Consider the following 52,230-nt stretch of genomic DNA (forward strand, 5'->3'; position numbering starts at 1 on the left):
ATATATTTTAAAATGTTCTCTCTTTTTTAAAGGAGTTTGTTGGCTGTGCCTTTATTCAGTGTACCGGTTATTGTTGCTTTGTGAAAAGCCACCCCAAGTACTCATTTTTGTGTGCTCACAGGTCCTGTGGGTCAGGAATTCAAAAAGAGTACAGTGGAGACGATTCCGTGATGTCTTGGGCATCAGCTTGGAAGACTCAAAGTGTAGAGGTGACTCAACAGCTGGGGTTGAAATCAACTGGAAGTATCTTCATTCATGTGCTTCATGTGTTTTCCTGATAATTGGCTTTCATCTCAGGTGGTTTGTTGCCTGGAACATCTACACATGTTCTCTCCATGTTGTCTCACTACCTGGGGTAGTTTGGGCTTCCTCACAGTATGGCTATTGGGTTCCAAGAGCAAGTGTTCCAAATGAACCAGACAGCCAGGCTGGTGTGGCTCAGTGGCTGAGCATTGACCTATGAACCAGGAAGTCATGGTTCGATTCTCTTTCAGGGCACATGCCCAGGTTGTGGGCTTAATCCCCAGTAGGGGTCATGCAAGAAGCAGCCAATCAACGATTCTCTCTCATCACTGTTTCTCTCCCTCCCTCCCTCTCTGAAGTCATTTTTATATATATATATATACACACACACACACACACACACTAGAGGCCCGGTGCATGAAAATTCATGCACTCAGAGTGGGCCCTCAGCCTGGCCTGTGCCCTCTCGCAGTCCAGGACCCCTCGGGGGATGTCCACTTGCCAGCTTAGTCCCACTTCCCAGGGGATCGGGCCTAAGCTGTCAGTCAGACATCCCTCTGGCAGCTGGGAGCGCTCGGGGGATGTCCGACTGCGGCTTAGGGGAGTGGGCCTAAGCTGCAGTCGGACATCTTTAGCACTGCCGAGGAGGCGGGAGAGGCTTCTGCCACCGCTACTGCGCTAGCAGCCATCAGCTTGGCTTGCAGCTGAGTGGAGCTCCCCCTGTAGGAGCACACTGACCACCAGGGGGCAGCTCCTGTGTTGAGCATCTGCCCCTTGGTGGTCATGCGTGTCATAGCGACCAGTTGTTCCACCATTAGGGTCAATTTGCATATTACCCTATTATTATATAGGATATGTATACACACACACACACATATACAGTATATGTGTATATATATACTAGTATCTATATGTATTATATATATATATATATATATATATATATATATATATATATATATATATATAAAAAGAGGTAATATGCAAATTAGCCAGGATGCTGTAACAGTCATGACCAGCTCAGGAGGAGGCTGCGCATGCAGATGGGCCAGAGGGGACTGCATGTGTGGTGAGGCAAGCCATGGATGGTGCAGGCCCGGAGACAGGGGTCCTGCCCAAGTCGCCATAGCACGGCTGGAGCAAGCCCGGAGCGGAGACAGAGACAGGGGGGCCGGCCCAAGCCGCCGCAGTGTGGCTGGAGCAGGCCTGGAGCAGAGATGGGGGCCTGCCAGCAGTCCCGCCTCGGCGCGTGAGCTGCAGAGGAAACACCTTTTCTAACCGCTCATTGGCTAAACTCTTGGTATGCCACTCGCAGTGTTCTTGGTAACTTGGGTAATAAGATCCAAGAAGGTGATCTAGGGTTTTTCCACCTCACTCCTGGAGGAAAAAACTAAGGTCCGCTGCTGGAGGGGCTAAGAAATGTCATATCCTGCCCTAGCCGGTTTGGCTCAGTGGATAGAGCCTCGGCCTGCGGACCCAGGGTCCAGGTTCAGTTCTGATCAAGGGCATGTACCTAGGTTGCAGGCTCCTCCCTGGCCAGGGCCCAGGTCAGCGCTCATGCAGGAGGCAACCAATTGAAGTGTCCCTCTCACACTTTCTTTCCCCTGTCTTCCATGCTCTCTAAAAATCAATGGAAAAATATCCTCAGGTGAGGATAAAAAAAAAAGAGAAAGAAATGTCATATCCTATCCTATGAAAGAGACATCTTGAAAATGCCTAAAGAAAGTTGTCATTTTTTTGTGGTGAAGCGACTGGAGTCTGTGTTGATGAAAACACCTTGGCGGCTGCAGCAGCCAGCATTGGCAGCAGCAGCGGGGTGATGGGGGTGGCACCTTCCCCTGATCATCCCAGTTTCCTCCCGCAGAGGGAGGCCAGACTGTGGCTTAGGATATCCTCTGAGGGCTCCCGGACTGTGAGAGGGGGCAGGCTGGGCTGAGGGACACACACCCCCCCTACAGTGCACAAATTTCGTGCACCGGGCCTCTAGTATATATATATAAAGAATCAGGCAGAAGCTATTTTGGCTTTTATGACCTATCCTCAGAAGTCACATAATGATACTTATGCCAGAATCTATCTGCCATGATTCAAATGGAGGGATATAAACCCCACCTCTTAATGGGAGGAATGTCACAATATTGTTGTGGAAAGATCATGTAAGATGAGAGATAGTATCATGGCCATCTTTGGAAAATAAAACCTGTCACACCTGGACACCTGAGCCCTACTAGAAAAAAAATGTAACAGAAAAAGTAATTCATAATTCAAACTCCAACTGAATCCTTGACACTACCTGGCAATCCTACATCATTTCTCTGCTGAACTTGCTTCAACTTGGCAATGGTTATTTCATACCTCTGCTGTAATAGGCACTATGTATGTCTCACCTAATACTCACTTCTCACCCCTTTTTCCCTGTCCCTGCCCTTTGAGGAGGTGAGAAAAGCTAAACACTCACTTTCCTAGCCTTTCTTGCATCTTTGTGACATAGCTCTGGTTAGTGAGATGTAAATGGAAACCAACTGGGGCACTTCTGGGAAAGCTGTTGCCTTGAAAAAGAACCAATGCATGGAGTGGAGGCAGTCAGCCATACCATGACCCTCAGGGAAAGCCCCTCACTCCCCACCCCCCACCTCCTCTTTATTCTCCACAGATGACCTTCTCTCCTCCTTTACAGAAAAAAAAAAAAGCCTTCAGCTGGTCATTCTCTTTCTTGTGTTAACATAAGAAACATTCAAGCCTGTAAAGAATTTTTGTGAGTGTATTTGAGCCAAACTGTCCATAATTGCCTGGAAGCATAATCTCAAAGTAAGTAGGTTACATGAACTCCATTGGTGATAGATTAGGGAGAAAGCAAAGTGGGGAAACCTCTGGGATTGGATAAAAAGTAAAAGGATAGACACATACTTGTTTTACATAGGTGGGTACAGGATAAATAATAGTCAACAAGATAACAATAACAACGAGGGAGTTTTTGTGCTCTGCACCCGGGCCCCCTGGCGCATTGCTTGTGCCCTTGAGGGGGTCTGGACAAAAGGGACGTTACAAGTTACCCTGACATTCCACAGGTATGTTATCTTAGATGCCAAAAAACAAATAGGCTCAGTAAAGACCGAAGATACTGGCCTAGGACTTGACAACTCACTATAAACTGCTTTTTAATGAAAAGGTTTTAATTTCAGACCATCCTTTATGGTTACTTTAGGTCTCTTAGTTTGCAAGGCCACTACACAGGCCTTCCCTTAGTCAGGTTGTTAGCATGTGGCTCCTTGTCATCCACACTTGTCACCAAACCTACCTGTTTACCTGCTTGCATGCCATCCTGTTTCCTCCTTCCCTTCCATTATAATAGAAGAGGGGTCCCTACTCCATGGATGGGTGAGTAGGGGGAAAACAGGGTGATGCCAGTCTTGCATCCATTTTCTCTTTCTCTTTCTGTTTTGGTTTTCTGACCCATGTTCTGGGCCTCTATCACTCATCAGCTATGTGGCCTAAACAGGCCATTGAAATAAATATTTTATCCAGTGGATTCTAAGCCCATTGTTGGCACCGCACTAGTTGCTGGGGCATGCCAGGGCCGGGAAGGAAACCGCCCAAGGCAGGGGAATGAAGCCTTCCTCGGGGGAACTGAATCACCATGTGGCTGGGAGAGCAGAGTGTAGAAAGGGCTCAGGAGGCAGGGCTGGAGGGGAAGACGGGCCAGAGGTAGCAAAGTTCTATGGACCAGGCTAATGATTTTGGTTTTAACCCTGAACCATTGGGACAGGAAGTGAATTAATCCCTCTGGGCCTCAATCTTTACTTCGGAAAATATGTTTTAGACTATGCTCAGTTCTCAGTCTCCTATACTTGCTTCAGAGTTCCTTAAGGACAAAGAACTGTATTTTTTACGCATCTTTGTAACCACATGATAGGCGCTTAAATCAATGCCTGTTGGATGAATAAATGATACTGTGGAGTCCTCCACAGACTTAAGTTATTAAATCAGTCCATTAATACTCTTTCTCTTTCCTCTTCTCCCTCCCTCTCCTCTCCCACAGCCCCTCCCGATATTTTTCTGGCTTCCCGCCACCCTTCCCAGTCCTGCCCCGCCCTTCCGCTGCGTCGCAAAGGTGGAGCGGGCCAGGCGGGCTTTACGGCAGCCGCGTTGCGGCGGGGCGGGGCGGGGCGCGGGGGGCTGGCGCACTTGGCGGCAGGCCGGCAGGCGGCAGACGGAGTAGCAGGCGGTGGCGGCGGCTGTGCTCTCTAGTCAGGGCGGGCGGGAGGGAATCGCTGAGCGTGTGTGAGGGAGGGAAGGAGCTCGCAGTGGAGCTCGCAGCCCGCGCTGTCTTCCCGCAGCACCAGCCAGGCCCTGCCGCCGCCCGCAGCCCTGCGACGAGTCCGGGCCGAGCCGAACCGAGCTGGATCAGGCCGGGGCCATGCTGCTCACCGTGTACTGTGTGCGGAGGGACCTCTCCGAGGTGACCTTTTCCCTCCAGGTCGACGCCGACTTCGAGCTGCACAACTTCCGCGCGCTGTGCGAGCTCGAGTCGGGCATCCCCGCAGCCGAGAGCCAGGTACGCCGGGCAGCGAGCGGGGCCTCCCCAGAGCTGGCCCTCCTCCCTCTTAGGGGCCTCACGCCTTCCTTTGCTGCTGGGGAAGACTTGGGGGTGGGGGGTGCAGGATGGCCATTTCTCAGCTCGCCCCCGCATCCGGAGGGAGCTGGAATCCGTGGCTGCCCCCACACACTCCTGGGGTGGGGTGGGTGGGGTGAGGTGCGGTGCGGTGCGGTGCTAGGGGAGGAAGTGGAGAACCTGGCCTCCGACGCACCCGCTGCAGCCGGAGGGACGCGTGGACTGCTGTGCGGCCCGCCCTACCTCCTAGCTCTTGGGCCCGTTCTCCTTTAATAGCCCCAGTTTGGGGTGTCGTTGTGGATGTAGGAAGAAGCCCTAGGTTTGCACGAGTTCATCCATCCTGCTTCCCCAACCAGAAATACCAGTTTGGATCACTGGTAGATGTTCATCTGCATTTTGGAGAGGGTTCCTGCTTAAGTAAACGTAATTTACCTTTAAATATACAAATTTGCACTCTTCAGTGAAGGAAAAAGTTTGAAACTGGCACTGCCTTGTTTTGAGGCCTTTAGAAATGCGTTTCCCTCTCCCCCTACCACATTGGTTTCTAGTTAAATTTCTTTAAAAACAAAAAACAGTTATTAGTGCAATTCAAACTGTTTGTGTCTCTGGTTTCTTCCCTGGTAGGCCAGAATCCCTCTTTCAGGTCACAATTGAGAGTTTGGGTCCGTTCGAAGCTCAGTGCTTTATGAGGATATTTGCTTTAAAAATGGCCTGTGTTCTCTGTGATTTGCATGTCTCAATTCCCTATCCTGCTGGGGAGAAGTTCAGCTGCTCTTACATTTTAAATAAGCGAAGCAATTTATTCCCAAAATGCTTTGGGGCTGCCACCAAACAGAATTGGGGACAGTAACACTGTGACTTTCACACTAACATTTAAATCTTGATAAGTCTAAATATTAAGAAAATTGAAGAAGTTCTCCAAGATCCCAGAAGGTAAATCTTGATTTCCTGCTGCAGTTATGAAATAGTTCCAAAAAACTATTGCCCAACTGCAGCTTGCTCTGCTCTGTGATATCATAAACACATGGGTTAATATTTTCTTCAGAAGTGAGTATGGTTCCTTTACACTGTGTGAATTTTAGAACTTTGGCATAAAGCTGAATATCAAAAAGAATTTATTTCAAGGCACAGTGTCATTCAAATACGCATTCTGGCAACAGCTACGAAGAAAATGGAATGAGGGATTTTTTGTAACTTCTATAAGGACCCAGTTCCTGTCAATCAATCCCTCAAGTGGAGAATAGGAAAGGACAGTTTAAATAGGGAAGGAAATTTAACTCTTAAATTTTTGAAGTTGGTTTTAAAGCCCCACTGTTCTCCCTCGGGCTGTTGTATTACCCTGGTTATGATCACCAGCTGGTAGGGGAAATAAAATTAAAGTGTAAATTTGATTTTGTTGTTATTAGGGCTTGGGAGAAGACAGATGTAACAAAATTTAAATAAAGAGGGTGCAGGCTGAAAAACAATTGTATGGTTAAAACAGGCACTGTTCTCTGCCAGCTTAGAATGCTAGGAATACCTTACCAATTGAACAGCTAGTCTAACTCCAAATTCTTATTCGCTAGGTCAACATTTGGCATTTACTTCTATCCTAAGCCATATTAGCATATGGAAGCCTGGGCTCCAACTAGTGTTAAGCCTGTATTACATAGCTGTAAACAACTCCTGTTTTTCAAGTCTGTTCTGTTGGCCTTACTGTAACCTAACACAGTCTCTATTTTAAGATATCTGGTGGTCGGTTGTCTTTCGGTTCCTTGCCCATCAGGCAGGAACAGAATCCACCCTAGACACTTGAGTCATTTCCTTTTCACCAAATCATAATAGTAAACATTATGGTTTTTGCCCACAAATAGATCATCTTGGCTCAATTGAAGTACCCCCACCTTTACCTCCCAGGATTCTCCCATGTTACTCATCTTCCCTTCCTCCCTCCCATTGTTCTGGTCTCTACCTCGTTCTTCTTATTTACCTTCTCCATTCTCACCCTTCACTTCCATTTCTAAAAGGAATATATATATTTATGTTCCTGGCTATTCTTTCCTGTCACTGTGTGTCCAGACCACTGATCTCCATACTTTTTCATTCATGTATCCCTCTGAGTAAAATGTTTTGAAACATACATCTTTGTGATGTATGTAAAATATAAAATAAGTTATATACCCAAACTAATGTTATGTGCATGTATATTGCATATGTGATAACTGTAAACATCAATTACGTATACATGAAGTCATATCTTCTGTGCCTGTTTATAATGTACAGAATAGAATTTAAAGAAGGATACAAATGAAATGGAAATTCTAATATTTTTCTGTATCCTTTCTACATCCTTAAAGTATTATCTTGCATTGAGGATCACTGGTTTAGAATTCAGTCTTTCACAACATCAATTGTGCATAAGCAAACATTAGAAAGGTGTTAATTTTTAACATCTCTGGTCTTATTATAGTAGTTATAATGTGATGATAACAAATTTAGAATAGAAGCCATCTCTACTTTACATGTGACTGAAGCTTAATACAAGTGTGGGCTTGGAAACCAGTCATGGCTCTGTTTGATGCTTTGATGCAGACCTGGCTGGGCAAACTTCAAACAGTTATCTGAACTTAGCTTCACTTTAATGTCTGTATTTTTGAAACACTGTTGTAATTTACCCCTGTAGGTGGCATGTGGTAAAGGGGGTGTGAAATGTGTAAGTACTCTCAAATGAAAGACATTTAAATGCCAAATAATAGCAATAACTGTATGATCCTGGAAACGCAGCTCTGCACACAGCATGAGTTGTGGTTTGTAAAATACTATTTTAAACCAGTGGAAACTGAAATTTTCTATTGTACCTGGTTTGGGTATATCTATCTTTGCAGGTAATTTTCATGTATGTTTTCCCCCTTGATAAATACTATGTAGTCATTATAGAAAATTTGTAACAAAGAACGCAATTACTTATTACCTATTAACTTTTAGATAACTGCAGTTTACTTTTTAATGTATTTTTTTATAGTATTTTCTTCCCTTTATATATTTAAAATGTGTTTTTTAAACATGTCCTGAACTGTATAAACAATAGCCTCAGCCAACACTACATTGTCGGCATTTTCCCATATATTATAAACGAGAGGCCTGGTGCACGAAATTTGCCCACTGGAGTGGGGGGGAGTTTCCCCAGCCTGGCCTGTGCCCTCTCACAGTGCGGGAGCCCCACAATCCATCTCCCCAAAGAGGTAGGCCCCGTCCACCCATCCAGGGCTCCTCGATGGATTGCCCCAAAGAGGTAGGCCTGAGCTGGGGGATCTCCAGCCTCACCGCATAGAGGCAGAGCTGCTGGGACCCCTGGCCTTGCCGCGTGGAGCCACTGGGACCCACCTCCATGGCTCCACAAACATGCAGCCCCGCCCACCCGTGGGCACACGCAGCCTCCTGGTGATGGATTGTGACAGCATGAGGGCATGATGACCATTTGCATATTAGCTCTTTATTATATAGGATTCTTCAAATTCATCCCTGTAATGGCTAAGTGATAATATCATCATGTTGATGTACTACAATTTATTTAATAATTTCTCTATGTCTGGGTATTGGAATTGGGGGAAATTGGAAGCAGTTATGGGTAACATTTCCATGGATATCTGTATATTAAGGCTTTCTCTTCATTTCTGATTATTTTCTCAGGATAAATTCTTATGGAATTGTCAGGTCTTTTGAAAGGCTTTTGGTAACTGTTGCCAGGTTATCTTCCAGAAGGGTTGTAAAAGTCAAGCCATTACTTGGAATACTGTATATAGATCACTTGGTATATAGTGGGTTTTCAATTCACGGTAGATACTGTTATGAAGCCATTCAGATGTGATGCCAAGGGTTTTGTGGCCAATTTGTGGTCTTTAATGCTAGAAATAGTGTTATGATTTCTGTTCAGAGATCAGAAAACATTTTACATCATCCTTAAAGGTCTTGGAGTTGTATGAATTAGTTTACTGTTAAATATTGGTTAAGATTAGAATCTAATCTCGGGTACCTCCTGGAGTGAGCACCAGCAGCGTGCCCCTTCTGCAGATTAAAACCTGTAGCTGTAGGAATTGTATGCCCTTATAACTGTCAAAACTTCCATTTTTGAGCTTTGTACGTGTTTTTTTTAACTATATTTTTATTGATTACAGAGAGGAAGGAGAGAGAGAAACATCAGTGATGAGAGAGAATCATCGATCGGCTGCCCCTTCCACGCCCCCTACTGCGGATCAAGCCTGCAACCTGGGCATGTGCCCTTGGCCAGAATCAAACCTGGGACCCTTCGGTCCTCAGGCTGGTGCTCTATACACTAAGTCAAACCAGCTAGGGCTGAGCTTTGTACGTTTGAGTTGGGTGTTATGAATGGTGGAAAGCCTCACCAGTGCCATTACTAAAACTCGTTTTGTTTTGACTGGTGGATATTTGAAACCATGGTCTGATGGACAATTCTATTAAGTTAGAAAATTATTCAGATTTACTCTGGGACCTAAGCTGCAAAATAATTATCTTTCTTAGATCTTAACTATTTTAACAACAACAAAAAATTAGTTCTTTGAGGGAATGATAATTTCATCTAAGCTTTTGTTTATTTTGTGTCCTTGGATTAAAATGGAACATACCTGGTGCTTTGTCATGGTGAAGAATGTTTGCCCCTCACACATTCTCCAGTCTAGTATTTTTATTTTAAAATATATTTTTATTGATTTCAGAGAGGAAAGGAGGAGAGAGAGAGAGAAATATCAATGATGAGAGAGAATCATTGGCTGCCTCCTGCACGCCCCCTACTGGGGATTGAGCACGCAACCCAGGCATGTGACCTTGACCAGAATCTAACCCAGAACCCTTCAGTCCACAGGCTGATTCTCTACCCATTGAGCCAAACCAGGTAGGGACAGTCTAGTATTTTTAGGAAGTTGGGGCAGATAGCAATATCCCATTAGTGATTATCTGGGTCTTACCTGGTACATTTTTATTGTTAGATCAGGCTGCCCTCCTTTAAAAAGAAATTGTATGTCTTCTGAGGAAAGGCTATGCTAACTGAATGGTGGAGTCGTGTACAGCATCTGTGAAATGGGTCCCCAAAGAGTGAGGACTTGGTAGTGTTCCTTGTCTGGGTTCAGGGCAGGGGATGCATTGAACAGTGGACACTGCTTCCATCCTCCTGGTGAGTATAGGCCCTTAATGGTGGTAGATAGCTTAGTAGCTCCTGTTAAGGTCACCGAGCTAATCTATACATATAAAAGCCTAAGTGACTGGCTGATCGGCTGACCATTTGACTGACTGATAGCTTGATGCGCACTGACCACCAGGGGGAAGACGCTCACCGCAGGAGCTATCAAGCTGCGGTGACTTGGCAGCTGGGGTTCTCAGGTGACGCACCTGGAACCAGAGAGGAGGGAGCCTGATTCTGGGATGCGCCACCCGAAAACCGCCCTCTCACAATCCAGGACCCCCCGGGGGATGTCAGAGAGCCAGTTTCAGCCTGATCCCCGCAGGCCAGGCCGAGGGACCCCACCAGTGCACGAATCTGTGCACCGGGCCTCTAGTTTACCAGAACACTTTGGACTTAAGTGTAGGAAAGTTGTGTGTGGTACCTGAGAATTCCCACGTGTGGGCTTTAGAGTCAGGCTGATGTGGTTCCACTCCCAGTTCTTGATAGCTATGTAACCTCAGGTCACTCGACTGTTTCCCTGTCCATAAAATGGGACAAATAGTGCCCTCGGCGGTCCTGGATCTGTCTCTTGCTTCAACCGTGTTTGGACGGAACAGACCCAGGGACGCCCCTTCTTCCAGCCTCCAACCACAGTCCTGTGTCTTACCCAGTCACCACCTTCAGAAACACCTCCGGGACCAGCCAACACAACAGTTTTTTTTTTCTACCTTAACTCCTTATTGCTGAACAACCATGAGCTCCCAAATTCGTCAGAATTACTCCACCGAGGTGGAGGCTGCGGTCAACCACCTGACAATCCGCATCTGTGGACCTCCTACACCTCCCTCTCTCTGGGCCACTATTTCGACTGTGATGATGTGGCTCTCAAGGGTGTGGCCACTTCTTCCGCGAGTTGGCGGAGAAGAAGCGCGAGGGCACCGAGCATCTCTTAAAGTTGCAAAACAAGTGTGGAGGCTGCATTCTCTTCCAGGACATGCTGAAGCCTCCCAAGGTGAGTGGGCAAAACTCAGGACGCCATGGAAGCCGCCCTGGCCTTGGAGAAGAGCCTGAACCAGGCCCTTTTAGAGCTGCATGCCCTGGGTTCTACCCGTGCAGACCCTTAGCTCTGTGACTTCCTGGAGAACCACTTCCTGGATGAGGAGGTGAAACTGGTCCAGAAGATGGGTGACCACCTGACTAACCTCCACAGGCTGGCTGGCCCCAGGCTGGGCTGGGCGAGTGTCTCTTCGAAAGGCTCACCCTCAAGCACAACCAGGAGCCTTTGGAGCCCAGAGGCCTTTCAGAGGCCCCTCTGCATCCCCTGGTGTCTCTGGCTTTTACCTGAGCCTCTTCCCGAAACTACTAGCCATTCTTTTAACCACCCTGGAGCCCTCTCCCATGCATTGGACCAAATGAAACAAAGCTTTTTGCAACAAAAAAAGGCGGGGGGGAGGCGGACAAATAATGCCTGCTTCTTAAGATGATTATAAGACTTAAATGAGAGGATATGAGGGTTACATGGGCAACTAAGAACCTGGTATGATGCTGGCTCTTCGCGGAAGTTCTTAGTGGTAGCTGTCTGTCTCCTCTTTTAATAAGGCTTTCCATGTGTCATTTCCAGCCTGAAGAGAACTCTGTGATCCTGTGGATGGGAGCATTCTGACTCTCCTCTCTCCTGGTTTTGATTCCTTGTAGATAATGTTCTCTTACAAGTACAGTTAGAATATGTCGACTGATTGTGTATCTCTAAATATACTGATTGTTGAACTTGTGAACCTGGAAAATTAAGAAATAAGTCTTGGAGCCACTGGTACCTTCATTGTGGTGGCTTCATAATGTTGATGCCACCTCATGAGTGTCTGCATGGCATTACTCTTAGCACACACACCCCTTCTTTCTTGCTGTATACTTCAACCTGGGACACTGGTCATTTCAGACTTATGGTGGTTTTTTCAAGCAATCCTACAAGTTACAGAATGACTTGGGTTGTATTGCAAACAATCTGTGTTGATTTTGGTGTGCTTTTTATTGTGAGATACATACTTAAATAAGGGAATGTGAATAGGTTGATGGTGACAGTTGCAATCTGTTGTAACACCCTTTAAGTTTGCAAGTAAGGGTACTAACAATACTTTTCTAGTTATGTATAAAACTTAAAAAGTATAATTGGATCTACAAACTCTGCAAATCAATTTTTTGCTCATCCCCAGAACTTTTTTACGTTGAGGGAACTACATTCAGTTTCCTGTTCTGTTCCTCATTTCAGTGTAAATTCTGAGAGCAGATATGACAGATCATATTTCTCCTGTTTAAATCCTGGTGTTTCAGGTTCTGTGTCAGGCAGTCTTAGCTATAAGAGTTATGAGGACACGTGAGGAAACACTGTAAAATGGGAGTGTAGCAGAGAGGCCTGGAAGAGACAGCTGTAATGATGATCTAGCCCCACTGCTTGCCGAACAAATGAGAAGTGGGGTGCCTGGACCCTGAGTGACGGGCCCCTGTCGGAGCCAGGACAGAACTGAAGCCTCTCTTTGCATGTGGCCTGTGAAAAGCGAATTGTTAGGAAGAAAACCTTTCAAAGTCTGAATGTCCCTCTGGAGTATAATGATGCGGGGAGGTTTTATGTTCCTTCATGGTAAAATTATAGCTTGCCCTCTGTGTGTTCCTGTTCTTTCCAGAGCACAGTGTCTTACCTGTTTTTATGCTCTCAAGCTTTCTTCAGTGTTTGATTGCACATCGTCAAAATAGATCTTCTTAATTTTATTTATTGTTTTTAGAGGGAGGGAGGAAGATAGGGCGATTGATTTGTTGTTCCGCTTATTTATGTATTCATTGGTTGATTCTTGTGTGTGCCCTGACTGGGGATTGAACCCGAAACCTTGATATATCTGGATGATGCTTTAACCGACTGAGCTACCCAGCCAAGGCCCATAAAAATATTTTTATTAGTAGTACATCCCTGTTGCTTTTTTCCACTGTGTTTAATTGTTCTTTTTGGAATGTCTTCCACTTTTTTTTTTTTTTTTTAAATATATTTTATTGATTTTTTACAGAGAGGAAGGGAGAGGGATAGAGAGCTAGAAACATCGATGAGAGAGAAACATCGATCAGCTGCCTCCTGCACACCCCCCACTGGGGATGTGCCTGCAACCAAGGTACATGCCCTTGACCGGAATCGAACCCGGGACCCTTCAGTCCGCAGGCCGACGCTCTATCCACTGAGCCAAACCGGTTTCGGCATGTCTTCCACTTTTATCGTCCACTCACAAACATGAGTGATAAAACCTTGGGGATTTTTTTTTTAAAAAGGAAGTAAGAATGCAGGAAGGTTGGTGTTTGGGACCCCTTTAGACTTGTTAGTGTGCAAGATCATTTTTAAAATGAACACATCGGGTCCTGGCCAGGTGGCTCAGTTGGTTGGAGCGTCCTGTAAACTGAAAGGTTGCGAGTTCGATCCCCAGTCAGGGCACGTACCTACCTAGGTTGCGGGTTCGATCCACAGTCGGGGTGTGTATAAGAGGCAACCAATTAATGTTTCTCTCTTGCCCTCCCTTCCTCTCTCTAAAATCAATGAACATATGGTTGGGTGAGGATTAAAAAATAAATAAATAATGGGCATATTGGGATGTAATGTTCAGTGTGGTAACTAAAGTTAATACTGTATCAGCTGAAACCCGTTTGGCTCTGTGGATAGAGCGTCAGCCTGCGGACTGAAAGGTCCCGGGTTCGATTCCGGTCAAGGGCATGTACCTTGGTTGCGGGCACATCCCCAGTAGGGAGTGTGCAGGAGGCAGCTGATCGATGTTTCTCTCTCATCGATCTTTCTAACTCTCTAGCCCTCTCCCTTCCTCTCTGTAAAATACCAATAAAATATATTAAAAAAAAAAAGTTAATACTGTATCATATATTTTAAAGTTACTAAGATAGTAAATTTGAAAAGTTCTCACAGGGAAAAAATTTGTAGCTATATGAGGTGATGGATGGTTAATTTATTGTGATCATTTCCCAAAATACACATATCAAGCCATGGTGTATGCCGGTTTTTTTAGTCAGTTCTGTCTCACTAAAACGGGGGGGGTGGGGGGGAGTGCACGCATTATTTAATAGTATTTTAGTTTGCATACCCAGAGTAAATCATTCCCATTTCCCTCTCTGCTCAAAGTGAAATCTGAAGTTATATCCACTATTTCCATAGAGTCGTTCGTCCTTTAATTCAACAAATAGTTGGGCATTATTTATCTGACAGGCCCTGTTCTAGGCATTGGGGATATGGCAAGCAAAGCAAAGTCCTTGTCCTCAAGTAGTTTACATTGTAGTAGGGGCAGGAGGACAATAAAGAAATAAACATATGTGTTAGGTGAAGGTGATTAAAAAAGGTCTCTGAAGAGGTAATTGTTGATCAGAGACCTAAAAATGACAGGAAAGAACATTCCTCAGGTAGAGAGAAGAGCACGTGGAACGGCCTTGAGAGGAAGTCGTTACTTGAGAAACAGCAATCGTGGTGTGAGATCAGGTCAGAGGGAGCCTGGAGGTGGTGAGAAGGACTGGCTTTTATTCTGGGTGTGATGGGAAACCGTTGGAGGGCTGTGCAGGAAGTGACACTATCTGATGAAGAGGAAACCTAGTCTTTCTTTGCTCCGTGGTACTTCTCAGTGCTTTGTACTGTGACATCTTTTCTGGTTGTAGATTGTCTATGCTGAAAGACCTCTCACAGACAACCACAGGTCTCTGGCTTCTTACGGCTTGAAAGATGGAGATGTCGTGATTTTACGACAGAAGGAGAATGTGGACCCTCGACCTTCAGCGCAGTTTCCAAGTAAGACATCTCGGAATGGGTTAGCATCCCCGGACACAAGCATGACTAGATAGCATAGCGTAGTGGTTCAGAGTTAATCCATCAGCTTTTGATTCAGACTACTAGGGTGCAGATCCTGACTCTGCCCCTTTAACTTAACTCCTAGAATTGATGTGAGAATAATGCTTGTAAAACCTTCAGCACATAGCAAGCCCTCAATAAATGTTAGCTTCTGTTGTTATCAACGATAATTGTGTCCTTGGGAAGGACTTGGAGAGGCTCCATATGCCTGATTGCTGACGGACATGCCACGTTGTGTCTGGGGTTCAGTAGTAGGTCTTTGCAGTCAGCCAGGTACTCACATGATCTCCTAACTCGTATGTAAGGGAAGAGATTCCTCTTTACAATTTACTAACATTAACAGATGAAACTCTGATTTTATTTATTTATTTATTTATTTATAGGAAGAGAGAGAGAAAGGGGGAGAAACATCTATCGGTTGTCTCCCAGATATGCCCTGACCGGGGATCAAACCCGCAACCTGGGTATGTGCCCTGACGGAATCAAACCCATCACCTTTTGGTGCACAGGAAGATGTTCCAACCAACTGAGTCACAATAGCCAGCGCTGAAACTCTGATTTTAAATTATGTCTTCCAAGTTACATAGCTAATAAGGGAAGGCATAGGCATTAAAACTCAGTGCTTTTCTATTATACTGAACTTCATGAACATTAAGCAGCTAAACCACTAACTTCTGGTTCTTTCTCACCACCTTCGTTAAATCCTGTAAAAAGAAGAAAGGATTCTTTATCTTAGGAGTTCCATCCAGAGTAGGTGTTTATAATTTTGATTCTGCGCATTGGATTTAAGAGGTTTCTGTGTCCCTGAAATAAGAAGCAGAATTGTGAGGGTGTGGGCATTTGATGGGGACAGGGCTCATAAGTTGCTTAAGGTGTTCAAAGGGGTTTTTGATCTGCCAAAGTTTATTATAAGGTTCTGATGTGGAACTACCTGATGGGATGTATTAGTTTCTCTCCGCTCCCTGTCATCTCCTGGTAGGTCTCTTTAAACAGTGTTCTCTGGGTCACTTGGTTTTAACCTTTATGGTAACAACTGATAGGTGTCCAGGTGATGCCAGTCTCGAGCTTAGAGCACAGTGCTTCCATTCAGCCTGGAACTGGGCTAGAAGAGATCACTGGCAGGGTCCTCCCAGATTTGGATTACATTACTCCCTGGGGCTGCTGTCAAACTTCAGAAAGAGGAGTGGTTCCAAGATGCCAGGCAATAAAAACCAAATCTTCCTTTGGTTAAGTTGGTGAGATTGTTAGTTCTGGAAACGTAGCTGTTTTTTTCTGGACTGCCCCATATGGACAAGAGAGCCACCAGGTGAGGGAGAGAATGGGATCTGGTCTACAAGGTAAACAAGTTTTCAGATTTTTTCTGAAGTGAACAGATTCTCAAGATAAGTGTAATAGGGTTGGAGATAAAATTTCTCAGCCCACAAAGAAGGCCCCCATATGTGTTTTGCTAATTGGTATAGTTTCCCTCATAGAGATCTTGACATTCACTTCACCTTTTCATTGGTTGGAAGTTCATACACATACACTACTAACTGCCAGCTGAGGTCTCGTTGAAGAAAGTGGCCCGTTGGACCCATGCTAAGAGACAAACCTTATGCCCAAGTTTAAGCATTCCCTCCTATTTGAGGTCCAAAGGGCTTCAGGATAGCCCCAGGCTTGGGACAAGTGTGACCATCATCTGCATTTTGTGATTGGAGAAATGTGGATTAATTCAGTCCTAGCCCCTCATTCTGGTTCTACTTCTCTTCTTCCTTTTTAAAAGTAAAACTTTTAAAGTAATAGTTTAATGAGATCATTCACATACCACACAACTCTCTCATTTAGAGGATACAATTAGATGATTTTTAGTATATTGAGATTTGTGCAACCCTCACTGCAATCAGTTATAGCACATTTCATCACTTTAATAAGGAACCCTGTAATTCTTCATCTTCCCTCAAGCCTCCTAGCCCTGGCAACCATTGGTCTACTAACTGTCTCTGTGTATTTTCCTATTCTGGATATTTCATATAGATAGAATCATACAATATTTGGGTCCTTTGTGTAAGGCTCCCTTTCATTTACTTTTAGTTTAATAACTCAGCTCAGCCTGGAGTGAGGGACCTGTCATGTCTGTTAGTGTACTCAGCACTGGGAACCTGTGCACATTATTTTTCCCTCTTGTAAAATGATTCACCTGCGAGCTCCTCAGGGCTATTGGAAGAGTTAGTTCAGATGGAAGTGTAAATTCAAAGAACTGCTATGTACAACACAGACTTGTAGAATTTAACATCGGTCATTTGTGCTGTGCGCTTGATATATATAGTATTCTTTACCCAGGGTGTCAGGGTCCTCAAAGCATATTTCAAAGCAGACCACGGTTTTTCTTAAAAACCACATCGATTTTTGTAGTTACATTTGAGACTAGCTTTACTTTTTTAAATAACAAAAAGAAAAACGTCTATTTTATGGTATTTTATAAGCCAAAAATGTGGGGTTACTACCATAGTCTCCCCCCCCCACCCCACTCCCCTTGTATTTTTCCTACCTATTCACTCTCAGGCTGCAGTCTTTATATTCAAAGTCAACATGAGAAACTCGAGCAAGGGAGAGGGCATTTGGCCCTAGCCGGTTTGGCTCAGTGGATAGAGCGTCGGCCTGTGGACTGAAGAGTCCTGGGTTCGATTCCGGCCAGGGGCACATGCCTGGTTTGTGGGCTCGATCCCCATTGCGGGGTGTGCAGGAGACAGCCAATCAGTGATTCTCTCTTATCATTCATGTTTCTCTCCCTCTTCCTTCCTCTCTGAAATCAATAAAGAAATATATTTCTTTTAAAAAAAGGGAGGGGGCATTAGTATATCTGTGATCACCACTTACTACATTACATACCATGTATGAGCACATGTGTTTCCTTCAGATGCTTGTTTTCACGGATCATTTAAAGTAAATAATCACTTTTCTTCAACAGACTTACCCCGAATAGACTTCCGTAGTATATCTGTGCCTGGCACCTCAAGCTCCCGGCAGCGGCAGCCACCCGGAGCACAGCAGTCCCACTCATCTCCCGGAGAACTAGCTATATCTCCGCAGGGCTTGGACAATCCAGCCTTGCTCCGAGACATGTTGCTGGCCAACCCCCATGAGCTGTCCTTGCTGAAGGAACGCAACCCGCCCCTGGCAGACGCTCTGCTCAGTGGAGATCTTGGTAAGTTAATCTGAAAGGCTGTCAAGCTGACCTGAGGTGAAGTAGTGTATCATAGCAGGTGGGGAGAATTGGAAGCAACTAATGTGTTCAGTCCACCGTGGCACATGACTTATTGAACGTATCAGTTGGTCTATGAGAGGTAAGTTAGCACTAATGTCAAAGGCTGAGTTAATGACAGTAGTGACAAAATTTTAGGGCTGCATAGAGTCCTGAAATCCAGCTAAATCAGCCCCTTCCCATTTACTCTTTTTTTTTCCTAATTATTTCAGCAGCACATAATCCAGGTACTGATATTTTAACCTGTTTAGTTAGACCTTCAATAAAGAGAGCGCCAATAAGCCTATGATGCTTGTCAGTTACAGGAAACAGGTCTGAGGTTCAGCCTGTGTGGCAAATTGAACCCCCTTACTCTCATCCACCCCAAGTTAATGAAGGGGTTGTTACCAACAGTCTATTTGGAGCTGTACTTGAGCCATTGTTTCATTTCACAGAACGTTTATTTTTAGTCCTCTTTATGAGTCAGGTTTTCTCTGTAAATTTCTCCCATTTTACGAAAGTGTACTGATTAAATTTTAAAACATAACAGATACTTAATAACTCATTTCTTAACCATTTTGTAAATTGAGGTAATATTTACCTGCAGAGAAATTTGCAGATTTTATGTATACAGTTTGAGTTTTGGCTGACTCATATATCCACCACCCCAATCGAGAACTAGAACATTTCTTTCCAGAAAGTTCCATCATGTTCTCTTTCGGTCAGTTTCCTCCCCTTGTAGACTACCAATATTCTGGAAATCGTTTTAAATTAATTTTGCCTATATTTGATCCTCATGTAAATGGAATCATGCAGTATGTCCTCTCATGTCAGGCTTCTTTCACTCAACTTAATGATTATAGATTCATCTATGTTGTATTAGTTCATCTGACCACTATCTTGGTTCCTTTAATTTCTTATGCAGCATATTTAATTGTCAAAGACCATGATGATGGCACATTTAAGTTTACACATTTAAATGCACCCGCATTTAAGAAATAGCAAAATAAAGGTGGTTTTTTTAAATGTATCTTATAGTAAGTAATCTTTCTCTTTACTAATATTCCTGTCTATTACCCATCAGGTAATGTAGATAGGCTAACAGTAGTTTGCATTTAATTTGTGTGCTTTAAGGCAGATTGTTATAATGGAAATGAGACCAGAAGAGGAAATGGGGTTGTAGCGCTGTGTTTTATTTCTAGCCAAAAGAATAACAAGGGCAGAGGGGAGGGGACAAGTGGGGTCCTTTACAGCATTTTCCAGATTTAAACTGAGAAGTCGTTATCTCTGAGTATAGATAATGTGATGGATAACTTCTTACAAGACTAAATGATTTTTCCAAATATTTTATTTCTTTACACTGAATTTAGGTGAAGAAATAGCCTTGCCTCGGAGACTATAAAGTAAATGTAATTGCTTATTTATTTTTAGGCATCTTGTAGAATTCTACACCTGAAACCTGTACAATTTTGTTAACCAGTATCATCCCAATACATTCATTAAAAAGGGGAAAAAAGGAGTAAGAAACAAAAAATAATTTTTTAGGCATCTTTTCTGCGTCTCTTACAGTTATATTTTGAGAAATTGTCTGATGTGGAAAAGTACTAGTAAGGAATGAAATCTAGTGGTACTTAAGATTTTCCTCCTTTTGTAGAGAAATTCTCTAGGGTCCTGGTGGAGCAGCAGCAGGACCGAGCCCGGAGAGAGCAAGAAAGGATTCGTCTCTTTTCTGCTGATCCTTTTGATCTTGAAGCTCAGGCAAAAATAGAAGAAGATATAAGGTAATGATGCCTTCCCCTAAACAGCAAGAGTTAGAGAATGGAGACTTCCACACTACAGGCTGTCTTGTATTGATTGGGCATCTGCTTTGAGGTAGATTCCTTATTTTGCACCTAAGACAATAACGTCAGTCCTTTCCTTCATTCCCACTCTCATTTTCCTCACATTTTGATTCAACATTACAAAGGTACCCCATACAAATGACTTTTCTCCTCTAAAATTTTAGTAAAGACTCCCTGACTAGCCCAGTGTGTCATCAAAGCAACTGCAGTAGATGACCCCAGGATTCAATGATGCGGTTCCCACCTGAGGCTGCATTAAAATCTTGTTGGAATCTTTTAAAAATGCAGATGCTTGGGCTCCACTCCTAAAACAGGTACAATAATGCTAATGCCAACCTTGGTTACATGACTAGCCACAAGCCAGATGATGTTCAGTCAGTCCCTTTGAAGTCAAACTAACAGCTGCTACCTCCTCAACACCACCACCCACATCGCAGTTTTTGTGGCTCATTGTAATAGTTTTAGTATAAATATGAAGACCATAACTTTTACCAGTACTACTTTTAGGGGCTTTGTCATCATCTTTCGTTATTGACATGAAGCCTAAGTTGGTCATTATATTATACTGTCAACTAGGAAATTAAATAATGGTTTTCTTCTTATTTCTCTGACTGCATTTGAAATCAAAGAAATGTAAATTGTACACTAGAATCACGTGACAGCCCTAAGCCATTTACTTATGTTCTTATTAAGTGTTCCCATTATATCAGAAATTGTATCAGAATTCATGAATATCTTTGAAAAATGTCTCACTCGTTAAATCTACTCAGAGAAATAGGAAGATATTTGTGTTCTCAGAACTAGACTGCATTACAACTATAAGGGAACCTTATATAATTCTCAAGAATATGTTCAACCCAGGAAGCAGGAGGTGTGGGAGGGAGTGTGGTGAGGCATCATAGCTAAACCATGGCACTGAGCTGTTGGAAGAACAGAAGTGAAATGAGGCATATCCATGTGGCTCATGTTTCTTCCCAGGGCGGGGTAAAGGAAATGGGGAACGCACACATTCTTTCCAAGGAGAAGACCCGGTACCTGTAAAGTCTACATGCAGAGCCCAGAATTCCGAAGGAACTGGCATTGTCTCGAAGGGTTTTTGGAGTCACTGCAGTGTCAGGAGTGCATAGTGCACAGCTAATTTTAGGCTATTTCTAACTTTAATAATATGGCACACGAGAAAGCTGTAATTATTGAATACCTGTTAAAGCTTATGCTTCGCCAGTGGTTGTACAGGGAATGTGTACTCGAAGGTATAAGAGCTTGCGTGTTTGCCTAAGTTAAAGGAGTGTGCCTTTGCTTTTATAAGAAGTTTAATATTCTAATAGAGAATGGCTGATAAAACCATCAGTTCAGTTGCGCTAGAGCAGTGGTCGGCAAACTCATTAGTCAACAGAGCCAAATATAAACAGTACAACGATTGCAATTTCTTTTGAGAGCCACATTTTTTAAACTTAAACTTCTAACGCCACTTCTTCAAAATAGACTCGCCCAGGCCGTGGTATTTTGTGGAAGAGCCACACTCAAGGGGCCAAAGAGCCGCATGTGGCTCGCGAGCCGCAGTTTGCCAACCACTGAGCTAGAGTGTTACTACAGAAAGGATAGTTTAGAGCAGGGGTCAGCAGACTTTTCCCATTAAGGGCCCAATAGTAAATAGTTTAGGCTTTGCAGGCCACACTGTCTCTATGGCCGGTGCTCAGTTCTGCCAGGGCGGTCAGATACAGCCGGAGATAATGCCGGTGTGTAAATGAACTGGGCTAGAGCTTTCTAATGCCTGGCTTACAGTGTAACTTGTCCAAACCTTGGGCCTCGTTTTGTTACTGTCTCAGCCTTCAAGTAAGTGGCCTAGCCCCTGCCCTAGTTTCCATTAATGTTGGTCCTATTTGGTTGTTTTTTTTAAAGAAGGTTGGGAATGGAGGAGACATGAGATGCAGACAAAGCTGGAACTCCCTTTTATGTGCTTTTCTCATGTAAGAATTAGAATGTTCAATTTCAGAAGAAATTATTTGATGACCAGGTGAACAATGATTTCTATTTGTGTATTTTAGTAGTTTTCTAAGTGATAGGTAGAAGGATCTTTTTTGAGTTTTTTTTTTAACATCTGCTTTTACGTTGGCATCATATAATGATGCTTTCCACCTCTCAGCAATCCTGTAATAGGAACGAATTATCCTCATTTTGCAGATTAGAAAACCCAGCCTTAGAGATTAAGTAGCAGATGCAACAACAAGCAGTTAAGACATCGGTATTGTATTTGCAAACCATTTTTAATGCCCTGGACATAGGAAATGTACCCAGATACCCAGTAAGTCCTCAGTTAAAATTAGAACAGTCATGAAATTTTAACGTTCTATAGGATAAAAAGGGTTGTGACCCTTACTGTCCAGAAGTTTCTTTTCCTATTTCTGAGCTTGTAAAGGGAACAAACATAGTCATTTTACATGAGGGTAATTTGTATGCCTTTAATTTTCTGCTAACTGTGTATCTCACTGCCTCCTACTAAATCACAGACTGCAGGGTAGAGTACCAATTTCCATTTCAATGACTCAGCTGCTATAGCTAGGGCAAAAGATATGCACAGATCTGTTTTAATATGGTGACTTTGAAACAGATCTTTCTTCCTGGAAGTAATGCTCTTAGTGTCCCTGGTTTTGGTTTGTTACAGGCAACAGAACATTGAGGAAAACATGACCATAGCTATGGAGGAGGCTCCGGAAAGTTTTGGCCAAGTAGTGATGCTTTATATTAACTGCAAAGTGAATGGACATCCTGTGAAAGCCTTTGTTGACTCAGGTGACGTCTCCGTCCTTTGTATCTTTGTCTCTCCAGCAAACATTCTGACCTGACACACTGAGGAGAGACCCTGGTGTCCTTAAAGATGGCATTCGTCCTATGGACTGCTCACCAGCAAACGTGGGGGTTGTTTCACTTCCCATCTTTTCTTGTTTGTGATAGGCTTATTTTTTTAATCATTTCTTCACCAGTTTTGTATTTTCGGTGTCTCCTTTATCTTCCTGCTCCCCTTAGTTGGCATCCTGAATTCTAGGATACCTCTAAGGAATTGGGGAATCATTTGAATAACTTTAGAATAAGAATCTAATAAAGAAGGAGCTGTGTAGCCCTAGCCATTTTGGCTCAGTGGATAGAGCGTCGGCCTGCGGACTGAAGGGTCCCAGGTTCGATTGCGACCAAGGGCACACGCCCTGGTTGCAGGCTCAATCCCCAGTAGGGGGCGTGCAAGAAGCAGCTGATCAATGAGTCTCTCTCGTTGTTTCTGTCGCTTCTCCCTTCCTCTGAAATCAATAAGTAAATATAATTTTTTTTAAGAAGAAGGAGCTGTATAGTGTAGGTTAAACCAGTATTTCTGCCTGTGAGCCATCACTTTGCCAGGAGCAATGAGGAGTGTAGGATATAGGGTGTGGTTCTTGCCCTGAAAGAAGAAAGAACGGCCAGGTAGGGGGCAGGGAATTTTGCACTTGAAGATTCAGAATATCCCTGTACTAACGGTCTGTCACCTTATCTCTTAGTAACAGCTCTGCTTTTTGTGTGACCACACACAGGCAGTATCATGTGGGTGTGACAGCGGCCTTCTGGGTATGACTTCCTAGAATACTAAAAGCTCCTGCTCAAGTTTTTCCTCCATTTGTTTTTTTGTTGTTGTTGTTGTTTGTAATATATATTTTTATTGATTTCAGAGAGGAAGGGAGAAAAGAGAGAGAGAGAAACCTCAGTGATGAGAGAGAACCACCGATTGACTGCCTCCTGCATGCCCCACACTGGGGATTGAGCCCGCAACCCAGGCATGGGCCCTGACTGGGAATTGGACCGTGACCCCTTGGTTCACAGGTCGACGCTCCACCACTGAGCCACGCCGGCCGGGCACTTTTCCTCCATTTGTTCATCCACAAGTACTTGAGCACATGCTAGGTTTCAGCTGTTGGAAAGAGTTTCTACTGAGATGCATACAGTCCTGGAGAAGTAAACTGCTGATTATTCAAGTTTTAAAATGTCTGTTGAATGCTATGTACAGGGCCTTGTGCTGAGTGCTTCGGGGGTAAGACTTACTAACTGGTGCTACACGGGGCTCCTGTGAGCGAGAGAGACAAATAACTACAGGAGACCCTAATCTGACACTAGTATTTATTGAGCCCTTTCTGTATGGTAAGCACCATGCTAATTCATGCTAAGTTACCTAAGGTGCTTAATATATATCAGTTGATTCACTTTCACTTAATCCTCAGCATGTCCCCCATGAACTACGTTCTACTGTTACCCCTATTTTCTAGGGGAGGAAACTTAGACACAGAGAGGGGAAGTCATTCTTCCAGGTGTCCAGAGTTCACAAACTGAAGATCTTGGATTCAGCCCCTGGTCTGCTTGGTGCCAGAACTCAAGCACTGTGCAAAAATCAGATGCATGTTGGATGAATATAGAAACCACATTCTCACTGACTGGGATGTTTCACCTCAGGTGTGGCTTCAAAAGAGAGGCCATTTGAACAGCGCTGTCTCCATGGCAGAGGAGTGGGGCTTGGAGCTGAGGCTTGAAAAGAGGCAGGAGCGCAGTAAAAGGGACCCTTCCCATCCTGGGGTTGCTTCCTGTACATCAGTAACGCTTTTGAGGAGTAAAATGGGGAGGGAGGAATATAAAAGAAAATCGCCTTCCCAAATTCCCTTTTTTCCATTATTTCTGGGCCTTCTTGACTCGAACCTTCAATTGCCAAGACCTTCCAGTGCCCATGTAGTGTGAGAAGCCTTAATGAGCAACATGAACGGGAAGTGTTGGGATTGAGTTTGAGGAGACATCGTGGGGAAAGCACAGTCAGTTGGGGAGGAGGTGGGCCTTGAACTGGGCTTAAAGCATCAGCACAATTAGAAAGTGAACGCAGGGGAGGGGCACTCTCCCGGAGGGTCAAGGTGAGTAAAAGGCAAAGGGAACACATCCCTGCTGGTAAAGCACAAGGTGTGGAGCGTTTGGAATATAAGTCTGGCGTCTGAGTCTGTCTGGGCTGCCATAACAGAATGCCGTAAACTTGGGTGGCTTGTAAACAACACATTTATTTCTCAGTTCTGGAGGCTGGGAAGTCCAAGATCAAGGCGCTGGCAGGTTGGTGTCTGATTCCTAGTCCATAGATGGCAGTCTTCTCCCTAGGTCCTCATGTGGTGGAAGTGGTGAGGGAGCTCTCTGGGCTCGCTCTCTTTTTTTTTTTAAATATATTTTATTGATTTTTCACAGAGAGGAAGGGAGAGGGATAGAGAGTCAGAAACATCGATGAGAGAGAAACATTGACCAGCTGCCTCCTGCACACCTCCCACTGGGGATGTGCCCGCAACCAAGGTACATTCCCTTGACCGGAATCGAACCTGGGACCCTTGAGTCCACAGGCCGACGCTCTATCCACTGAGCCAAACCGGACAGGGCTGGGCTCTCTTATAGGGGCGTGAATCCTATTCAGGAGAGCTCCACTCTAGTGACCTAATCACCTCCCTGAGGCCCCGCCTCTCTCTATCATTGCATCGGGGATTAGGTTTCAGCATGAAACGTTCAATCTACAGCAGCTGGAAAAGGTTTGGCCTGGATGAGGGGGGTTCTGAGACTGGATGTGGTTTGAAGTTGGGCTTATAAGGAATAGGAGCCATTGAGGATCTTCGAGCAGATCAATTAAGTGATCTGAAGAAGATAAATAGGAAGACAGAGGCAGTGTGACAGATCTGGAGAATTCTGTGCCACTGAGGGTCAACTAGCTCCTTGCTTTAAGCTATACATCCACAGAGGGGTTTGGAAAGCAGAGAAATGGTCCACTAGCAAGGGGGCAGAGTGTGAGCTAGGCTCACTGCTGTGGTTGGAAGAAGGAGCATCAGAAATAGCAAGTGCACAGAACTTACTAACAGGATTGGACCAGAGTTTGGAAGTGGGGAAAGGCTAAAAGGAGTCAAAAGTGAACAATGCCTGAGTTTTATTATTGCAAGAAAACGATTCAGTTGGCAGGAAGAGCAATCCAAAGAGAATTATTTGGGGAGAAACAGTCTTATACCTGTTGGCTTTGAAATAGAAATGTCCCACACAGGAGTGGGAACTAGAGTCTGTGGTAGAAATGAGCACTGTAGATAAAGATTGGAGGAGTGTGTCTTCCGCAGGCCAACTCCAGCTGTGGCCGAATACATGTCACTGCAGGAGAAAAGTCCCTCACTGCCCGCTTCCTGGGAGGGAAGAGGGTCTGGCTGTTGGAGCAGACAATAGGGAGTTCACGTCCAGTTTTTTGAGAGACTGCATGATGTATTTTTTAACTGGTAAATTAGAGTGTCCCAAAATTTGGAATGACAATAACTTGGCGAGATGTCTAGAGGTGCTTTGTGGAACGCATCTGAATGTAAAGTAGTACTTGGTGAGCATTTCTGTGTGTACTCATTTTGACTTTTTGGAAGTCCTTTCACGTAGTTTTGCTTCCTATTGGTAAAGTTTTTAAGTATCATTTAATAATTACATTTAAACAAAATATTCTTTCTCTCAATGTCAAGCTTCTACACTGTTTCAGATTCCACTGTGGAACTGAAAGTTGAAGTAAGCCTGGCAGGAAACCGCTAGGTAGGAACAATGTTGCACAGATAAAAGCCTTGGGTAGCCCTGGAGGGGCTGGTTCAGTTGCCCATCAGGCACATGTCCCTATTGCAGGCTTGATCCCCAGAATGGGGTGTGCTGAAGGCAGACGATTGATGGTTCTCTCTCATTGATGTTTCTCTCTTCCTCTCTCTAAAACCAACTAAAGAAATAGTTGCAAAAGCTTTGCCCTGTTCTTAGTGCTGCATTTTTAATCTTAACACAAATGTGGGTTTTGTCTTTATTATCTGATCTTTCCCTCCACGTCCAGGTGCCCAGATGACTATTATGAGTCAAGCTTGTGCGGAAAGGTGTAACATAATGAGGCTGGTGGATCGTCGGTGGGCAGGGATCGCCAAAGGAGTGGGCACCCAGAAGATTATTGGAAGGGTGCATCTAGGTGAGTGAAAGGCACTGGGAGGCTTGGTAGAGCAGTGATTTAAAAACTTTTCTCTTGGACAGGTACATCCGATCCAGCAGGCCTTACAGAAATTTAAACTCTGTATTGAAGTCATATATATATATATGTGCATATTAGCAGGTGGCAAAAAGAACATCAGTCCCCTATGCACTTCTCTCTTTTCTACTCCTGACAGGTAATTCCTTTCATCTATTTTAGCAGACTTCTGTTGGTGCTTGCCTCCACGTTTCTAAACATGTTTATAGTGCTATTTTCTCACATGATTATATAAATACTATTGAGAGCATAGCCATCTAGTTGAAAATAATTGCTTTTCCTTTTCTTGGAATTAATAATTCTCTCTCTATATCTCTATCTCTATCTTTTTTTGTCATTGGGCTTTTGGTGTGTCACTCATCCCAAACACTGTGTTAATGTCCTTGCTGCAGTCCATCCCGTTGAAGATGCTTCTTCAGAACCTGGGCTGCTGTTTTGGAATCGCCCTTCACTGCGTCCCTTTTTCCGTGGTCTGATGTTGGGCTACATGAATCTCGTGTCGTCCTCTTTTTATTTTGCTCCTTAGTTTATAAGAGCACATCTTCCAGTAACTTCCTGAGAAAAAGTGCATGATAGTAAATTGAGTCCTTGAAAATCAGAATATGTCTTTTTCCCCTACATTTCACCAGTCCAGCTAAGTTGGAAATCATCTTTCACAATTTTTTATAGTATCGCTGTGGAAAAGCTGGCTGCTGTTCTGATCCTTGATCCTTTATGTGAAAGATTTCCTTTTCTGAAGGTTGTAGAATCTTTTATTTGACCTCAGTGTTTTGAAATTTCACGATGATGTACTTGGGTGTGGCTCTCTCTCCATCTAGTGTGCTGAGTGCCTTTCAGTCTGAGAGTGACTTCCCCCTCTAGGGTGTCGGTGACTCAGGGAGGACGGTCTCTGTCCGTTTTCTGTTTTCTTTCACTGTGCCCTGGGGGGCTCGGGTGAGATTTCCTCAACTTTGCCTTCCAGCCTTTCTGTTAAGTTTTGTTTTTTGTGGGGTTTTTTGTTGTTGTTTTTTGTCTCTCATGTTAGATAGCTTTCTCAGATGTCTGGTGATCCGTGGCACCTGCTCATATTGAAGAGTGGAACACCAAAAGGCTCTCCGGAATAGGACTCGGGTGGGCAGCCATGGCGGTTGTGGGTGATCTAGAAGTTGAGTCTCAGTAAGCTTTCACTTAACCCCCTGGGTCTTCATTAGGTGCTGTGTTGTGTCCCTGTCTTCCTCTATGCCCATCTATTATGAGAGCCTCTGTTTCACCCTCCTGAGAGAAAACCCCTCCGGCCTGCTGTTGAGGTAGAGGGAGGTACTTAGCCACCTGGCTGAGCAGAGTGCAGGAGAGGACCCCAAGATCTAACTGTGCCTGCATAGACCTTCAGCGAGTCTCTCTGCTCTGGACCTGCCTTTACCCCTGTTTTCAGAGGTACTTGTTTCCACCAGCGCATCAGCCACTGGGGTGTTAATTGGGTTGCTTCTTAGTTTTCCTTTCTGTCATCTGCTTTCTAGTTCCTAAATTGTGTTTCACTTGTCTCTTTCATTATTTTTGACCTTAGTGATTTTATGCTGGCAGAGCATTTCAAAAGTATAGAAATGTGAAAAGAAGCCAAAGTATCTTAAATCCTTTTAGGGGAGAATCAGCCATTAATAGCACTTGGACATGCCTCTTTTTGATCTTGTTTCCATGTGTTTTTTTCTTACAAAGGATAGTCATATGGCAGATAGAATTTTATCCTCTGCTTTTTCTTTTTTTAGTATATTTTATTGATTTTTTACAAGGAAGAAGGGAGAGGGATAGAGAGTTAGAAACATCAATGAGAGAGAAACATTGATCAGCCGCCTCCTGCACACTCCCTACTGGGTATGTGCCCGCAACCAAGGTACATGCCCTTGACCGGAATCGAACCTGGGACCCTTCAGTTCGCAGGCCGACTCTCTATCCACTGAGCCAGACCGGTTAGGGCTATCCTCTGCTTTAAGAAAAATTAACAGTCGTAGCATTTCTCAAATGTTACTATAAATTTCATAAGCATCATTAAGTAAATGAGTAACAGTCCGTTGTATAGGTTTAGTGGGTCAACTTTTGGGATATATTTTTATCCAATATTTTGTCGTTGTAACATGGCATTGGATTTTTGTTTAGTACACTGATGTTTTTCCTTAGTCAGGGTTCCTGTAAGTACTGAATCAAAGGTTATGGATACTTTAAGACTCTTGTTAACTGGTACCAATCTGGCTTCCCCAGCCCTGAACGAAGATTCATCTCAACTTTGCACAGGGGCAGTATCATAGTCAGTGAGGTTTATCCGAGGCGTGGTTATTGCTAATTGAATGAATAAATGAGTATTCATCTAGTGTTCTTGTACAATCAAGTATTGTTAGTTTTAACTCCTTTAATTTGCAGATAAAGTGGTTTCTTATTATAAGTTACTTTCATTGCAAGTCAAGTTTCTATTTTCTTTTTAAATATATGTCTATTTATTAGTCTTGTTTTCTTTTATTGATTTATATAGCATAGGATTATTTAAATACCTTACTCTCATATACTTTCCTACACACAGAATGTAAATTGAGGAGGAATATCACAAGTTGGTTGTTTCAGAGTCTGAGGTCTCAGATTTTTCATGGTTTTAAGTGAGAGGATAATAGGAGGTAACGTGATACCAACCCCTTGTGTCCTTCCTTGTGGGTGGACAAGTTGTACTATTTTGCAACTTTGCGTCTGATCAGCATGAAGAAAACATTTTAGCAATACGGAGAGATTTACCAACAGAAGCTTTGTCAATATATCTAAATCCCAGGAGAGAGAGAGAGAGAGAGAGAGAGAGAGAGAGAGAGAGAGAGTGTGTGTGTGTGTGTGTGTGTGTGTGTGTGTGTGTGAGTGAGTGAAAGAGAGAGAGAGAGAGAGAGGATGTGCTAATTTTAGATTTTATATGGGCTTTTTACATCACACCCAAAAGTCAGTTCAAGGTTGATTAAAGACTTCAATGTGCCTGACCAGAGTGGCTCAGCTGGTTTAATTCCTGGTTAGGACACATCCCTGGGGTTCAGGTTAGATCCCCGATCAGAGGGTCAGGGCACACACGGAAGGCAACCAATTGATGATGTTTCTCTTTCCCTTCTCTAAGCATATCCTCCAGTGAGGATTAAAAACAAAAGACCTACACTGTTTCAGATTCCACTGAGGAACTGGAAGTTGAACTAAGCATGGGAGGAAACTGCTAGATAGGAACCATGTTGTACAGATAAAAGCCGTGGGTAGCACTGGCCCCTGTAAGTCAAAGTCAAAGCTTTTAGAAGAAGGGGAGGGGGTTGGTTTGGTGGGGGGGGGGGGGCAATTGTGGGAAAGGGAGACATATGTAAGACTTCAGACAATAAAAAAATCAGTTAAAAAAAAGCTTTTAGAAGAAAATGTAGGAGGATAAATCTTGCATAGGGAAGAGGTTCTTTCAAAGATAGGAAGGAAATTATTTGATAAATTCAGCCACATTAAGATTAAGAACCTTTCATCAAAAGTGAACAAACACAAACTAGGAAAGGATTTTAGTAATGCATGTAACTAATAAAAGAATGCATATTCAGAATATACACATTCTGTGTGTGTGTATACCCGTCAACTCCGTAAGGAAGACTAATATTAAAAATTACATGCATACTTTCAGAGGAAACCGATACGGTTAATAAGTGCTATATGTGAAAAGTTGCTTAACCTCATTTTTAACCAGGGAAATTCAAAATTACTGCCACATTTAGCAAAATTTTAAATCTAATCATATTGAATGTTGGTGAGAATGTGGAGCAATGAGAACTTGCATGCACTGCTGGAAACATTTTAGAAACAATTCAGCGTCACCAAGCAAAGTTGAGCCCAGTAGAACCCTGTATTCCACTTCACAGACTGTACCTTAGAAGAACTCGTGGCACAGCGGTAGATAAGTACAGAAGTGTTCAAGTGAGCAGAAACGAAGCACCCCAGAAAGGCCCGTAGGAGTGGAGTGGGTACCTCAGTTCTGGTGTGTGAGACATTGCAGTACTCTTAAGAAGTGATGTAAAACAAAAGACTTAGTCATGTGTACCTACAGGGACCAAGTATCTCAAAATATTTTTTGAGTAAAAGAGCAGATCATAGTTTAAAAACAAAACTAAACAGTATGTTGCTTAGAAATCACACAAAGCTGGTAAGAACTATAAGAAAGCTGGGAGTGATTAACACAAAACCCAGGATAGTTGGGAGGGTGGGAGGAAGCAAAGAATAAGCTGTGTCAGTAGGACATATGGAGACTTTGTAGTTTTCTGTTTCTTAACTTGGGGAAGAGATTTGTGGGTGTTAGTTTTATCAGGCTTTATGCTGTCCATGTGTTTCATACACTCCTATTTATAAGATACACGTACGAATAGCAAAGTCCATTTTTTAATCGTACATATTAAGTAAGGGGAGAGATTGATGAGAGAGTCCAGGCAAACACAGGCCTTGGTGTTGTCTCTGGTTCGGCAAATAGAAACTTGATTATCACAGGCAGCAATAAACAGTTTACTCTTTGGAGGCTAATTTAAAGGTTTAAAGTGTGCAGATTTTATTTCCCTTTAGAAAACCTTTTGTAAGTGTACAGGAAGTGGGTGGTTTATTGGAGGGATTGGTCTTTTTTTTTTTTTTTTTTTTTTTTTTTTTTTTTTTTTTTAATCCTCTTTACCATCTGGTGCCTTCATTGGCTTTTAAACTGGTTATTGGTCTTACAGGATTTTCTTTTTTTTTTTTTTTCTTCAAGCTATAGGGGTGGTTTATTCCGCAGTAATGAGCGAGATTCCTTACAGAAGAGGTAGAGAAACCAGGAAAACGAGGGCGGGAGGAGAAGAAGGAGGGACCCAACCGGACAGAAGGAAGAGACAGTCCAGGATTTTCTTTTTATACTCCCCCTCTTTGCGTGCTTTGCCTTGGTTTTGACTGATTGGGAGAAGCAAGGCTCAGAATGATATTTCCAAAGTTTGTGTCGGGCTTCTGAATAAAAACCCGTAACATCGTCTTTCCTTCACGTGCTTTAGCTCAGGTTCAGATCGAGGGCGATTTCCTGGCGTGCTCCTTCTCGATCCTTGAGGAGCAGCCCATGGACATGCTTCTGGGACTGGACATGCTGAAGCGACATCAGGTACTCCCAGCCTCACTTGCTTTTGCATTGGCCTTTGGTGTGTTCTGTGGCTACTCCTGCATCACTACCCGTGGCGTGTGCACTGGGAAACTAAGAAGCACGGCTCTTAGAACCTGAAAAGGTCTTTAATTGGTGACAGTGTCAAACAGGTTTGAAATGATGTGTAAGGAGAAATAGAATCTTTGGTGAAATCTCTCTGAACCTTAAACACATTGTGAACCAGTAGTTTTATTGCTAGCTTTACCCAGTGGCCAGATAAGTTTCTATGGAACGAATACAAAAAAAACGTTTTTTATAAATGTTCAAGGCACACTTGAAAATTTAAACGCCCATTGCATTTTGAAGTTATTTATTACATGTTCTTACAAGCTAATATCTTTTTAAAGTATGATACTTTGTAAAACACTGTGTGATATGAAGTGAGAATTCTCGTGATCCGTCCCCAATGTGTGAAATCTTTCCATCTGTTTTGAGATTAAAATGGGCTTTAGTTCCCTTGTGTAATGTGTAGTTTCTGATTAGAACTCAAGTAATTTTTTTATAGGTTTGTAGGGAAGTGTGAGTGACGCACGTTGTATGCCAGTGCGAGTTTAGCAGGTTCCTTAGTATCTGGTCGAACGATCCTTGGGAAGAAGAGCTTCAGGATTAAGGGAGAAGCCGTAGCTGTTGGGAATGGAAACGTTCAGTACAGAGAGAGGGATTTGTCACTGTATTCATTCGCAGTGATATTTATATTTCTACTCCAAAGCCTAATAATTTGTTTAAAGATAAACAGCTCTTCAGTGAAGAAGCAATTAGTGTCCACTGGGTAGTAAAATTGTTCACAACAAGGTTTTATATCTAGCCAGTATTTTTTTAAAAAAATATATTTTATTGATGTTTTACAGAGAGGAAGGGAGAGGGATAGAGAGTTAGAAACATCGATGAGAGAGAAACATCGATCAGCTGCCTCCTGCACACCTCCCACTGGGGATGTGCCCACAACCAATGTACATGCCCTTGACCGGAATCGAACCTGGGACCCTTTAGTCCACAGGCCGACTCTCTATCCACTGAGCCAAACCGGTTTTGGCTCTAGCCAGTATTTTTATGTCACTATTTAAAATTCTTTTAATACTAAATTCAGTGTGCAGACTTAAGTAGAAGGAATGAGTGAATGCATGTATAAATAAAACCTATTTTATTGTCGCTGTCTTTCCTTATTTTTTTAGTTATGGTATAGACCATGGTATCTCCAATTACAGATATAAAGCATATATGTATGTAATTATCCTATATTAATTAATTATAAAAATACACAAAGATGAAATAAAGTAGAGTTTTATATAGATTGCCTTACCTTTATATCACTTTTGAGACCATTAGTACAGAGTTTAAATATAAGCTGTATGTGTAAAAAACAAACAAAATGTAAAACTGTATAAACAATATGTCTTCGTTTTATTTTAAAAAGTCACTTACATGTTTGTAAAAGGTGGGGCCATTAATTATGCCTGGCATTTTCCCAAATTTGCACAATGAACATGTATTACATTTAAACTTAGAAATGAATATACATTGTGTTAGACAAATAAGTGTGAACTGTATTCTGTAGAGATTATTCTGCTATAAACTTCATTAAACAAATTCTAAATTAACAGTGTCACCTAGGTTAAAGTTTAAATGCTTTTAGGCAAAGTTGTTTGGAACCATCTCTGTCTCTGTCCATGTTGATCATAATTTTCCTGCATGGTGTTTATCTGCTATCATCTGTCTTTGGTTTCTTCCTTCTAAGTGTTCCATTGACCTCAAGAAAAATGTACTCGTGATCGGCACCACAGGCTCCCAGACCACCTTCCTCCCCGAGGCAGAGTTACCCGAGTGTGCCCGGTTGGCATACGGGGCCGGGCGGGAGGAGGTGCTGCGGCCGGAGGAGATTGCAGACCGAGAATTAGCAGAAGCCCTTCAGAAATCCGTACAGGATGCAGGTATTTGCAGTGCCAGGCTCTTGAATACCTAACTTTTTACTGGCGGGTGAGCAGGGAAGTTGAGCTTTAGAGGGTAGGGACCTTTCCAGGTCGTGATCGGTCTCATCGTCCTGTCAGATGTGTTCTGTCCTCTCACCACCTTCTTCTGTCTCTCAGCACAACAGAGAAAACGTGGTGCTTCCAGGGCCAAGAAACAGCAATCCACTGCTGTGTGCAGGCAGAGTGGGAGCTGTTTGCTCAGGCACGTTTTGCTAGGCTTCCTGAAAAACCTTGTATTTTTTTCCTCAAGAAAATTGTAACAGTAAGCAGACACTTCCTTTTTTTTTTTTTTTTTAATATATTTTTTTATTGATTTCAGAGAGGAAGGGAGAGGGATAGAGAGATAGAAACATCAATGATGAGAGAGAATCATTTATCGGCTGCCTCCTGCACGCCCCCTACTGGGGAATGAGCCCACAACCCGGGCATGTGCCCTTGGCCGGAATCGAACCTGAGACCCTTCAGTCCGCAGGCCGACGCTCTATCCACTGAGCCAAACCGGCTAGAGCCAGACACTTCCTTTTGCGTCCAACAGTATTTCCCTGAAAATTTCTTATCCTTTTTGTAGGCCCATTTTCTTATCGACTAAAAGTGCTGCCACCACAGGAACCAACAGTAAGAAGCATCATTGAGTGTTAGTCAGCATATAGGATTATGCTGTTAATGAGGTCACAGTAGTGAGCCAGTTAGAACAGGATGTGAGCTATTGAAATGAAGTCACCCAATATGTGTGTTTTTTCCTCAGTCTGAATTGTTGTAGCCCATTTCAACCTAAAGTCCAAGCCAATTTTCTGGATAAAATGGAGGGGCAAGGTTTTGCTGAAACCCATGAGTAATTGTTCCCCATCTGTTTCAGAACAGTGACTGGGGTGCATTTTCTAGAAGCTGAAGAGAATTAACTTTTAACTTTGGGTTATTTTAAAGTCTTGAGTTGTAATTATTCATCAGTGACTAGTATCACATGTTGCATTTTTCAATATGGTGAAGTATATTGGATCTACAAGTTCAGGGACTAGCTTTCTTCCAAAGACAAAAAAGATAAGAGCTTTAAAAATAAGCAGGCAGATTTTGCCAGTGTCTGTTACTGGAGAACACCCAGTGGGTCAGCCTTGAACCTCCCTCGAATGGACATGGGTAGCAGATGGAGACTTCCGAGCTGGCCTTGTTCACAGTCTACTCCACTACCTTGTAGTTGAGATTTACATACAGACTACAGTTTCAAATGTGACTTAAGCATTTTGTAGGAAAGGGAGGATTTTGAGCAACCAAACAGAAAAAAATTCTGTTTTGTTTTGTTTTGTTTTTATCCTCACCCAAGGAAATGTTTTTTGTTTTTTTTTTTGTGTGTGTGTTTTTTTTTTTTTTTTAATATATTTTATTGATTTTTTACAGAGAGGAAGAGAGAGGGATAGAGAGCCAGAAACATCGATGAGAGAGAGACATCGATCAGCTGCCTCCTGCACGCCCCCTACTGGGGATGTGCCCACAACCCAGGTACATGCCCTTGACCGGAATCGAACCTGGGACCCTGGAGTCCCCAGGCCAACGCTCCATCCACTGAGCCAAACCGGTTTCGGCCCAAGGAAATGTTTTTATTGATTTGAGAGAGAGTGAGAGAAATCAATGTGAAAGTGAAACAGTGTCACCCAAGGAAATGTTTTTATTGATTTGAGAGAGAGTGAGAGAAATCAATGTGAAAGTGAAACATTGATCAGTTGCGTCCCCTATGCACCCCTGCCAGGGATTGAACGTGAGACCTGAGTATGTGCCCTGACCCCGAATCAACCCACACAACCTTTTGGTGTACAGGATGACACTAACCAACGAGGCGCTAGGCCACCCTGCCAGGGCAAATTCAATTTTAATCTTACCTGCAGGCAAATTGAATGAGATGGACATACCTACTTAGAATGTTTCACATTTTCTTAGTAAGTTGTCAGCTTAGTCATAATACTCTGTATTAATAAACTAGAATATATTATCATTTGTGAAACCTCTGTCCCCCCCCCCACACACACACACACACACACACACACGGTTTTGGTGCTTTTATTTAAGAAACACTAGCTGATGGTAGCAGTGCTATCTAAACCAATAACAGTTACCCTCTTTGGGTAATTACCTTTTATTAAAAAGCTTAGGAGATTAAAATAGAAACCACAGATGTTTTCAGACACAGTGAAGATGTATCCACTTTATTTTTTTATTTATTTATTTTTATTAAGGTATTATATGTGTACATATCTTACCATTGCCCCAAGATATATCCACTTTAAATGATATAAAAGAAGTGGCTCTTTACCCATGTGACCTTTTGTTGCTGATGCGTATTGGCTTGTGCTGTTTGTAATGTTGAAGTAATGAGGTAATTCTACAACATGAGGTTCTATTTGTTTGGGACATTGACTTCCCAGTATCATCAAAGTCAAAACTCTGGACATAAAAGGTGAAATTATTTTTGCTAAAAACTGCTTCTTTGGTGGCTACTCATTACCAAAGTATCTTTTCTACTAGTTGAAAAAATAATTCAGAGTAAGAGCTGTATCTGATCTGTTTGGATTGAAAGATAAAGAAGTTAAGTCAAGCTGGATAACCATGTTTGGTTTGTATTTCTTCTGTAAGTCTCAACTGAGAAAGGAATTTGGAAAGGGACATTATGTGTGTTCACTTACCCTGTACTCCATAGAGGATGTCCATGTCACGTAATTCTGTGCATGGGCCTACCTCTTTTCACCTGTCTGACGTGTTTGCCCATGAATTTTCTGTGTGTAAATTAATTCTTTCCAAGTTCTATTAAAAATCTGTTGAAGTTGACACATTATTTTATGTATTGTGGGAGAATTCTTTTGATGTCCAAACTACAGAAACATTCCCCAGCTTTGACTGCCAGTTCCTGAGGTTAAAGATGGCCAAGGAATGGAGACTATAACCCCGCATGCTGTGTGGTTTGCATTGTTAACCCAAGTTTGCTTGTCTGTTTCCTAATTCAAACAGAGCGTCAGAAGCCATGATGCATGTAGTGTGTGTGTACTGCAGCTGGAGTGGGCCCCAGACCAGGTATTTATAGACACTGCCTAAGCCTTCCATCAGTCGTCTGTGGTCTATATCTGCAGCAGTTTTGGAATTTAGCGTCCGTCATTCACCATCTCACCTTGTTTAATCTGGTTACAACTAGCCTGTATGTGTTTGTATGTTAGCATACATACACATCTAAACATAATTTCTTATTTAAAATTTTATCAATTATTAGAACAGTCCAAGGGGGAAATCCCAGAAAAGCAATGTCCATCTGACTGACCATTGTGACTGTCAAATCAAGAATGTCAGCCTCCCAGCCCTTCGTTGGATAACTAGTCTGTTAGGGATTTCATAGACCTGGAAAACTGGCACTTCTTTTTGCACATGACTGCACACAGCTACCTGGAGCTATAGAGCGGTAGAAATGTTCATTCTGTTGAAGAAGAAATGGAAACAGGCCAGGTGACTTGTGCAGGGTCACAGAGTCAGTAATAAAGGTGGGACTGGCGTTTTATACTCCCGAGACCCTGCTTTTGCCTCTCCCTGGCCGGACCCATTTCCCCACCCTCCCTCTTTCCCCGCAGTGTAAACGTGGCCATTGTCAGCCTGAGCATATTGGCGGATCTATCAAGAGGAGGAAAATCAGTCTTTTAAACTATCAACCTCGGACTTGATAGGGATTCGCAGGCTGGTTGTAATGAGATACATGGGACTTAATTTCTTCTTTCTTTTTCTTGAAAGGCTGGGTTAAAAGGCATAGTGTAATTATTCTTCATATTCATTGTCCTCATCATCTTCTCCTATCTGATGGTACTGACCCAGTCCTCCCCTGCATTTAGGACTTAGGCCAGTGAAACTGACCTTCTCAGCTACAGGAGGACTGTATGCTACTTTCGTAGTGAGTACAAAATACACTCAGGCCGTGTTCACCTTGACCTTACCCAGTTGTTAAAACTGTTATCAGTTGCCAGAAGACCGTTATCATTCTGCCCCAGCCCAATGCTGTTGGCATGGGTATTTCACTATAATGCGTCTTTCCTGTTCACAGTAACTCAACATTGAATCTTTTCAGAGTCAGCCTTAGAGATTGACAAGTAAAACTAATAACTGTTTTTAGACTCTAAGGCAGCCGTGGGCAAACTAAGGCCCGCGGGCCGAATCCGGCCCGTTTGGCTGTTCTATCCGGCCCGCGGAGCCGAAAGAGCGCAGGGTTCTCTTGCTCTCCCCTCCGCTCCTTTACTTTGAATTTATATTAGTTCACACAAACACTCCATCCATGCTTTTGTTCCGGCCCTCCGGTCCAGTTTAAGAACCCATTGTGGCCCTTGAGTCAAAAAGTTTGCCCACCCCTGCTCTAAGGGATATGGCTTGCACTGAGATAAATGCTGTTTTCCTGTTTACCACTAAACTATAAGTAAGACTGTTTCATAGAAGCCTGTCACTCCCTGGCATAGTGCTTCATCGTCTCGTGCTGTTAACCAGTGTTGTGTCAGAATGATCTAGAGCCATTTGAACTGGAACCACATTGCTTCATGACTTCTTAAGTCAAGATCAAGCCCCCACGTTGGACACTAACGTTGAGCATGAAGCAACTGAGTTGTATCTGCCCTAATAGATTGTATTGTGAAGTCATTTTGTTACCAGCCTTTGACTTTTGAAGATTGTATAATAACTGCATAGAAGACAGCTTTTAACTGATCAGTGGCAAAAAGAGAGTTGGAACCTATGTTTCATGACAGCATGTTTCCACTGAGGTAATGTTTAACCCTGCCATCTTGTGTGACTGGTCAGAAAGCTACAATGGGTCTATCGTCATTGCCTATTGAAAACTCTCTCCCTCCACTGCCCGAACTACCTGCACCCCTGCTCCCTTGCCCTTAACATACTTAAATGTTCTTACTTAGTTATACTATTTCGTGTGATAAAAGTAACTGATAATCTTTTTATTTGGTAAGATGATGATTGGGACTTAATCTGTTCGGTCTTTAGCTTTACTTTTGTTCTCCCAGTCCACGCTCACACAGTTTTATTGTTATATTGGGGAAGTTTGGATAGAAATAAATAGAATGCTTACCTTTCTGTCTTCTGGAGATCCCCAAGCATTACATTCTTCTTTCTCTTTATAATTCCTGCTCTGACCCAGATGATATGCCTGGTTTAGACTTCTCATTTACAACCTCACTGAAAGTATGTTGGCATGAGAATCATTCTACTCAGAGAGCTTCAGAATTTGTAATGTGCTTAAGAATTACCGGAGGAGCTCATTGGAAATGCAAGTTCCTAGGTTTACTCCCAAGAAAGTGTCCCAGAATGTGCGTGCTTAGCAAACATCCCAGTGATTTTAGGACAGTGGTGGAGAACACACTGGGGAAAGTATCCCAGGGTTCTGAACTCCCTAAGAATAAAGGTACTGAAGTGGCCTTCAGTCCTGAGCACAAACCAGCCATCGTGTGTCTGTTTATTAATGATACTTAAAATACTGAATGCAGTATGCATCTCTTATTAAGAACAGTCCTACCTCTTATTTTCATGCTGTGATGTTAAATTGTCTACCACAGTGGGAATGGTTCTTGTGCAAGTTTGTGAATAGAAGCAAACCCAAGTTTAAGGACCTGTCCTGTCATGTTTAGATTTGTATCCTCTGGTAATTTAGTGGCCTTCGTAACCTGCTGATCTCTTTTCCTTTCCCTTTCGTTCCATATAGAGAAAAGTGGTGAAGAAACTACCTCACGGGGAATGTCATCGTTACCAACTTCAGATGGATTTAACCATCCGGCCCGTCCTTCAGGACAGAGTCCTGAGATTGGTAATCCTGCGGGTCTCGCTCACTCTGTCTCTGCTTCAGTCTGCCCCACCAAGCCCAGTGACCCAGACAGCATCTCACCGAACGCTGTGAAGGCCTCAAAGGCTACCACTGAATTCCAGATACCCTCTGAAAAGAAAGCGCATCTTCCTCTACAGGCTGTCTCTGGTCCCGCTTCTCCAGCAGACTGGAGTCCGGCTGTGCCCTGGCAGAATTCACCCGAGGATGCCACTGTTGCCGAGAATCTGGAGCCATCTCCTGCTGAAAGAAGCACCCAGAGCCTCATCTCTCCTCTCCACCCAACACAGGAAGTGTCCGTCACAGCGACTAGGATGCAAGAACCACAGAGGTTTCTGGGTAGAAAGGGTTGGCATCCAGAATGTCAGACTCTGAGTCAGGTGAACGGCCTTCAGCGGCAGGAGGAACCAGGGAATGGACAGCATGAGGTTGTACAGCAGAAAGCACCACATGACCGAGAACATCTTTGTAACAAGGGGGACCTTGAACTTCTTGGAGAAAGGCAACAGAATCAACCAGAAAGCGTGGATATGGAAGCTGCAATGAAAGGAGACAGGCTGCGGCAGGACATGGACCTCCCAGGTGTACAGAACAGTCCGCCCTCAGGGTGCTCTGACTGCTCCAATTCAGAGACACTTATGGAAGTGGATGTAGCTGAACAGCCCCCACCTGCTGTGCTTAGCTTGGCAGGCGGTCAGAATGCCACTGTCAAGAGCGTCAGTGCATCTGATCTCACCTTCGATAACCCCTTGATGGAAATGGAAACCTCAAAGTGCAACCCTTCACCTGAAATCTTGAGTAGTTCCATTTCCACTCAGAATTTACAGCTCCCGGAAAGTAATGTGGAAATGTCTGGGACAAATGGAGACTGCGAGAATTGCTCCCCCGCCGTAAGTCTCTGTGACAGTTGTCAGCCCTCTGTGGAGCCAGCAGAGGAATCTTGCTCCTCCATCACAGCAGCCTTGAAGGAACTTCAAGGACTTCTGGTCACTAGTAGTAAACCAGCTTCAGAAATTACATCGGAAGAAGTTACCTGTCAATCAGAAACAGTAACTGAGGGCCAAACAAGTCTGGGGGTCCTTTCTGAAAGATGGAGCCAGAGTGAACAGTGTTCACAGGTCTCCTTTCATCAGGCCACATCTGTTTCAGTAAAGACAGAAAAATTAGTAGACAATTCAGCTGGCACTGGAATGGAAGATGTAGAAGATATTAACTTCAGGGGTCCAGCTGATGGCCTAGTAACTGACTCGGAAGGTGCCCCCCAGTCTACAGAATCAGTAAATGAGAGCAGTTCTGTCATTCTAGCCTCAGCTAAAACGTCTAATCAGTTACACTGCACCTTAGGTGTAGAAATTTCACCAAAACTTCTAGCAGGTGAGGAGGATGCACTCAATCAGACTTCGGAGCAAACTAAGTCCTTGTCATCCGATTTCCTATTGCTTAAAGATTTGGGTCAGGACACACAGAATCCAGTGACAGATGGGCCTGAGACCAGAGAAGATGTCTGTCCTGAAGCTGCAGGGCCACTTGTTGAACTTGAGCCACCTACCAGCTATCCATCATCAAGTCCCTCCATTCTTCCACCGTTACTTTTTCCTGCTGCAGACATTGACCGGATTCTCCATGCCGGCTTTACTTTGCAGGAAGCTCTGGGGGCTTTGCAACAAGTTGGTGGAAATGCAGACCTTGCACTTCTTATTTTGCTAGCAAAGAACATTGTAGTTCCTACGTAACCATGGAAAAGTGGGCTAGACCATACTCCATTCCCTTGGGAAAAAAAGCTATTATACACACAAACACACACTCACCACACATACAGTATATGTACTAGTAGAAACGTGCAAGCAGAATGTTGAGCCAGATTTTTTTTTTAAGATTTTTTTTCAGCCAAAGTAATTTATGATCTCTTGTCTGATGAATTTGTCTATTTGTTAAAATTTGGGCCTTTTTAAATGTAATGGCAGTATATGTATACAAAAGCTTTTTATTCTCATTAAGATGATGTATTCTGGAATAAAATTGATGGCTTTGTGTTTAGCATACCATTTTAGAATGAGAGTGAGTCCTTGAGAAGCAGAAGCCCTGAGAAATCCCACCACCCATGCAGCTAAGAGCAGCTCAAGTTCACACTTTGGCTGTGTCTGTGCCACAGGCAAGGTATGGCTTGTTGGTTCCATTGTCAACTTACAAACTTTTTGATCACATAGTTTGGGTGTTCGGAATTCTACTCAGTGCTCTGTGTATTATGACTCATCACTTATAACAGGAAAATTGAAGAGTAATTGAATAATATGGCCTGGCGTGGTTTATGGTTAGGATTTGACATTTTAAAGGCATGAATCGGGAGGGTTTAAAACTTGAGTTACTTTGTACATCATAGGTTGCTGCATGGATGCCACCTTGGATGGGGTATTGTAGGGGCATTGACATTAGAGTGAAACATGGTGCTACCCAGATTTAAAAAAGGAACCAATCTGGAATTCCATTTGCATATGTCTTGGTGATGTTTCAAGAACTGTGAGTGAAAAATAGTGACCTAAACACGAATTTACTAGCGATTGGGTTTGCTAGCATCTCACTGATCACACTTCAGCCCTCAATGACAAATGATGATCTCGAGTTCAGCTAATGGGCTGATTGTCAGCAGTGTATTTCCTTTCTAAATTCATCTTCTACTAGGAAGTTCTTCTGAAGCTCAGTGTGAGCTGTGATCTGAGTGAACTAGTGAAGTGTGAACCGTGCCGCTGGGTCGTCATGGTGCTTGGAACGTTCCGTCTGTTTGGCGAGTGTGCTTCATGGCAATAGAAATAAGTAGTAATGGCAGTTTCTGACTCAAGTGGCCTTTTACTAGATGGTTGGTAGTGTATTCCATCCCCTTCTTTTCTCAGGAGTTTCTTTTATTAAACAAGATTCATCACATTTGTGTTTACCGTGTCAAATTAGAGTGGGGCATAGTGTCTCGATCGATGTATTTATTGTGGCCTTTCACTAGATGAGGACTAGCCTTGGAAATCCCTGTCCTGTGGGCCCCACTGTGCAGTAATCCTACTGGAAAGACACCTGCTCTCTTCTGGCCCCAGAAGGAATCGGAAATCTTGTTTTATTGGAAAGAATTTTGAGCATGATAATTCCCAGTGCCGGGTTACAGTTTGCAATGTGTTTGAAACAGAACCTTTGAAATGGTGATTTGTGAACTTAGTGTTAAGTGATTTTGTCTAAAGTCTGACTCTTCTTTAAAAGCTTATTCTTTCCATCAAAATTCAAGTCATTTAGCACAATCAAAATGGAGGCTCATATCTCAGGAGTTTTTGGCATTTTAATTTGTGGCTACTTCAGGCATTTCTCTTGTACCCTATTCCATCTTCTCTTGGCTGTGCTGTTTGTGTGTGTGTGTGTGTGTGTGTGTGTGTGTGTGTGTGTGTGTTAGGAGACTTTAGTAACGGGATGGAACATCACCTAGATCCGGCACGATCCTCTGAAGTCAGGGTTGTGACAAGTTGTAGTTAACTGTTTTCAAGAGGGCGCTCAAAACAACAGGCGAGGCAGGTTGTCTTCAAAATGTCCTTTAGACAATCACATGCTGCAGGCCCTTTCGCCCGCCCTACACCAAAGATGTAAGGTGCATTAGGAAACTGCTTGTAGGGTTTCTGTCAGCCACCTCCGAGACCTGTGACTGGGGCAGCATTGGTGGCAGTGCAAAGGGCTCCTTATATTTGCTTTGTGGGTGGTGATTGGGAATTTATTCTGAGTTTATAAATCTTTAGGGCCACAGAGTGGTGGGTGGGGTGGAGGAACTTCGCAATGACAAGAAGGCCTGTGTGAAGATGGGCCTCACTGTGAGCAGGCAGCAGGCACCGCCCAGAGGCGTGGCCACTGTCGTTGCACAGTGTGGAGACTGGGGAATCAGTCCCAAAGATGGAATATGGGAGATCCGTCCGGAAAAGGCTTCATTGCAATAGCGTTTAAGTGTGGTTATTTATGATTAGGCCTGTAGGTGTCCATGTATTCTTGTTAGGAATACTTTGAGGGAACTTAACCCAAATATCCTTGTCCTTTTCCATCATTTATTTTCCAATGTAAAGTTGCTTTTTATTTCTAAGATCTTATTTCCTGTCCGTCGTGTTTTTTTTTTTTTAGGGAAGTTAGGTGGTTGGTATTGTGAGGGTTTTGAGTCATTTGTAAGTTCAGAAGTTCTAGAGTGCGACACTAGTGAACCTTCACTGGCAGTTTTTAATCAAAGTGCAGAAATTAGAGATGAACTTCTCTAAGAATCAGATAAAATCATGGTGAAACTCCTGGTTGCCAGCAGAACTGGTAAGGGCCAGCCCGACCAGTAATGGGCCCCTTATCGGGCGGCTCCTTGGCCATTACCAGTCCCGGACAGCGGTCTGGTTAGTGGTCACCTCCAGGGCTGGTCTGTTTATTCACCAGAGCGGAGGAGATTTTTATGTGTAACTTCTGCATTTCTCCTTAAGCTGGTTCCTGTGTGTAAGAATGTGTTTGGTAACCAGACACCTCTATCTACGTTACAGATTTTGCCCGTTGAAGGTGATAGGAATTATTTCCACTTGTACCTGGTTAGGCCCCCAGACGGCAGCCAGTAGCCTTCATCCCAGAGTTTGGGCTTTATCCCTACACATAAAGATTACCAATTGCTTGGTGAAGGGAACTGGATAGACGGTGAGTGTGTGTTAAGGCTATTTTGCCTTGCAGCCTACCCCTCGTGTTTCTCCTTAAAATACTTAGCCAGCAAGATGGTCGCATGAAAATGGAAAGATACATGAGGCTTCATGTCACTGATTTCATTATAACCATTTCGAGTGGAATCTGCCTGTTCTTCCTTAGCACTTCCGTCTCTAGTAAAAGCCATGAAAATGTTGGTTTACCCGCCAGCTCTTGTGTATATATACGTGTGTGCTTGACAAATACCCTACAGTTAGCTTTACATAGATTAAAAAGCAAACGGTTTTCATATCTACAGATATAGTCTTCACTTGTGGCTTTTACCCCCCTCTGTATATAAAGAACAGCCTTACAACTAAGTGGCCAGGAATTGCAGTGTTTTCCGATTTCCTTGCCTTACCTGTTTGACACCTGCCCGGAGGGTAAACAGGATACTTGAACGGTTAAATATTCCAAAGTTGTTATCGCTGGTAACATCGGAAGAGAAGCTGATTGGATAATGCCTTCTGCCATTCTCCAGCACAAATTCCAAAAAGCCACGTTTCTCCTTTGAATTTGGTGACTTAAGTGTACTCTGTGGCTTTACTAGAAAAAAAGTTTCCCATTCCCATCCCAGAAGATGACTGTTCCCTTTCGTGTTAGGAGTTCCATAAAGTAAAAAGAGCTTTTCCTCTGAGAGAATTTCAAGTGCCAGTTCCTCTTCACAAAATAGATTGAAAACTTGAGAACGGGAAATGTAAAACGGGCTCAAGTCCTGCTCCTCGGTGGGCCCTCAGTAGGTGTCACTAGGAGTTCGTTGCATAAACTAAAGAACTTCAGGTGAACCTTTGATGTGCTTGATCTTCTCTTGTGCCTTAGTTTCTCCAAATAGCAGAGGCATCTCATTTTGGTGGGAAATGAAAAGTATGGGAGCTCCATTGAAAGTGGCCCTCCTGAAGATAGGGGGCACACATGGGGTGGCCTTGAGGCTCACCGTTAGTGTTCATTAAGAATTGTCCTGCAACAAGTCATTTGGCAGAACTAATTGAAGAGAGAAGGTATTCAGAAATGAGTTCATGCTGGGGGGTTGGGGGGGAGAAGTACAAGTAAGTGGAAGATTACCCTTGCACGCAGGGTAGAGAGATGACGGAGTGTGCTGTAGCATCCTCCGAAATCCCCCCGAGCATGGCTGCTCAGAACACTGACCATCGGGGCCAACAGGACTTAGACGGTTCTGCAGGGCTTGCTGTTCCAAAGCAGCTGAGTGCAATGTGTGAAAATGGGGACCTAGAGCAGGACATCTGGCAAGCAAGGGTGTGGGACCAGTGATGGGCAGAATTTATAAGAGGATTCAAGGCTCTAGCAAACCTTTATATGGGACAGCTCCGTCAAAAGGACATTCTTAAACCCATTTAAATGTCATCACTTGTGATCCTGCGGCATACAGGGAGGATTTCTGGACTTTTAACTGCTGGTGATTCGGGTTTACAGTGAGTTATGTATTGGTGATTGGTAACCTAAACCCTCTGGGGGCTCTAAGGTGAGAGGCTATAGCTGATACGTTTTAGGACACAATCTTATAGAACGAAATCTGCAGAGAGAATGGTTCAAGGACGTAGAAGTTAGAAAATATTTTTGCCTAAAACTAAGCAAACTACAAAAACCTGGAATGGAGGCGTGGAATACAAAATTAGGATAATGCTTACAGAACAATATCCCTTTAAATATGTACCATACGGTTTTCATTAGCTGACTTGAGGAAGGGGCATGCTGGGATTTTTTTCCTGGGAAATACATGTCTGATGGGAAATGATGCTGTTTACCAGGCGTTTGTTTTACACACAACCTTGAATGAATGCATCTGTGGCTTAAGGCAGTCAGATTGGTTTATTTCTAAATTCCTCTGGTCTGAGGTTACCTGATACCAGACTTCTTTTTCCTTCCCTGAAGGCTCCACAGCTGAGTTAATGCCACCCATCTGTGACCTTTCCCTCTGAGTGATTATATTTCCATTCTCTATTCTTTTTATCATTCTTTTGAGATAGTTCTGGCGATAAACTCAGAGCAATTCAGCATAGAAATTGCATTTGCCTTTTTCACCGCACCTCTGATGGAAGTTAACTTACTCATTTCAGTTCTAAAACTCATCTTAATGGCAAGTTGGGCCAATGGCCTTTGCACTCAAGGTTTGTTTACCAGTTTTGTAGCCATATTTGGCAAATCTGAGCGAATAGAAATGGCTCTTTTCCCCCTTATTTGTTCTTGCTATTGCTCATGCTTTCCTGACTTTTCTTCACACTTTGAGACTACTGCATCTTATAAGAACTGGGCTGATTGGCAAAATAGGCTTGCCAATAGCTCAGTCTCTCCCATAATGCTTTGGTTTTGAGAGTTGGGAAACTCTGAGAACTTAAGGGAACCAAACTCAGGAATCCCAAAGTTGGTTGCGTTGTGCCATTGGTTTAGGGGCTGGGCATAGGACCAGTCTGTAGCTGAGTGAACTAGATGCATTTGGGTTTGAGTTTGTGTCACGTAATGAAATGTAAGTCAGCCCTAAATAATCAAAACACTTTATTTTCTTTTTTTTTTTAATAGGAACTTTCTGAAGAAAAGTGATGTGTAAAACATTTGATATTTAAGACAATAAAGTTTTTATCATAAGACTCTTGTTTGGTCCATTTCTTTTCAATTGAGATAGTTAATTAATTCGTATCCCTGTCTCTTATCTCCCTGCCCCTTTAAATAACTTCTACCCAGGCTCTGACTTGTCATGCGCCTGAAACCCAGAAGAAATGGGCATCTCCAAGCCACTAAAGTAACTTGCAGATAACCATTGCAGGAGGGTAGCTGTTGCTGTTCAGGTGTGCACTGTGGCTCCACGTGGGCAGTTGATGCAAAGGAATAGAAACGCGCGATGGGGTACTGTGGTTCCGTCTCCGGAGCCGGGCTGCTTGGGTTTGAATTTCAGCTTTGCTCCTTACTGGCCGTGTGACTGGGTAAGTTACCTAACCTTTCTGTACCCGTTTCCTCTTCTGTAAAATAGGGACAGTTGGAGGTCACAGGGATTAAACAATACGTATAAAGTCCTTAGAAAATTACTGGCACATTGTAAGTGCTCATTAGGTATTAACTAGTATCCACTGCATCACGCAAGATTTGAGGATGCTAAAGGAAATTTCCGGAAGTCGGGCAACTCCAGCAGTGATGTGTGGGAAGGGAGGGCTCAGTCACTAAGGACCCTAGGCTACCAGGGTTCTGCCCTTTTCAGCGACGTGGCTTCCAAGATTACTTTGGACGCCCACATGTAGCTGACATACCAGGAAAAGAGAATGCGTTCAGTGAAGTTTTTATGCCAGGCCTGGAAGGGGTGTTCACTTCTCTACCGCATTTCACAGGCTGAAACTTGGTCGCATGGCCATGCCACACTGTAGGGGAGGCTGTGAGGGCTGATCAACGTGTGTGCCCGAGGAGATGAGCACAGTGTGGTGGTCAGCCAGCAGTCCTCCACCTTCACCTCAGGCATGGATCACACACAGCCTTTCTCCCAAGTGGAACGCCCTGTGCCCCACCCAGGCATGCCACTGGCCTCCGTCTAGAATCCTGTGCGATGCCCTATTCTTCAGGTCTCGCTTGTGGCTTCTTAAGGTCTGACAACTGGAGGTACCTTAACTGCTCCTACCCGTATACAAGTGTTGGCGCGGGGACAGACAGCTGCAGTAGAAATTCATAAAAGTGCTAAATTATCAGCTTATACTGCATCCCTGCTCACAGCTGTTGGTGTGGGAATGGGATTAAGCAAGTATATCGATCCTTATCTGTGGCTTTTGTCCTTGAAAATCTTACAGCTAGGGTGAGTTGGTTCCTCCTAGAAAGTTCCTAAGGCCAACATCATTTTTCCTCTTCTGCCTCAGGAATCTGAAGTGCCCTGAGCCCCAGATCCTCCACCCCCAACTGCTCCTCTCACCGTCTTCCCGGGAGAAGTAGGTGGCAGCTTCATCCTTCCGGTTGCTCTCTCAAACCTTGACTACTTGCACACCCTGCATCCAATCCACCCTAAGTCCTGTTGGCTCCACTTCAAAGTCTATTCGAAATCTGATCCTTTCTAGAGCCTTGGTCCCAGGCACGGGCACCTCTCAGCTGGGTTACTGCAGGAGGTCTCCCTGCTCCTGCCCTTGTCTGCCTGCATTCCCTTAGAACAGCTGCCAGCACGAGCTGGGACCCTCCAGTGAGTCCCGTCTCAGAGTAAAGCCACAGTCTTTCAGTGCCCCAAGGCCGCTATTACCTCTGCCTTTACCTCCCGCTTCCCTCCCCCTGACCGAGCTTGACCTCACCATGACCTCACCCTCAGGACCTCTGTATTTGTCTCTCTTCTGGAATGCTCTTTCCCCAGGCACCTCTCGCTTCCTTCAGGTCTTGACTCAGATATCACCTCAGTAACGTCTTCTCTGGCTACTTTTTCTAAAATTGTAGCCACCCACTCCTCTTCCTATGTCACTTCCCTTATTCATTTTCCTCAGCCGTGACCCCACTACCCAACACACTCTGCATGTCATTTCTCTACCTAGTTTATTGTCTTCCTCCCCCATTAAAACAAGGTCTGTGAGGTAGGGATTTACATCTGTCCTTTTCGCTGCTATATCCCCAGTGCCTGATGCATAGTAGGGTTTTGAATGAATAAATCCGTGAACACCGTTACACTGCCTCAGTTTCTCAGCTCAGGGGCCCTAAGGGTTTGTTGTACCATAAGTGGGGTGACAGCAGAACTGGGTTGTTGAGGTCAGTTTGCAGGTTTTAGGGATTCTAGACCAGAATGACTGTTGAGTTTGAGTAGTACAGGTTTTTGTGTGTGTGTGTTTTATATATATATATATATATATATTTTAATTGATTTTAGAGAAGGGAGAGGGAAAGAGAGAAACATCAATGATGAGAGAGAATTATTGATTGGCACACCCCCTGGTGGGGATCCAGCCCACAATCCGGGCATATGCCCTGACCAGGAATTGAACCAGTGACCTCTTGGTTCCTGGGTCAATGCTCAATCGCTGAAGCCACACCCCACTGGGCTAATGTGGGTTTTAAAAGACAGATGACATTCTGAGGTTAGTAAGCTTGCAGGCATATATGTGAAGTAGTACTTTTTATTATATCCAAATATAAGACTAATTTGAAATATTGACAAACTGTACCTCTCTGCTAATGACTGTACAGACTGACCGTAGTTCTTCATCCACTATCTTCCTAAAACCGAAAGGCCCAAATCGGGTACAACGGGAAGCAGCCTTCTATCGGTCCCTGTTTTTTTTATGGCCTTTTAATTCTGTAGATAGCTAAAAAAATTTCTGCATCCCTTTGAGTTAGAAAATTCATCAGAAGATACTAATTCAATAAACATTGAGTCATGTGCCAGATTGCAGGAACCGAGCAAAGATGCCTATTCCCATGGACCTTACATGACAGCAGTCTCTTTGAATAATGATGAAACAAAATGCCAAGTAATAAATTCTATGGTGAAAATTGACTAGATTGGTATGATGGAAGGAACTAGAGACTACTTAATGTTGAGTAATCAATGAGAAGGTCTTCTGAGAAGCTAACCTTTAACATTAGAGTGCCAAGTGAGGATTTGGGATGTTTTAGGTTAGGTTAGGCTGAGGGGAACAAAGAGACCTAAAATTTCCAAAATTTATAACCACAAAAGTTTTGATCTTGCCTGTGTGACAGTCCAAGACAAGTGTTCCTGTTTGATGGGCAGCTCTCCTCCACTAGTGATTCAGGGAACCAGGCTCTTTACATCTTGTAAGTCCAACATCCTCTTTGCTTCATAAACAGCATGGAGAAGCCCAGCCTAGAAGTGGATCACTTCATTTCTGTTCATGCTGTGCTGGGGAGAACTTGATAGTAGAGCCTTGCCTGTTGCTAAGGAGGCTGGGAAATGTAGTCCAGCACTGCCTGACTACAATGCCATCACTGTGGAGAGAGCAGATTTGGGTGAACAGCTAGAGGCCTCTGCCATGCTGTGAAGACTAGCCCAGCAAAGGCCCTCAGATGTGTACACACTGGCATGTTTGAGAAACAAGGTTGGTGGGGACTGGCACACACCAGCAGAAATTAGGACATGCGTCAGGGAGGGAGGCGGGATCTAATCGGCTATGGCCTTGGAGGCCGGAGAGAAGAGTATGGATGTCAGTCCAGATGCTATGACCGGAAGCTGTTGGAGGCTTTTAAGCCAGGAGGTTGGGTGATATCCCAATGTTCACCAACCCCATCTTGCTGACTGGATGGTAATGAGGGAGGGACTGATGTTCAACATTTTAAAATTTCCACTCAGCCCGCCTTCCTGTGGTTCTGGATGATGTCCGTTCTGTCTTTTAGTTGTAGTTTTGAAATGGTTGTGCGAGGCAGCAGTTTAGGTGCTTACCTATGCCGCCATCTTGGTTTCTCCCCTTGATGTTCAACATTTTAAAATAAACTCACCTAGAGTCCGGCCAGCAAGGTTCAGTGGTTGAGCGTCAATCTATAAACCAGGAGGTCAGGTTTCGATTCCAGGTCAGGGCACATGCTCAGGTTGTGGGCTCGATCCCCAGTGTGGGACGTGCAGGAAGCAGCTGATCAATGATTCTCTCTCATCATTGATGTTTCTATCGCTCCCTCTCCCTTTCCCTCTCCCTTCCTCTCTGAAACCAATAAAAATATCTTTTAAAAATAAAATCACCTAGATTAAAGCTGCCTTGTTTTGGTTTACTCAGTCCTAGAGCTGTAGATTACACTGCTGTTATGTATAACCAGCCCCTCCTACCTCCCTCTCTCAGATGGAATCAGCTTCACAAGCCTGTTGGACAGGAAATATAGGGTGTCCCCCAAAAATGTATACAAACATTTGAATAATTATAAAGGTAGTGTTTATTAAAATACATTTCAGCCTTAGCTGGTTTAGCTCAGTGGATAGAACGTCAGCCTGCGGACTGAAGGGTCCTGGGTTTGATTCTGGTCAAGGGCACATGCCTGGGTTGCAGGCTCGATCCCCAGTGGGGTGGGGGGGCGTGCAGGAGGCAGCCAATCAATAACTCTCTGTCATTGATGTTTCTAATCTCCCTCTCCCTCTCTGAAATCAATTAAAAAATATTTTTTAAAAATACATTTCAGCCAAAACCGGTTTGGCTCAGTGGATAGAGCGTCAGCCTGCGGACTGAAAGGTCCCAGGTTCGATTCCGGTCAAGGGCATGTAACTTGGTTGCGGGCACATCCCCAGTAGGAGGTGTGCAAGAGGCAGCTGATCGATGTTTCTCTCTCATCGATGTTTCTGACTATCTATCCCTCTTCCTTCCTCTCTGTAAAAAATCAATAAAATATATTAAAAAAAAATAAAAATAAAAATAAAAATACATTTCATTTTCAAAATTGAGCTTACAGCTGTTACAGTATGTATACATTTGGGGGGACACCCTATATTTATTCCCCGCTTTGGAAACAAATATATTTGCCTTGAGTTGGGGGGAAAGAGAGGAATTAGTCCCTTAAGCCATCCTGCACTTTTTTTACAGTCCTGTCCAATGACCTTTTAAGGATGTGGTAGGATGAAGGTGCCAGAATT

General features: G+C 43.6%; 1 protein-coding gene and 1 pseudogene across 4 annotated transcripts; both read left to right on the top strand.

Annotated features, from left to right (window-relative positions):
• The first annotated feature begins 4,424 nt into the window (after positions 1-4,424).
• DDI2 (DNA damage inducible 1 homolog 2) lies at positions 4,425-47,299 on the top strand. Of its 3 annotated transcripts, XM_080654202.1 has the most exons (10): positions 4,425-4,798; positions 14,697-14,826; positions 17,834-18,070; positions 19,761-19,887; positions 22,610-22,737; positions 26,813-26,941; positions 32,026-32,129; positions 33,904-34,096; positions 37,130-37,192; positions 39,858-42,022. In XM_080654202.1, exons 1-9 carry the CDS (start codon positions 4,661-4,663, stop codon positions 37,144-37,146), a joined length of 1,203 nt encoding a protein of 400 aa, XP_080510328.1. In that variant the 5' UTR covers positions 4,425-4,660; the 3' UTR covers positions 37,147-37,192; positions 39,858-42,022. The 3 variants fall into 3 exon arrangements, with proteins under 3 accessions (XP_080510328.1, XP_080510326.1, XP_080510327.1); XM_080654200.1 differs by lacking the exon at positions 37,130-37,192 and having other exon boundaries at positions 4,449-4,798; positions 39,858-47,299; XM_080654201.1 differs by lacking the exons at positions 4,425-4,798; positions 14,697-14,826; positions 17,834-18,070; ... (2 more) ...; positions 26,813-26,941; positions 32,026-32,129 and having other exon boundaries at positions 34,023-34,096; positions 39,858-47,299.
• Positions 10,764-11,355, top strand: LOC308242547 (ferritin light chain-like; annotated as a pseudogene). Its single transcript has one exon. The product of its transcript is annotated as a ferritin light chain-like (transcript).
• Positions 47,300-52,230: the final 4,931 nt, after the last annotated feature.

This window comes from Plecotus auritus (genome assembly GCF_963455305.1).
Source record: "Plecotus auritus genome assembly, chromosome: 2".
NCBI classification, from domain to species: Eukaryota; Metazoa; Chordata; class Mammalia; order Chiroptera; family Vespertilionidae; genus Plecotus; species Plecotus auritus.

Excerpts from the sequence above, each read along its gene's own strand:
- DDI2 (XM_080654200.1), top strand. The coding sequence starts at position 4,661 with ATGCTGCTCACCGTGTACTGTGTGCGGAGGGACCTCTCCGAGGTGACC. Across the intron at positions 4,799-14,696 it reads TCCCCGCAGCCGAGAGCCAG|ATTGTCTATGCTGAAAGACC; the intron begins GTACGCCGGGCA and ends TTCTGGTTGTAG. Across the intron at positions 32,130-33,903 it reads ACATGCTGAAGCGACATCAG|TGTTCCATTGACCTCAAGAA; the intron begins GTACTCCCAGCC and ends CTTCCTTCTAAG.